The 71,029-nt window shown below is 46.5% G+C and overlaps 3 protein-coding genes across 5 annotated transcripts in view; all 3 read left to right on the top strand.

Annotated features, from left to right (window-relative positions):
* The window catches only part of CUNH2orf78 (chromosome unknown C2orf78 homolog), a 7,728-nt gene extending 6,822 nt beyond the window's left edge, over positions 1 to 906 (top strand). The window contains 1 exon segment of the mRNA XM_004696431.3: positions 1 to 906. This exon segment is cut by the window's left edge and continues 1,037 nt beyond it. Within this exon segment, the coding sequence (XP_004696488.3) occupies positions 1 to 906 (906 nt within the window).
* Positions 907 to 23,460: 22,554 nt separating this feature from the next.
* Positions 23,461 to 50,804, top strand: LOC101638511 (STAM binding protein). 3 transcript variants are annotated; one of them, XM_004696093.2, is made up of 10 exons: positions 23,461 to 23,542; positions 25,200 to 25,417; positions 36,690 to 36,765; positions 37,140 to 37,235; positions 38,456 to 38,822; positions 42,450 to 42,574; positions 43,776 to 43,913; positions 47,476 to 47,588; positions 48,402 to 48,501; positions 50,145 to 50,804. In XM_004696093.2, the coding sequence occupies exons 2-10, from the start codon at positions 25,215 to 25,217 to the stop codon at positions 50,199 to 50,201; spliced, it is 1,275 nt and encodes a 424-aa protein (XP_004696150.1). In that variant the 5' UTR covers positions 23,461 to 23,542; positions 25,200 to 25,214; the 3' UTR covers positions 50,202 to 50,804. The 3 variants fall into 3 exon arrangements, with proteins under 3 accessions (XP_004696150.1, XP_045142659.1, XP_045142658.1); XM_045286724.1 differs by having other exon boundaries at positions 23,524 to 23,542; positions 25,209 to 25,417; XM_045286723.1 differs by having other exon boundaries at positions 23,524 to 23,604.
* Positions 50,805 to 70,094: 19,290 nt separating this feature from the next.
* ACTG2 (actin gamma 2, smooth muscle) overlaps positions 70,095 to 71,029 on the top strand; it is a 26,671-nt gene continuing 25,736 nt past the window's right edge. Inside the window, exon 1 of the mRNA XM_030884652.2 lies at positions 70,095 to 70,162. The gene's annotated coding sequence lies outside the window, so the exon portion shown is untranslated. The remainder of the gene's footprint in view (positions 70,163 to 71,029) is intronic.

The raw sequence follows: 71,029 nt of genomic DNA, 5'->3' as shown, positions 1-71,029 counted from the left end.
GTGCAGGTTTTCCATGCCCTGGGGAAGAAGAGTGATTCGAAGGCTGGGGTCTCTTCTGCTCGGACCCTGGGAAGTTCCAGCAACACCAAGGACCCCCAGCCACCCCCAGCCGTCAAACTGTGGCTGGGTGCCCCAGAGAAGGCTCAAGTCAAAGTCCAGAACCCAGATAGCATCGCAGAGAAACTGTGTTCATCGCCAGCCCTGTATGAGCTGCCGCCTCCTGGGAAGGTGAAATTGGTCCCTTTGCCTTTTCCAACCTTGGACAAGCCCCAAGTTCGACCTATTCCTCGGAAGCCACAGGCTCTTGCCTCACAACGGCCTTGCCCTCCTGCCCCTTGCCCTCCTGCCCCTTGCCCTCCTGTCCCTTGCCCTCCTGCCCCTTGCCCTCCTGAACCCTGCCCTCCTCAGCCTGCCTCTACTAACACAGCTCAACCAACGGCAGTTAACCCACCTCCGCTGGCGCCTGTCAATGCAACCTGCCCAGGTCCTGCTAAAGCAGCACGGCCAACTCTGACCAACCCAGCCAGACCAGGTTTGAGCAAGCCTGTCCGGCCCAGTGTTTCTCAGGCTTGTGCATTGAGGCCTGCATCATCTTGCACCTCTCTCCCTTGGGAGCAAGTTCCCACCACAGTGGTCAAGGCCAAGTCCCCGCCGAAACCTCCACATCAGTTTCTACTCCAAGACTTTGGCTTTCAGCCCATTCCATGGAGGAAACCCAATGTTCCTGAGCCAGTTATGTCGAGTCCCATCACGAAAGAGCAGAGGCCTGAGCGCGAGGCCATGAAGAAGCACGCTCAGCAGGAACGCCAGAAGGCCGCCAAATACACCTCCCTGGGGAGACTGCAGTTTTTCATCGAGAGGGAGAAGGACATGGCGATGGCTCGATACTATGGTTACACAATATAGGAGCTGCTGGGATTTGGGGTGCTGCTCTGGGCACCGGCTGTTGTCTCCGATGTAAGACGTACATAGATAAGTATAGACTTCTTTATTTATTTTCTCTAGTTTTGAAACTTAGTAAGACGGAATGAAAGCGTCATAGAATAGATGAGCAATAAAAAAACAATAGTACCTTTGAGCTTTGAGACGCTGTTTATGGTTTGTGTTTCTTCAGTGCGGGTAGGCTCAAAGGCTGTGTTCGAAGAGAAAGATTTGGATGGGAGAATGGGAGGGGGGTGGGGGAAGAACGCAGAGCTTGGGCCAAGACCTCAAAGACCAAAGGGGGATCTGATGAGTTTAGGCGAGCAGGGGTGGGGCAGAAGGGTAAGAAACGGGGACCGAGTTTGCCAAACCCACCGCCATCTAGTTGATCCCGATTCATTCACATCAACCCTAGGCAGAGTTTCCCAGGCTGCACATCTTTACGGGAGCAGTCAGTCTCTCCACCTAGGATAAGATGACCAGACGTCCCGCTTTTTGGCAGGACAGTCCCGCTTTTTGGCGTTTTAAAAAGTTTCAATTTTTGGAAAGACTTCACGACAAGCTAGGGAACGGTCTATTTGGTCCATATAGACCAAAATTTTAATCAAGACCCCTGCCCTCTCGTCAATGGTGTCCCACTTTCGTCACCTTACCCTAGGAGTGACTGGGTGGGTTTGAACCTTGGAGTGTTTGCACTGCCGAGTTTAAAAAATAACTAAATAAAAATTGGCAAAAGATCAGTCTGGATGGACCAGGAAGAATGTAAAAAGTCTCCCACGGGGATCATCCTTCGTGTCCTGGCCGACCAGACAGGTGGTTTAGAACACGGTGAGATTGTTGGATACACCCTGGACAGGTTTGGGTTGCCCTAAGCATGGATGGCTAGGGTCGGCAACGAGGGAAACCAACCCTAGGGGACCGGCTGGGGGAGGAGCAAGGACACAGAGCGCTCAGCCTGGGGGCAGCGGATCACCTGGAGGTCCAGCCAAGTGACCGCAGCAGGAGGAAGCCGGCTGGGAAGAAGAGGACCCCATGGCTCAATTCCTGCGCCGGGGACCTTGACGCACGCTCCTTCAAATAACATCCACAACAGTAGTCGAGGCCAGGGTCACTGTACCACTTTACTGCTGAGGCTCCGCACTGGGCCGAGGTTGCGTGGCTCACGGAGAAGCCAGGCCTGAGCTGAGGCCAGTCTCGGAAGTCCAGTGTTAGCAGGTGGGCAGGCCCCGCTGGCTTTCAACGCTCAGCATCCGGGGGTCCCCGGCGGACAGCACCAAACTTAGGAGGGGCCCGCAGGGGGCCCGAATATTATTCTCTCCAAAGGTCGGCCATGCGCTCCTCCACGAAGCCCGTCACGCGCTGCCTCACAGACCGTCGCCATCAACGGAAACGCACCAGAAATGTCCATTCCCACCTGGCGAGGGGCGCCAGGCCCGCATGCGCACGAGGTCCCTGCAATAACAGCAGGGTGGGGGTAAAAAAGCCGGGCTCAGGTGCTGGGTCCCGCCCAGGCTGGGCACCTAGGAGGAGAGCTGGGCCAGGCTGAGGCCAATCACCATGGAAAGCAAACCATTTAAATGGCTTTGCTAAAAATAGATTGCCCACCAAACAATTCACCGTTTTAAAAATTGTCCAATTGGATGGCATGTAGTACAGTCACGAGATGTACAACCCTTAAAAACAAACAAACAAACAAACAAACAAAGAACCCCTCGGTGCCGCGGCACCAATTCTGACTCATAGCGATCCTGCAGAACAGAACACAACTGCCTCGTCTGAGGTTCCAAAGCCGAAAATCTTTACCGGAGCAGGAAAGCCTCATCTCTCCTCCAAAGAGCATCTAGTGGGTTTGAACTGCAGTCCACTCAAAACCCATCACACCACCAGGACTCTTGTGTGACCTACGCTCTAATTCTACGATCCCACTGAGACATGCATCCGCCCTAGCTGTCACGCCATCTCCCATATCCCCTACCCGCACAACCCCTGGCAATCACGAATCTACTTTTCTGACACTCTAGATGTGCCTATTCTGGATAATTCATGTGAATTAAATCATACAATGGGGCCTTCGTGTCTGGCTTCTTTCACTTCGCATAATGCTTTCAAGGTTCATCCAAGCCATAGCACATATTGGCTCTCCATGCCTCTGTGTGGGCACGTGATATTCCATTGCATGGAGTACTGTATCCGTTCATTCATCAGTTCTTGGACATTTGCGGTTTCCAACAGTAATTTACATGGTTGACAGTTTCTTTTGTTCCAGGTAGCATTAGGGTAAGTGCATTGCTTGTTTGTTTTTTTAATTGTATCAATCCTATTTTATAGATAAGGGGATAGACTTGGAAAAGGCCAAGAATTTGCCCATGATTAAGAGTTGGCATTTGGAGTCGCAGGAACAAGTGGATGTTCAGTGTAGACTCGCATCTTTTCTACATTCCCCAGCTACTCATTTTCCTTCCCTAGTCTCCCATGGGCATTAGAAGTTGGAATCATGTTGGTGGCAGTGAGCTTGAAGTTTAAGACATCTGAGAACAGATTGACTCAGTGGCAATGAGGGTGGTTTTCCTGTTTATGGGTCGTCCACTTTTACCACAGTGAATTCTTACACAGAAATATCTATGTGTGTGCTTCATAAACGTGTGCTTCACAGTTTATTGAATGACTTATCCTACCAATTAAACATGCCATTTTAAGGTATAGGAAATCCCTGTATGCATCTGAATTACTCATTTCAGAATTGTTGATCCTGCAGAGCCTGCCATTTTTACATTAGCATTATGTTTAATCCTAAATATTTTTGAATTCACATACCGTAAAATTCATTCCCTTAAAGTCTACAATTGACTGGTTTTTAGTATAGTCACAAAGTTGTGCAAACGTCCCGACTATCTAATTCCCAAACATTTTCATCATTCTGAAAAGTAACACCAAACCCATGAGTGATCACTCCAGTACCCACCCCGCACCCTGCCCCATACCATGCCTGATGGCAACCACTAAGTAATTATCTACCTGTGGATTCGCCTTGGTTGAATTAATCATACATAGATCTTAAGGTTACAAATTAATCATTATTTTAAAATGTCCAATCTTCTCGGACTGCTTTTTTGTCTTGTTGTGGACTTTGGTGTTTTATTATAGTAAAAGTAAAGAGATAAATGGCTCAGCAAGGCCCATCCTTCGCCCTCTTGCTCTCAGGTGATCAGACCAGCCTTTGGCTGCTTTAGCTAGTTCTCTGCCTCAACTTGTGAGCAGCACTACCTGTGGGACAGCCAACCCGTGGATCGTGTTGCTAGAGCTTGAGGCTCCTTTGAGACTTGCTTCACCATGCTGCTGGTGTATACATCGCTTGAGCTTGAGACTGGTGGATCCTGTTGTCTCGCATTGCTTGAGTTCAATATTTCATCTAGGCTTGCCTCACTAAGCTTCTGAGCTCCTTCTGAGCTCCCACCCGGCTGTTTGCTGCCTGTGGGCAGACTCTGCCCAAGGGAAGACTCAGCTGTCTATTTTCTTGACCTTGGACCTAGCAGCCCTCCTGAGTTGAAGGACTTCTAGTATATTAACTGTTCCATGGAAGTGAGTTGAACTGAGCCCTCTGAACTGCTGTGTGGACTAAGCTGTTATATTCCTTGGTGCTGTATAAATCTATCATCTATATAATCATAAGTGTCCTGATCTTGTTTCTCTAGAGCAGCGCTTCTCAACCTGTGGGTCTCCACCCCTTTGAGGGTCGAACAACCCTTTCACAGGGGTCGCCTAAGACCATCGGAAAACATATTTCACAATATATAATTACATATTGTCTTGTGATTAATCACTATGCTTTTATTATGTTTAACAATATTCAATTTTAACAATGAAAATACATCCTGCATATCAGATATTTACATTAGGATTCATAACAGTAGCAAAATGACAGTGATGAAGTAGCAACGAAAATAATTTTATGGCTGGGGGTCACCACAACATGAGGAACTGTATGAAAGGGTCACGGCATTGGGAACGTTGAGAACCACTGCTCTAGAGAATCCTGCCTAACAGACATTATGACTTTATCTTACCCTTTTAAAAAGCCTAGATTTTAGTCTCTTTCTTTTCATACTTTTTTCTTCAATTAATCTTTGGAAGGACTGGATCATTTGACATCTGTAGCTTCCTGTAGTCTGGACTTTGCTGATTGCATCTGCATGGACCAGTTTAACGTGCTTCTGTGGGCTCTAGCTTCGTATTCCCTGCAAACTGGGAGCTGAATTGTAGACTTCCAGAGGCTGGATCCACTTTTGATAGTATTGTGATTTTTCATCTGCGGAGAAATTATGTCTGTGTATGCTATAGCAATTGTTTACACTCAATGCCCCTTAATTTAATTCACAGGCAGCTGAGAAAAGGTGCTATTCTTTCATATTGTTTTCCATGTATTAGCTGAACTGCATGTAGTCAAAAGCGTCACCTCATTTTTTCTTTTTTTATCATTTTGTTGGGGGCTCATACAACTCTTATCACAATCCATACATGCATACATTGGGTCAAGCACATTTGTACATATGTTGCCATCATCATTCTCAAAACACCTGCTTTCTACTTGAGCCCTTGGCATCAGCTCCTCATTTTTCCCCTCCCTTCCCGCTCCCCCTCTCCCCTAAACTCTTGATAATTTATAAATTATTATTTTGTCATATCTTCCACCATCCGACCTCATTCACTCCTCGGTTACCCTAATAGTTAGACAAATGCCTGACTCACTACCCTCGTTTTTTTAAACCAATTTTCAAGATACTACATTTGTCTCCTATAACTTTCTCAAGGTGAAACCTGTTTAAATTTTCGTGACTGTTTAATACCGCAGTGAACTCGCAGATTTAAACTTATTTGATGAGTTATAATCCATTGCCACGATCCTCTTTAAGCTCACACTGTCGCCTCTTGGACCAGGGGAAGCCTTTTCAATTCATTCCTGAGCCCTTTCATGAGCTCCTGGTTGGTTTTGATAGCTTTGCTGCTTCCAGCTCATCAAGCACATTTCCTGCCTCAGAAATGGAACCAACCATCTCCAAAAGGACTTCTTTTTGGGTGACAGCGGCCGAGAGTGTGAGCGAACCGTTACTTTCCCAGTCGCTCTCTCCCAGGCTCTGTCCCTGTGGTCGGCATGGCCCGGAAATCAGAGAACGTGCCCGAGGAACACAAAGAAACCCCAGGAGATTAGCAAGGGGAAGACATGAGGATCGCCTGCCGCCCTCTCGGAGAAGCAGGGGGGCTCTGAGATCAGGCAACACAAGCAGAAGGCAGCTAATGAGAAGGAGTCTGTGCAGACAAAAGAAACACAATGACTAGATCATTTGGGAAACCTGGGTGCTCCTGCCAACCAGGTGCAGCATGTGCTCTGAGATGGAGGTTTTGTAGAGTGAACCATCATTACATATGTCATAACTTATCCTTATAGAACGGTCTGTTTTAAGCTTTACCTTCCAACCTGATGTAGTGTGAGGTTTTAGAACCATTCTTCAAAAAATAAAACACTAACATGTAAAAAAATAATGTCTTTTAATAGTGTCTTAAGATAATCTATAGTAGTAGAACTAGGCATGCTCACTGATACTGGATTGTTTTCTAGATCTTCTCATTCATAGAAGTAGGCAATGTAGCCTTAGTAGAAATCTCATGAGCTCATACTAATCCTTCCAATACCAATTGCACTACAAAATTTTCAGTTGGGCTGTGATCTTCAAGGTCAGCTATAGAAAGCACCAGCTGCTCTTCAGGAGAAAGATTGGACTTTCTACTCCCATAAACAGATACTGTCTTGGAAACTCACAGGGGCAGTTCTACCCTGTCCTATAGAGTCACTATGAGTCGGCATCAAGTCCATGACAGTGAGTTTGAATGATTTTCTTCAATTTTATATTTTAATATCTTCCATATGGAAATCCTGGTTCTCAAAGACAAAGGGGAAGATAAAATGATAGTATCTGTGGTAGTTACATCATTTCCTGTCAACTTGATAAACAAAGTGTAGGGGTGGAGGTTAGCCTGTCAATCAGGTTGCAGCTTGATGACCTTATTTGAAGGCAAGACTTGAGTTAAACGGCTCACTTAGGCCAGCCACCCTTCCCCTTCACTGCGTCACCTTCCTGTTGGTGAGCCACATGACTGAGCCTTGCAGAGCCCTGCAAAGTTACCACTGCCATTGGATCCACAAGACTCTGCCCCCACTGGCCTGTGACCATCCTGCATTCTCCATCATTGTATGTGGCTTTGTGAGTCTGAAGAGAGATTTATGCACTAGTATTGGACTTATGGACCTGATTTAGACTGGGCTGGGATATTTTCTTGATATCCAATTACTCTTTGATATAAAGCTCTTTCTTACACATATGTGAATTTGTTTCTCTAGTCAATCCGGCCTAACACACATTGATGAAGTGTGGACTATACCATGGACTGCCAAAAGAGTGAGCGCATATGTCTTAGAAGAAGAATGACTAGAGTGTTCCTTCAATGCTAGAGGGAAGGACTTCCTCTCACGTACTTTGGACCTGTTATCAGGAGGAACCAGTCCCTGAAGAAGGACATCATGTTTGATAAGGTAGAGGGTCAGTAAAAATTAAGAAGACCTTCCTAGCCAGTCAGGGTGCAGTGTGGCAACGATGAAACAACTTTCCTCTAGTTCCTAAAAGCTTCCTCGCCCCCCCACCCACACTATCATGATCCCAATTCTACCTTACAAATCCGGCTAGACCAGAGGATGTACACTGGTACAGATAGGAACTGGAAACACAGGGAATCCAGGACAGATGATCCCTTCAGGATCAGTGGTGAGAGTGGCGATACTGGGAGGGTGGAGGGAGGGTGGGGTGGAAAGGGGGAACTGATTATAAGGATCTACATATAAGCCCCTCCCTGGGGGGTGGATAACAGAAAAGTGGGTGAAGGGAGACGTCGGACAGTGTAAGATATGACAAAATAATAATAATTTATAAATTATCAAGGATTAATGAGGGAGGGAGGAGCGGGGAGAGAGAGGAAAATGAGTTGTTGATAGGAAGGGCTCAAGTAGAAAGCAAATATTTTGAGAATGATGATGGCAACAAATGTACAAATGTGCTTGACACAATGGATGGATGGATGGATGGATTGTGATGAGAGTTGTATGAGCTCCCCATTAAATGATGTAAAAAAAGAACAACAACAATAGCAGAAAGAAGATCCTCAGTGTGGTAGATTAACACAGTGGCTTCAACACTAGGCTCAAGCATAACAACAATGGTGTGGACTAAGAAGACCGGGCAGCATTATGTTCTGTTGTACATGGGGTGACTGACTATGAGTCAGAGCTGACTTGATGCCTCCTAACAGCACCCCCAATGTAAGCTGATTTCTCTCCCATTATACACAACAGTCTCAACACAATACTACTAAATACAACTCCCAAGATGTTAAAACGATTTACATGCTTGTACATAGTCAACCCCTTTCCTCTTTTGATAATACTAATTATATGAATATTAGCAGAACAGACAGCCATTGCATTCCATATGCTTTCTTTAAATCTTCAATTAGCCTTTGCTCCTATTTATTTCATCGTCACTATCATTTCTTCTTTTGATGCCTTTTGTTTTGAGGATCCAGAAGGCCTTTCTCTGAAAGACAACTTAGAAAAGGTCCCAGGGGGATAATATTCCTTAAGGTCTTACAATAGGATCACAATTTGTCTGTCTCATTTCAAAAAGTCAGTATGGTCAAATATTAATATCTGGATGATATTCCCTTTCCTTGAGTATCTTACTGCTTTCTTCTGGCATAAGGAGTGGCTATACAACTCTGATGAAAATCTAACTTTCCTTCTCTAATATCTTCCTTTAAAATGCAATGATTTTAATGTCTTGGGTGTTTTATGAATACAATTTGCTCTTTCGATGAGTAGCTTCTTCTGTAAATGTGTTTATGAGCATAATAAAGAAGAAAATCCAAACTATAGCTTCAAATCTTTTTTTTCTTTGAGGGTGGTTTTCTTGAATTACAAGCTTAGCCCTTCTCCTGTCACGTCTTTTGGTTTCTTCGTCATGGATTCCTTATCTACAGTGAGATCTTCTTTGACTGTCTCCAATACTCATAATTTCCCCCTAGAGCCCTTTTTTATCTTTTTAAAGAAAAAATTCTTCATTTTCATGTTGTATTTCTCTTCATCCATTATGTCTATTTGCTCTTTTATTGTTCCTTTCTTCATTTCTGAATTTTTCTTTCATTCTAAATTACCATCTGAGCTCTATGAGCTCATCTCCAGGGGAGAAAGAAGAGGCTGTCTGTTCTTGTCAAGACTTAAGGCCTCAGAAACCCCGAGGCAGTTCTACCTGTCCTACAGGGTGGCCGTGAGGCAGAATTGACCCGGTGGCCATGCGTTTATTAGCTCACCTAATTCTGACTACTATTCTTCTTTCATCTCTTGCATTGATGTCTTTTAACATGCATAAAAAAAATCACAGTTTTTATCTGTTTTGTGGGCCTCTTTTTTTCTGGCGTGCTTTCATTATCTGAAAGGATGCTATTATATCCTTTAGTCACTAATTTCTGATAACACTTTTGAGTGGATTTTACTTTCTTTAACGGCTAGGCAAAGGCATTTGAGTGTGGGCAGCATAACATACTCTGGATAGCCTGGAGGAGAACAGAAATTCCATGAGACTTCATTGTGCTCATGGGGAACCTGCACATGGATCTCGAGGCAGTTGTGTGAACAGAACAAGGGACTTCTGCATGGTTTACAATCAGAAAAGGTGTGTGACAGGGTTGTATCCTCTCACCATACTTATTCAGTCCATTTATTGAGCAAATCATCAGAGAAACTGGATTATAAGCAGAAGAATGTGGTATCAGGATTGGAGGACGGATGATTAACAACCTGGGGTATGCAGGTGGCATAACCTTGTTTGCTGAAAGTGAGGAGGACTTGAAGCACTTGCTGATGAAGGTCCAGGATTGCAGCCTTCACTATGGACACAACTCAATGTAAAGAAGACCAAAATCTTCCCAATTGAACCAATGGTAACATCATGATAAACCGCGAAAAGAATGAGGTTATCAGTGACTTTTGTCTTGCTTGGTCCACAATCAGAGCTCATGAAAGTAGCAGTTAAGAGAGCACACAATACAGTGCATTGGGTACCTTGATATCTTGAAAGTGTTGAAAAGAAAGGATGCCATTTTAAAGGCTAGGGTAAGCCTGACCCTAGCTATGATATTTTCAACCACCTCATGTGCATATGAAAGTTGGACGTTTAATAAAGGAAACCAGAGAGTAGATGCATTTGAGTAATGGTGCTGGCAAAGAATATTGAAAAGTACCACGGACTGCCAAAAGAACCAACAAATCCCACTTGGAAGAAGTACAGCCAGAAAGCTCTAGAGCAGCACAGATAGAAAGACTTCATCTCACGCACTGTGGACATGCTGTCCAGAGAGACCAGTCCCCAAAGAAGAGCATCGCGCTTGGTAAAGTAGAGGGGGAGGGGAAAAGAGGAGGACCTTCAACAAGATGGATTGACACAGTGGGTTTGAACCACTGACCTTGTAGTTAGCAGCCCTAAGCTTACCCACTACGAAGACCCCTCAGGAGCTGGACTGACACAATTACGGCAACATTGGGCCTGAAACATACGAATAATTGGGAGGACGGCTCAGATGGTACAGAGGGTCGCTCTGAGCTGTCACCGGCTGAACAGCACCTAGCAACAGCAACATGGGCTTTCATCTCAGTCGTTTCTGCTCTGCGCTTTTAGGCAAATGAGCTTTTCTGCCCTTGGCAAAGGAGGCTGTTGGAGGGTCCCAGAACTACCCGGGTTTGCGTTTTGCGGATCTGTTTTTTCTTTTCCTATGATACCCCCACACCATGGTGCGTGGCGTTCCAAGGTTTCCTGGCTCAGTTCCCTCCCCCTACTTTCAGATTCCTTTCTGTCCGGTGTTTCTCCTTTCCGTGGGAACATGTCCTGGAAAGGTGCACTGTTCTCTCAGTTTGAAGACTATACCAGTGTAGGTTACCCCAGGGCCCTGGGCGGGCACAAATGGTTTCCTCTGGGACCCTAACTAGTAGTTGGCAGTCAGGCCCCACCCCGTGGTGCTGTGGAAAAAGAACTGGTGATCTTGAATCAGTCTGATGGCAATGGGCTTGGTTTCGCTTGTTTCAAATTGCTCCAGCCCTTCAGCCCCTGGTACTGACTCACTTTGGGACGAGACAAAACTCCGTTTTAGTGCTCAAAATTGGCCCACAGTGCTTTCTGGTGAAACCCCGCCTGCAGTTCTGAAGACTTCCTAAGCTCAGGCTCAGCAGATGCTTCCTCCTGCCCACTGATTCCGCTTGAGCCGACACGGCTGCCCTGCAGGGCTTGGGACTCTGTCTCCACCGACTTGCTTTGGGCTCCATAGCGTTTCCCCTCGAGTTTTGGTCAATGTTATCCAGGGGTTTGCGTTGCTCTGCTTCCATGAGGGACTTTGGGGGTTTAACTACGTTGCTGCCCCCATCTTCCTGAAATTCTGCTCAAACTTTTGGCATCGTTATTGCACGCTTTCAGGTCTTTTAGTTTTCAGTTTCCCCATTGTCCCTCTGTGGTGAAGACGTAGCGTTGATGAGGTTTGTTGCGTCTCTTTTTTGCTAATGAGAGAAAGCCTGGGATTTTTGTGTCTCCTTCTTCTAGTGGGAGAAAGACTCCCTGACTCCAGCACAGTCTTGGAAACCCACGGGGGCTGCTGTGAGTCTGCACTGACCCGATGGCAGCGGTAGGTTTTTGTGGTTTCTAACGAAGGAGCCCTGGGGTTGCAGTGGCTGAGTGCTTGGGAAAAGAAGTGGCAGTCTGTTTCTGTAGGCAGTCGCAGCCTCAGGAGCCCGACGGAGCGATTCCGAATGGACTCGACAGAAGAGAGGCTCATTTTGTAGCTCGATATCAAACATGATGCCGTCAAGCCTGTGCTTGATCAGTCTAAGTTTCGAACGAGAAATCAAAACAATAACCTCATGGGCAGAGGGCCAGGTGGTCTCCAGAAAGAGGTAGGATTGGCCTGCTGGGCTTTGGGCCACCATACAGAGGAGGAGAATCTGGAGGCAGACCTTAATCAGAAAGGTGTCTTCTCCTTTCATTTTTCCTCGACATGTGCAAATGAAATCTCTCCTCCCCTCTTACTAAAGCACCATATCCATTCTCTGTTTTTGTTCTCTCAGCTAAGGGCTGTGCCGTCATTCCAGCTGCTCAGGCTAGTAACCTTTGAAATCATCAGACTCCTCGCTGTCCTTGCCAACCACACCTTTGGAACATCAGCAAATTCCAATTGTCCTACATTCAAATGCTATCTAGAGCCTATTTATTTCTTACCAGTCTCCTCCAAATCCACTCTGGTCCAAGGCCCCATCTCATCCAAGTCTCCTAACTCAGAAGCTCTCCAAGTTTCTGGATGCCTGTGGTCTCTCACTCATAGGCTAAAAGAAGTAGGTAGCAATCCTACTAAGTCATTAACTGCTGTGGTAGTTATATAATCTAGTGTCAACTTGAGACTATTAAGAGTGAAGAGGTGGAGTCTAGCCTGTTAAGCAGGTCACAGCTTGATGACTTCATTTGGAGGCACTAAGGAGATAAATAGCTCACTGGAGGCCAGACCCACACACTCTGCTTCGTCTTCCTGCTGATAAGACACATGGAGCTATGCTGATGGAGCTAGAGCCCTGGAGCTGGAGGAGCTACATGGAGACCCACACCAGCTCTGAGATGCTTCCACTGCCACTGGATCCACAAGACTTTCCACCCACTGGCCTGTGATCTTCCTGCATTCAGCATTATTGCATGGCTGCATGAGTCTGAAGAAGAATTTATAGACTTGTATCTGACATATGGGCTAATATTGGACTTATGGACTTGATCTGGGCTGGGCAAATTGCTTTATTGGTAGCTCTTACAACAATCCATACATCCATTGTGTCAGGCAAATTTGTACGTATGTTGCCATCATCATTTTCAAAACATTTTCTTTCTACTTCTACCCTAGGTATCAGCTTCTCTTTTTCCCCCTCTCTTCCTCCTTCCATCCTCATGAACCCTTGATAAATTGTTAGTGTTTTCATATCTGCTGTCTCCCTTCACCCATGTTTCTGTTGTTAGTCCCCCTGGGTGTGTGTGTGTGTGTGTGTGTGTGTGTTAATATGCTGATTGCTGCAACTGTAACAATTCTTTCTCCAGTCCCTCTATTCTCATGGCATTACTGTTCACATTATTGTTCCTGGTGTGTGTGTGGGATTCTGTGGGTCATGAGCTCTTAACTGTATCAGTGTACATGCTCTGGTCTAACCAGGTTTGTAAGGTAGAAGTGGAGTCATGATAGTGATGGGGACAAAGCATTAAAGACTAGAGGAATGTTGTGTGTTTCTGTGGTACTATACTGTACTCTAGCTGACTCGCCCCTTCCTTGTGACCCTTCTGTGAGAGGATGTCCAAGTGTCTACAGATGGGCTTTGGGATTCCACTCCAGCACCCCTCATTTGCATCGGTATGATTGTTTCGGGTCTTCTGTTGCCTGATACCTGATCCTTGTGATCACACAGGCTGGTGTTCTTCTTCCATGTGGGCTTTGTTGCTTCCCTGCTAGATGGCCGCTTGTTTATCTTCAAGTCTTTAAAGACCCCAGACACTATATCTTCTAATAGCCAGGCACCATCAGCTTTCTTCATCACATTTGCTTATGCACCCATTTTGTCTTCAGCAATCCTGTCAGGAATCAGAGTGCCAGGTTATTAGAAAAAAGTGTTCTTGAGTTGAGGGAGACTTGAATAGAGACCCAATGTCTACCTGCTACCTTGATACTTAACATATAAATCTATGTACATAGGTTTATATTCCTATTATTATTTATTAATATATTTACAAAGATACATGCCTATATTTATACCTCTATAAATGTCTTTTACCTCCTAGTTCTTTTCTCTATTTCCTTTTACTTACTTCCTGTCCAACATTATGTTTGACCTTCATTCGGCTCTCAGTATTTCCTCTCAGCAACACTAACCTTGATCAAACCCCACCAGATGTTCTACGGCCTCTTCACCAGATTTGAGATCTCTTGTTGTTTCCTTATCCCCACTTCTTTGCCTTCACCTCCCCCTCTCCTCTGTCCCCCTCAAACTATCGGTCCTTTTGTTTTCTCCACAGGATTGTTTGTCTTGCCTATCTTATATAGATAGACATGAAAAGTGCCAAGTCCTGCCCTCTGAGTCTAAAGTCTGTTTTCAGGATTCCTCAGGGGCTTGGTTGCTTGGCTCCCCCTGCTGCTCTGTTGTGTTCCCTTCATGTTTTGCCTTGGTGTGGGGGGGTCGGGGTGGGCACAATTCCTGCATTGTATCTCCAGCGTTGTCCCCTGCAGTACTGTGAATCAGTGAGGGGACGTCGTGTCTTATAGTGGGGCTGGTCCTAAGGTCCTCTCTGTGCCATGGCTGCTCTGAGCAAGAGTGTCATCCTCGGGGTTTGGTGGGTCAGGATGCAGTTCTCTCTCTCTCTCTCTCTCTCTCTCTCTCTCTCTCTCTTTCTCTCTCTCTCTCTCTTTCCTTCTGAGGTTGTTCCCATGTGGTCTGGGCAGACCCACCACTCTCCTGGGGCTGTATCTTCAGTGCTGGTCTCTGTAGTGCAATCTTCTGGGGAGGGTGTGTTAGTCTGGGTAGACTAGGGAAACAAATCCACAGAAACTCATATGTATAAGAAAAAGTTTTATATAAAGGGTAAGTGTACATTCAGAAAGCATCCCAACCCAGTCCTGTCCAAGCACATAAGTCCAACATTAGCCCATATGTCCAACACTGATCTACAAAGTCCTCCTCAATCTCACAAAACACGCGCAATGACGCCAACTGCAGGAGGAAAGCTGAATCAGTGAAGGTGTAAGCATCTCAGCGCTGGCAGGGGTCTCCACACGGCTGCTTCAGCACCCAGAACTGCATGAGTGTAGGTCCATGTGGCTTCTCCTCAGGGATGTCTTGCAGAAAGTGAGCCTTGCCAGTTGAAGCAGGGAACTGGCTAAAGAAGCTGCACCCTGATCTGACCATCAGAAAGCAAGAGACCCGAGAACTAGAAAGGCTAGGCTCACCGAGCCATTTCTCTCTTCACCCTTCAGTTAATCCCACATGTGTTTATTGGCCAGATTGGCACAATAAACCTTAACTATCTCAGAAGGGATCGATGTTGCTGGGATTGGGGCCGGGCCCTGGTAAATCTTTTAGGCAGAAGCTTGGCACCTCTTTCTTTCTTGGAGCAGCTGGGGTGTTCAAACTGCCAACCTTTCTTTAGCAGCCTCATGCTTAGCACGGGGTGCCATCAAAGTCCAAACAACTTGAAGCCTGCCATATGGGCTCAAACTTAATAATAATTGTGAGGATGGTGGGGGCGGAGCAGTGTTTCCTCCTGTTGTGTTTAGGGTGGCTGTGGGTTGGAACCGACTCAAGGGCACCCAACAACAACATGCCCATAGTAACAAGTACTTTAAGTCACAGCAAGAAGCCTTGGTGGCCCTTTCAGGTAAGCTTTGGACTGCTAATCCCAAGGTAAGTGGTTCAAACCCACCAGTTACGAAAAGAGGAGCCGCAGAAACCTGACTCAGGGAAGCCAGAATGAGCTCATTGGCAGTGGGAGATGCCTACAGTGAATGAGGCTGCTGGGGCTTTGGGGTTGTCCAGTTTGTGGTCCTTTGTTAGAGCAGCCCTGGAAAATTAATGTCCTGTGTCGTCAACTGAGTAACCACTCGGTTATGATAGAAGAAGTCATGATAATTCATCCTGCCCGAGTGTCAATGGAAGTAAATCATGTTTCAATGTCACTGTTAAATAACCACAACTATTACTTGCTACTGGGCTGTGTGTGTCTGTTGGCTGCGGCACAACCTCTCAACCGTTGCAATCAGACTGACTCCGTGAGCCCGTGTCTTCGTCCACATAGAGCTTCACACGAAACTCGCTTTTTCGCAAACTACTGCGGAACACTCAGTTTGCCAAGAATATGACATCGTGGGCAAGACTCTAGAGTGATTTCATGTTGAAACTATGAACTATTGACACGTTAGTTCAGACAGGGACTAACATGTCAAGTATTGTGGCCAGCCCTTCCAAGTTTTCCATGTCATGGTGCACCTGGGGATTTTCTGGGGTGTCCTGGGGGCGCTGTGTGAGAACTACAGTCCTTCTAGCATCTAGAATCGAGACCCTAAAGGTTCTCCACACAGCAACCAGAAAGATCTTTTCAATAGTTTCAGCAGATCTGTCACTCGCTCACTGAACCTCGCTCACCCAGGCTTCTCATTTCTCTCAGAGTGAAATCCAGTGTTCTGACAAGGGCCTGTGAGGCTCTGCACACCTTTTCTACGACGACTATGGCAGTAAATGCATTACGCTTTGCCACGTTAGACTGTCTTTGCCTCCCCTGCTCCGTTCTGCAATTGTAGCCCGCGAGCAGCTACAGTTCCGAGGGAAACAAATGAGCATGACTGGGTGCCAATAAAACTTTATTGGCAAAGATGGCCTGCCCTGCACGTAAGGAGCCCTGTGAGTTCCTCATTGATTGGCAACTGCAAGGTCGGAGTTTGAACCCACAGAAGAAAGATGAGGCGGTCTGCTCCCGTCAAGAATAAAAGCCTCAGACCTCCAAAGGGTGCAGTCAAGAATAAAAGCCTCAGACCTCCAAAGGGCGCAGTCAAGAATAAAAGCCTCAGACCTCCAAAGGGCGCAGTCAAGAATAAAAGCCTCAGACCTCCAAAGGGCGTAGCTCTGCTCTGTCCTATAGAGTCAGCCACGACGAAGCAGAATCCTCTCGACGGCAGGAGCTAGTGGGCCCACCGTGGTGTGATGTCACTCCAGTCCCACCGAGCACCTGGGTTCCTAGAATAACCAGCAAGTTCTTGACTCAGGGCCTTTGCACTTGCTGTTCCCTGAGTAGAACGTTCTTATCACCTCCTTCACAACTTTACTCAAGTCTTGCCTTTTCCGTGAGGGTTTCCCTGCCCACCTTGTTTTAAACTGCATCTGCCTCCTCATGCTTCCTACTCTCCTCCATCTGATTCCGTTACTCTGACTTCTTCTCTCCCTAGTATTTAGAACTTTCTAACATACTTTTGGTATACTATATAATTTATTACTTTATCACAGTAACCCATGGCTATTGAATAGGGCTGCCTCATAGTGACCCTCTAAGTCAGCATAGAACTGCTCCATCAGGTTTCTGAGGCTATAAATCTTTATGGGAACAGACGGTCACATCTTTGTCCCTTAGACAGGCCAGTAGGTACCAACTGCTGGTCTTTCAGTTCACAGCTCAATGCTCAGCCCACCATGTCAGCAGGGCCCCATATTTATTATGATCATTGTTTATGCCACCTCCCCTTCTTTCCCGTCACCAGAATGTAAGACCCCTGATGGCAGGGTCTGTTTGCTGCTTTGTTCACTGGTAAATGCCCCAGTGCCTTCAACAGTGCCTGGCACATAGCAGGCACTGGAGACAAGTTTGTTAAATGAATACATGAATAAATATTTGTCAAAGACTGTAAACATAATAGGATACAATTCTTCACCTCTTATTCAGAAGGACAGTGTCGGGTAATATGCCAACATTTTTGCAAAGAAATATAGAAACCAAATACTAAATGATAAAATTTCATCATCAAATTTGTCATCCAAAGCACGCGGATGCTTCTGATGTCTTCTAACTCTTGCTGAGACTTGCAATCTGAAGACTGACACTCCTGCCTGAAACACAAGGCTTTCAACTACTAGAAAACGAACGGCATAACTCACGGTCAACTAACAAACAAAAGGCAAGAAGATATGTCCAAAATAAAATGACCCCTCAGATACACAGTTAAGCCTGGGTTCTAACGAGGCGCACCTATTCAAGGATTTTTCCAATCATAGACAAAAACCCATTTTTCCAAATACTAATTTTTCTTGGTGCAGGAAGCTATCAATCTTCAGGCAAACTCTAGGTGGCATCCCAAACCTCAGGTTCATTTTCATGTGACTGTTTTACCTGAAGGAGCCCCTTGTGGTGTCGTGGTTGCACGTTGGGGTGCGAGCCGCATGGGTGGCAGTTCAAACCCACCAGCATCAGCTCTGAGGGAGAAAGACTGGGCTTTCCACTCCCATAAAGAGCGACAGTCTCAGAAACCCGCAGGGGCCGGCGCTGTGAGTCAGCCTGGACTCGGCCGTGAGTGGGTGTCAGTCAGCCCGGGAGGTTGTGAGAATGCAGACTCCTCGTAATACTTCTCCTCCTCCTTATTTCTTCAATGGACTGTGGATTTTCTTAATTACAATTTGACAGCACAGAGATTAGTTGCATGTGTTATAGGGTACAGAATTCAATCCTCCGATAATGTTGAAAAGTCAAAAGACATCGACTTCCAAACTCCAATAGGATGAGGCTTGAGAGTTCTCCAGGGAACACTATGCACTGAGTTGAAAATAGTAACTAAACTCCAAGCTCAAAAGCATGACTTAAATGTTTCTACTCTCTTTCAACACCTTCAACACGGAGGGTTAAGCCAACACAGTCAATACCTGATGTTTCGGTAGAATTGCTTGCCTGTCCAAATCTTGAACCAACGCTCAAATCTGTTCCTATATTTGGCACTAAATCTTAGTCCAAGAAATGTTAATAAATATGAGATATTCATCCCAATAGCCATAAATGTATTTCAAATTGTTCGAAATCCCTGAAAAGTGTACATATGACTAAAATATTGATGAAGCAAATTGTAGACTTTTTAACCATTGGTGAGGAGCACACACCTCACACCATATGAGGAAATTGACTAAAAATGCATTAAAAACAAGCCAATTTTCATTGAGTAGATTCTGAGTCATAGTGACCCTATAAGACAGAGTAAAGATGGCCCTTTGGATTTCTGAGATTGTAAAGCTTTACAGAAGCAGACAGCCTCACTATCTTGTGCAGAGTGACTGGTAGGTTCGAACTGATGACCTTGCAGTTATTAGCCCAATGCATAAACCATTGTGCTACCAGGGCACCTTACAAATGAATTAGTCACTTAGATATAAGAACTAAAACCATTAAACTGTTAGGAATAAAAAGGGAGGTGGTAAAGCTTTCATAGCCTTGGCTTTGGCAGTGGACTCATAGCTAAGATCACAGAAACATTGGCAAGAATGCAACAACAAAAATAGATAAAGTGGCATTTATCAAAATTAAAAACATGTATGCCAAAAGACTTTATCAAACAAAGAGATGGTATTTAGAAACCATATAAATGGTAAGGGTTGGAAATCCAGAATATATGAAGAATTCCTACAATTCATCAACAAAAACCAAACACGCTTTCAATGAGCCAATTCTAACTCACAGAGGTGCTTACACAGTTTCTGAGGCTGTACATCTTTACTGGGGAAGAAAGCCTCATTTTTTCTCCCGCAGAGTGGCTGATGGGTTTGAATTTCTGACCTCACAGGCAGCAGTCAAATGTTTACTGGAGCTCCCTGAACAACAAAAAAAGTTAAGCCAATTATAAGGTGGGTAAAGAATTTGAATAGACAGGTTTCCAAAGAAGATATTCAAATAGCCAATGAGTGCATGAAATGATGCTCTATGAGAAGTACAAAGGTGACCACGGGCTCCAGTAGAAAGAAAATGTTTTGAGAATGATGATGACAACATATGTACAAATGTGTTTGACACAATGGATGTATGTATGGATTGTGATAAGAGCTGTAAGAGCCCCCAATAAAATTATTTTTTAAGTACAAAAGTGAATGTTAGTTTTCTAATTAACTGAAGTAAAATGATGAACTATGTATGCTCTTATAATAGTCAAGACCACAATCTGGTTTGTTGACTGAATTTTTTTTTCTCTCTAACTCATTCTTCTGTTTGAGCCCATCTTTGCAGCCTCTGTGTCAATCCATAGCATTGAGGGTCTTCCCCTTTTTTGCTGCCCCTCCACTTTACCAAGTGTGATGCGCAAGCATGATGTCTAAGCATGATGATGTGTGTGTGCGCGCACGTGTGTGCTGAGATTCTAACTCCTAGACCTGTGCTAGAATTCTGTTTGGGAATGGGGGTGTCTTTGTTAGGATAATTGTGCCCCAGTTTGTGCCGAGTTCATTTTAAACCTAATCTCGTTTGAGATAACAGAAAGCAGAATGGACACAGATAAGCAAGCACAGATAGACCCGTGAAGGATTAGAAGTCAGCAAAGATCTTCCCCCAGAGCTGACACCGGAAGAAGGAAGTTCCCGCTATAGCCAGCACCTGAAATTCTAACTTCTAGCCTCCTGGATGATGAGAAAAGAAATTTCTCTTCTTTAAGGCTACCCAAGGAGCCCTGGTAGCATAGTGGTTACTAGTTGGACTGTAACCCTCAAGGTCAGTAGTTCAAAACCACCAGCTGCTCCCCTGGAGAACAATGGCTCTTCCTATTCCTGTAAACAATTATAGTCTCCCTGACAGTGAGTTTGGGGGTTTTAATACTACCCACTTGTATTTCTGCTACACTGAGAAACTAAAACATTTACAGTTGTGGCAGTTACATAATCTCCAGTCAACTTGAGTGAAGGAGTGGAGTCCAGCTTGTCCATCGGGTCATAGCCAATGAGGACTCTGTGTGGGCATGGCCTTCTCCTGAGGATTCTGGGAACTTCCTTCCTCCTTGGAGGTGGGACACACACTCTCTCTGCTACATATTCCTGTTGACAAGCCACATGGAGCTATGCTGAGGGAGCCAGAGCCCTGGAGCTGGAGGACCCACATGGAGACCCATGCCAGCGCTGAGATGCTTCCACCACCACTGGATCCACAAGACTTTCCACCCACTGGCTGTGATCTTCCTGCATTTGGCGTCATTGCATGTGTTGCATGAATTTGAAGAATTTATAGACCGGTATCAGACATATGGGCTAATATCAGATTTATGGATTTAATCTGGACTGGCCTGGGATGTTTTCTTAATATACAATTACTCTTTATATAAAGTTCTTTCTTACACACATATGAGTGTCTCTGGATTTGTTTCTCTAGTCAATCCAGACTAACACAACAGTAAAAATGACATTTCTTTTAAGGTGGTGGTGGGGGGGGGGCTCCAGAAGCCAAAAATGCTTACAAACTTCCTCCCTAAAAGGAACTAAAAGAAGGTTTAGTGGGGCAGTGGTTAACTGCTTGACTGCTAACGAGAGGACAAAGTGGCTGTCTGCTTCTGGAATCTACTCTGTCCGACAGGGCCACTGAGTCAGATGGCAATGCTTGGTTTTGGTGGAAAGGGACTGGCCTTGCTTTCTATATCCTTTAGCCATGAACTTGTGAGCTGTCAGCACCTGGGCATCTTAACTTTCTAACACCGGGCAGCTGGTGTGTATGAGAGAGGTCACCTTGTTTGTGATTATGCGCGCTCCTCTATTATGTACCTCTCAGTCCTAGCTTCTTAGGCTCTTCCCAGCATAGTTTAACATCTGGCTCTCTCTGTCTGCAAACGGCTTCCTTGTGGCATGAAATGTTACCACAAGAACAACCTTTAGAGACTTTGTTTCATTGGAGCACATGCTCCTACTCCCCACTCCACCAGCTCCGCTTCTCCCTGACCTTGTGTCATAACAGCTACCACCTGCAGGATTTGTTAATGGTGTATCCCCAACACTTAGAACAGGACTGACCTTAAACTAGATGCTCAGTAAATACGAGTATGTACTGAGCGAGTGAATTAATTTCATTTTATCGTGTCTTGGCTACTTCCAGAACCCTGCTCACCCTTCTCTAGGCCTCGCACCTCCAGTGCAGGTTTCCTTAGGTCCAGCTGCCCATGCGGCTATTCTGAAGGTAAGAGCCAGTGAGACATAGGAGTCTGAACACACGGTAGAGTGCCCTGTCAACTGTCTTCCCAGAGGTCTCTGTAAGGGCATCTGTGAATGCTGATAGTGGACCCTAGGGCTAGCGTGGCCACTTATGCTGGGGATGGGGTAGAGTCAGGTGAGATCCACTAAGTGCTTTCAGCCATCAGTCTGAAAGCCAACTACCACACAGAATTCTGATGTGATTTCAGGAAAGTTCAAGAGAAATACATCCAACAGAAGTTGGAAGACACTGGCTTGGTGGAGAAGGCAATACTTGAGCTAAGGTCTCTGAGATAGTTAAAGTTTATTGCACCAACCTGGACAATAAACACATGTGGGGTTAATTGAAGGGTGGAGGGATAAATGGCTCGGTGAACCTCGCCTTTCTAGTTCTCGGGTCTCTTGCTTTCTGATGGTTGGACCAGGGTGCAGCTGCCTTAGCCAGTTCCCTGCTTCAGCTGTCCAGACTCACTTCCTGCAAGACATCCCTGAGGAGAAGCCACATGGACCTACCCTGATGCAGCCCTGGGTGCTGGAGCAGCCATGTGGAGACCCCTGCCAGTGCTGAGATGCTTACATGTTCACTGACTCAGCTTTCCTCCTGCAGTCAGCATCATTGCGTCTGTTTTATGAGATGGAGGAGGACGCTGTGGACTGGTGTTGGACATATGGGTTAATGGGTTAATGTTGGACTTGTGGGCTTGGGCAGCACTGGGTTGGGATGTTTTCTTGATGTGCACTTACCCTTTATATAAAACTCTCTTATACATACATGAGTTTCTGTGGATTTGTTTCTCTAATGTATCCAGACTAACACAGTCTCAAAGCTTGACCTTGAAGGATAGGTAACATGGATATACTAACAGGATGCTGTCCCAGGCTAACTTGGTAATGGTTTTCCCTGAAGAGTTAGACTTTAACCAAAGCGCGAATTGTTATCATACGTAACATTGGTGATATATACTTTCTCCCAAGAGACAGGTAACAGCCTTGCAAGATGTGTTTGGAAAGAAGCTGCTTATAGATTCATATATCCACATATCCCCATCCAGACTGCTTGCTGTATCATATACTAATACTATACCTGGTCCATTGTACATGGACCGAGACGCGATTGTGTGAGGGGCACAGGGCATACCAGCATGGTATAAAATCAGGAAAGGTGTGCAGTGTATGGGACTCCATCGCCTTTGACAGCAGTCACTAGCAGAAACGGCGGCAGTTTGAACCCACCCTTTAGCGTCTTGGGAGATCGGTGCGGCGAGCTGCTTTTGAGAGGTCACAACCTTGAAAATGCCCTGGGCAGTTCTACTCTGGCACTCCAGGGGTGGGATCAATAGGAGGGCAACTAACCACGAGCAGTTGCACAGGATTTAGCAATTCCTTCTAGAAGGTGGAATCTGTGTGCGCGTGATAGAACGCCCATCTGGCAGGAAATTCCCTCCCAGCTGTTACAAAAAAACCCAAAAAAAACAGGTAACTTGGTCTTTGATTCCATTAACTACTAGGCTCCTCTCCGCCCGTGCTCACTGACCTTTACGAAGAAGCCCGCCCTCGAGCTCTCTCTTCATTGGTCGGTTTTGCCACCGGCTTCAGCCCCGCCCACCAGCTCTTCCGCTCCAGGCCTAATTGACAACCCAGCGGAAGTGGGAGGGGCGAGAGGCGGAAGTGACGTTCGCGGAAGCGCCGGCGCGTCGTCGGAGTGGGAAAGGTGGGGCCTGGTCCTGGGTATGTGGTGAGGCGAGCGTGGTCGGATTCTGGAGTGAAGCGGCCGCCGTGAGTGTGGAGCCTGCAGCCTTCTCCTGCCCGCGCCTCTTGCCCGGCCCGCCGCGTGCGAGGCTAGTGGTCACTCGGTTCCCTCCCACGGTCTACGCCCCTCCCTCCTCCTACACCCCCATTTCTGCGGCTTCTTTGAGCCGCCGCCTCGTTCTCCCACAGTTCATGATGCCACTTTCTTCTCTGCGGAGGCGGTCCCCTCAGGGTTGTTCAGCCCTGTGGTCCCCGGGACCGCTGCTCGCCGGGAAGGGGGCTTTCTTCTTAACCCGAAAAGTTGCCCCCCGCCCGAGAGGCATCGAGATGCCCTAAGCCGCCTCCGCTTCAGCTAGTTTACGTGGAAAACCGCGGGGCGGGGTGTGCGTGTGTTTCAGATCAGTTTACGTCCTCTGAGCTCCTGGAAACGCACTGTGGGAGACGCCCCGCCTCTGCATCCTGTGCAGAGCCCACGGCTTTTGTGCTATTAGTAAGAGTGGTTTAAAGGGGGAAGTTTGGCGAAGGAAGTGTGCCCTGAATGTGGGAGGGGCCTAGAGATAGAATTGGCCAAGAGTAGACTTTTCTGAGAGGACCTGTTGTCAGCATCTCTGGGCAGGTCAGAATTCTGACGGAAGCAAAAGATAGGAGGACAAAACATGCTGGTTAGGGTGTTCTGTAAGTCAGTGTGTGTCGAATCCCCAGATTGCTTTTGGAGATGATGGGAGAGGGGAGATGCTTGGCTGGAAGTGGGAGTCTAATTCTAACAGCATCAAATTCCCAGGCCTTTCTTCCTTTTTAAAAGTTACAAGTTACCTCGGTACCTTTTGTGCTGTTATTCAAAGAATGCTTCGCCTTTGAAGATAGACTTGGGTATTGGGTAAATGGCTATTTTAGGATGGAAATTCCATGGCAGGAGTTGATGAAGGACAATGTGTATTCAGTTGGAGTAGTAGTTTAGTGAGCAGGATAATGATTATGAACAGCCCTTCTCAGACCAGTTCCCCGTAACCTACCTTGTGCTCAAGTTTGCAAAAATGCACTACAGGAAAAATTGCAGGTACTCTCAAATTAAATGAAAAGAATCCAACGCAGGCAGGTAACCATCCTCACAAAAGTTCATTCAGGGTACTCTGTGAGGTCCTGCAGTGGACGCGTGAAGTGAAAGAAGCTAGAAGCAGAAATGAGGGGAGTGGGGAGTGGAGTGAGATACTGTCTTTGTTTCGGGTGCTTTGGGCAGAGACACCCAATGACAGGGAATGAAGGGCCCAGCTGAACTCCCTATGCCACCTAACCAAACAAAACAATGCTGACTCAGCGCCACCCCTTGCCGGTTTCCGAGACTGTTTATGGGAGTACTAGAAAGCCTAGTCTCCCCGCCTCCCCCGGGGAGCTGCTGGTGGTTCCCAACTGCCAACCATTTGGACTGCACCCAGCCCAACGCTTAACCACTACCCCACCAGGGCCCTTCCAATTGTAGGTTTGGTATTTTGTCAATGCTTTGATTGTGATACAGGCTTCCCAGAGGCTCAGACGATTTTGTAGCACAGAGGCCTTTTTGATAGAAGCCCATACAACACAGGATCCTTTGTCTGGGCCTGTGAGGTAAACAGGCTGCATGCTGTGCTGTGCTGAAATCCTGGAGGGCGTGGTGCTGATACCAACTCTTTTCTCTTTCCCCTCTTAGAACTTCTAGGTCCTGATGCCTGACCATGGGGATGTGAGCCTCCCGCCTGAAGACCGGGTGAGGGCTCTCTCTCAACTGGGTAGTGCAGTGGAAGTGAACGAAGACATTCCACCCCGCCGGTACTTCCGCTCTGGAGTGGAGATGATCCGAATGGCATCCATTTACTCAGAGGAAGGCAACACCGAACATGCCTTCATCCTCTATAACAAGTATATCACGTAAGACACCCACAATATCCTTTTTCTGCTTGCTTACTTCCTTGGCTCAGCTCTTCTAAAAAACCGGAGACCTTTATAACATCACGAGCATTAATCATTTTGTGCCGAAGCTCCTACATATCAATTGTCATTGGCATTCAAAGGCACCAGTAGTGTAGGTGTCATTTCATGACTCAGTAATTCCATGAGTAAGAGGCCTAGCTCTTGACCTGTGCCCACCTGGCCCACTGTTAGGCAAGAGTCAGTGATTAAACTAGTATCTACTGAAGAATGTTTTCTGCTCTCTTAAGGCAACCGGTTCTAGGGTTATGGTTAAAGTGAGGAACACAAATTCCTGACTTCTTATTTTGCAGCAAATTGAGTAATTTAGGAGAAAGTATTATTTCTTAAAACTTTTTAATGAGTCATCAAATAATTAGTGGCCACCAGCAGTTTTATATGGCTCATCATAATAAAACCTTGAGTTGCTTAGCATCTTAGGTTAAGCAACATAAATAGAAGAAGATTTCAGTACTATAAACAGAAGATAATTGAAAGCCCAGTGACAATGAAATTATATATGTCACTTGTCGTTGTTACATGCCGTTGAGTCATTTCTTACTCATAGTGACCCTATGCAGAACAGAACAAAACACTCTCCAGGCTTGTGGCATCCCCTCAATTTTCCTGGAGTCTTTCTCATTTGGTGGGGAAAGACAGGCTTGCTATTCCCAGAAACAGTTACAGCAGTGGTTCTTAACCTTCCTAATTCCGTGACCCTTTAATACAGTTCCTCATGTTGTGGTGACCCCGACCATAAAATCATTTTAGTTGCTACTTCATAACTGTCATTTGCTACTGTGATGAATCATCATGTAAATATCTGATATGCAGGATGTATTTTCATTGTTACAAATTGAACATAATGAAAGCACAGTGATTAATCACAAAAACAAGATGTAATTATATATTGTGAAATATTTATTTCTAATGACAAATAAATGAAATTTTGTCTTGAAGCATGGTATAGCATCGATAATAGTCTTCATGTGGGTACATATCTGCTTGTGGGCAGACCTGCCTGGAAACGGATAGAAGAGCAGTGTCTCGGTTCTTAAGACCATCAGAAATATGTATTTTCCGATAGTCTTAGGTGGCCCCTGTGAAAGGGTCATTCGACACCTCCCCCCCCCCAAAGAATTCGAGACCCACAGGTTGAGAAACGCTGAGTTACAGTCTCAGAAACATGGGTAGTTCTATCCGGTCCTAGAGGGTTGCCGTGAGTCACCATTGACTAGATGGCAGTGAGTTGAGTTCTCATTTTCACCAGCCCTCTACCAAGCCCGATGTCGTCCTTCTGGGACTGGTCCCTCCTGATCATATGACCAACATACATGAAGTCTTCCCAGCCTCACTTCCTAGGCACATTCCAGCTGTACTTCTTCCAAGACAGATTTGTTCTGTCTTCCGGCAATCTTCAGTGTTCTTTGTCACCTCAATTCTGAGGCAAAACTGCTGCGGTCTTGCTTACTTATTGTTTGCTTTCCCACGTCTGTGAGACAATTGAAACCATCCTGCCTTCAGTCCGGCCCACCTTAGTCCTCAAGGTGGCCACTGCTTTTTAACAATCTAAAGATCCCCTTTGCAGCAGATCTGCCCAGTACAATACGCCATCTGATTTCTTGATGACTGCCTCCATGGGCGTTGATAGAGATTCAAGCAAAATGAAATCCCGGACCACTTCAGTATTTTCCCCATGTAGGATGTTGCTTATTGATCTAGGTATACGGGTTGTTTTTTTTTCTTTATATTGAGGTTGAAGGCTAGAATCTCTTATCTTCATCAGTAAGTTCTTCAAGTCTTCCTAGGTTTTAGCCAGCAAGCTTATGTCATCTACATATCGCAGGTTCTTATGAGCTTTCCTCCAATCCTGATTCTGCATTCTTCATACAAGAAGGTTTGTCCAGCTTTTTAGATTATTTGCTCAGCATGCACATTGAATAAGTATGATCACGCACACCATTGTGATTTTAAACCATGCAGTATTCCCATTTTCTATTTTAATGGCTGCCGCTTGGTCTATGTATAGGTTCCACATGAGTACAATTAGGTGTAGAGTTCTGATTCTTCGCACTGTTATCCATAGTTTTGTTATGATCCACACAGGCAAATGCCTTTGCATATCCTATAAAACATAGGTAAACATTTTTGCGGCAGTCTCTACCTTCAACCGGGATCCTTCTAATGTCAGTGGTTGTACTCGTTCCATGTCCCTCTGAACTGACTGGAATTTCTGGAAGTTCTCTGGTGATGGACTGCTGCATGCATTTTAAAATTATTTTCAGCAGAATTTAACTTGCTCGTGGTATGAGCGATAGTGTTTGATCATCTCTGCCTTTTGTGGAGTCACCTTTCTTTGGAGTGGGCACAGATAGGGATCTCTTCCAGTTGGTTGGCCAGGTTACTATTTTCAAAATTTCTTGGTATCATTTCAGAGTTGCAGACATGTGTCAAAATATCCCAGTTGATAGTCTGTCCACTCCCGGCACTTGCTTTTCATTAATGCCGGCCATGCACCTTCGACAACAACCTTCCTTTCACACCGTTGGTTCTTGATCGTATGCTACCTCCTAAAATCACTGAATGTCAGACAAGGCTTTTTGGTATTGTGGCTTTGTGGATTCCTTCTATCTTCTATTTTGTCTTTTAATAAAGTCCTACACTCAGCTTGAATTTTTTCTTCAATTTTGTCTATGTGCATTTTATTATATTTTACTTTGTCTTCTTGAGGCACCCTTTGTAATCTGGTTAGTGCTTTTAATTAATCATGTCTTCCTTTTTCTTTAGCTCTTCGACATTCAAGAGCAAGTCTCAGAGTCTCTTCTGACATCCATTTTGATCTTTCCTGTTTTTTTAATGACCCATTGCTTTCTTCATGTATGATATTCTTGATGCCCCCCAAACAACTTGTCTGGCCTTCAGTCACTGTGCATCAGATCGTTGTTTGAGGTGGGCTCTAAATTCAGGTGGGATACACTCAAGATTATATTTTGGTCCTCATGGCCTTATTGTTTTTCTTCAGCTTCAACTTGAACTTGTGTGTGAGCACTTGATGGTCTGTTCTGCAGTTGGCCACTTGTTCTGACTGATGATACTGAGCTTGATTTTCTCTCTTCCATATATGCAGTCGTTATGCTGTTGCAAAAATATTACGTGCCACCAATAAGCCGTTGATCTTGTAAATTCATAACATGTGATCTCTGGTGCTATTTCTTTCAACAATGCCTTATTTTTCAGCCACAGAGTCCTAGTGGCATTGTGAGTTAATCCTTGAGCTGCTAACTGCAGGTTGGTGGTTCAAGCCAACAGCCACTCCATGGAAGAAAGATGAGGCTAGCTGCTCTTGTGAAGATTTACACTCTCAGAAACCCTCCAGAGGGGCACTGTGAGTTTAAATTGACTTGGTGGCAGTGGGTTTGAGTTTTTTAAATCATTCTTTCTTTCTACCTATCACCTTCTAATTGCCAGTAATTATCAGTACACATTGACTGTATGTTTGACCAGTCTCAGATGGCAGAAGCTGGTAAAAATCTTAATGTCTTCATCTTTGGCATTAGTGGTTGGTGAGTAAATTTGAACAATAGCTGAATTAACTAGTTTTCCTTGTAGACATATAGATATCATATTGCATTATCAAGCACATGTATTAAAAGTGTCACAATTTTTGTATATTTTGAAGGCTTTATTTCAGTAAAATTGTTCTTTTATAACCAAAAAGCTTACTGCCATCAAATTGATGCTGGCTCATAATGACCCTGTAGGACAGGGTGGACCTGCCTCTCTGAGTTTCCAAGACTAACTATTTATGGGAATAGAAAAAAGGCCTGTCTTTCTCCCAAGAACTGGCTGGTGTTCTTCCAACTGTGGACCTTACGGATCACAGGTCCTTTATATTATAATTCTTTTTATTTTCCATTATTCCTTTAAAAATTATCCTAGAAAGTGTCCCTAAACTTCACCTTATTGCAGAAGGTCCATGGCACATAACAGGATCAAAATGTTGATCAAAAAAAAAAAGAAACCTTGATAATGAGACTGTAGAATGAGAGGAGAAGGAGCCGGAGCCTGGTTAGAAACGGTGTAAGAGTTGAAGGAATGTTTGAGAGGCAGGAGGGGAGAGCCAGGAGAGCATGGGCCCCGGAAGCGGAGAGAGTTCAGAGTTGAAGAGAGAGTACCTCCATGCGGTGCTGTAATGTCGTTGATCTTGGTAAGCAATTTCCCTCAAAGGCTGAAAGACACTAGATTGGCATGGGTTAAAAAAAGTCAGTGTTCTGTTAGAAAGTAGAGATGGTGAATATAGATCAGAGGTTGGCACACTTTCTCTGTTACTATTAGCTGCCATCTGAGTAAAACTGCCCCCCAGGGATTTCAAGCTCTCACCTCTGGGCAGCAGAACACCCTACCAGACCTGCCTTCCCGACCATCACTGACTTAATTCCTCCTGCCAGCTTTGTGCCAGGAGTGGACACGTCACCGTTGGCCACCCCGGGACTTCACTTATCTAGTCAAGGCCCAGATGTGACTTGCTTTTGGCTTTGCGAACCATGTCGTCTCTTGTAACATGTAAGCATCCAGCATGGACAATACTTAAATGGAGGGGTGGCGGTGGTTGTATTCCAATACAACTTTATTTTGCCAACCTGTGGAACAGACACCTCTTTGGAGAAGTTTGAATCGGAGGGAAGGTGGAAAAATGGGAAAGTAGCTGAAGACAGACCAGGATCAGATAGTGTGTGTGTGTGTGTGTGTGTGTGTGTGTGTGTGTGTGTGTGTGTGTGTGTGTTTTGGGAGTTTCTAGAGGATGTGTTTGTCCTGGTGAGAAAGGATCTGGTGAAGGAGAGGCAGATGGTACAGAGCAGAGAGAGGATTGTAGCAAGGAACTCAGCGCAGGCAAAAAGGGATCGGCTGAAGTGTAACAGGAATCTTTAGTAAGCTGGGTTTTTTAATGGGACTTGGCGTTCCTTTGAGTGGCACGAACATCAGTATGAGCAGCAAAGACTGATGTGGGAGTCAGGCCCCGTGGAAGGTATCCCATTCAACAAGATGAGCCTGAAGGAGTCGAACTAATCACTAATCACTCACTTCATTTGTTGGTCTTTAGACTTAATTGGGCCAGAAGCCATAACTAGAGTTACCTTCATTGTCTCCTTGCAGAAATTCTCATTCTGTGAACTGCTGGCCTCCTTTCCTTCCCCTTACCTCACTGTGCCCCCCCATCCTCACCCCCAATTTTATTTTTCTACCTCAGTCTGCTTCCTGCCCCGTTTTAATTGGCGTATTCCTGTCAGTACCAGTGGCCCTCTTTGACCATTATTACAACTGAGGCAGAGGAGGGGAGGACAGTGCCTCTCCAGCCCTCTGCCTCTCCTGCATTTGAGAATCATTGTTCTAGACCTTTTGTGGATACTTTAATTCAGGCACTAAAAAGGCATGTGTGTTCTTTGTCCTGAAGCAGTCCAGGCATCTCAGTGACCTCAGGCCCACTTCCCCCTCAGTAGCTTTCCCAGCCCGAGGAATGCTTTGCCTTTTGCAGACCCCGTATAGAAGAAAGCTCTTCAGCACATTAAATCAGTGCATATTTTCACGGTGAGTACAGACAACACCCCCGACAGTGGATTCTTTCACAGCTTTTTATGGTCATGGATGGACTTGCATAGAGGGAGCTGTAGAGCAGGCAGCCCTGTGGGCCTCCTGCAGCACAAACAGCACAAACCACTTTCTCAACCTCACTGTCTTCTGGGTGCAAATGAGGACCACTGAGGCTGGGCCTGATAGGTGGAGGAGAGTTTCCATTTGTGGGCAGGCCTATTTTGCTGGTTCACTTTTCAGATGGAAAGCAGTGAGCTGAGAGTCCTTTTATTCGCTCCTGGGATAGAACTTAGCTTGCCTTTTTGAATTGGTTATTTTCAGATACAACTGATACTTGTTCTTGATTTGAGATTTTTCTTTCAAACAGCCAAGTCAGATAGAGCGCATCAATGCAAAGTTGGGTTTCTTGTGCGGGCAGGGCCGGCAGCGCAGGTGATGGTGGTGTGTGTGCGTCCTCTGTGTCCTAAGTCATGAATGGGCCCCTACATTCGGCAACTTGCTTAACGGGTGTCTTTCTGTGTCAGAACACGGGGACCCAACTCAAACGCTCAGGCTGTTCCTTCTGCCTGGGACACTCTTGGCCCACATCTCTTCCCGCCTCCCTCCCTCCCTCCAAGGCTTCACCCAGGGACCACCTTCTCAGTGTTGCCTCCCTTCCTGCCCTCTTCCCAGCCCCTCTCCATCCCCTCCCATTCTCTTCCCTGCTAATAGCTAGTTTGTCTTAGCACTTAATAACCTGCCTTTTGGCATTATTTATTGTCTGCTCACTCCTTGTGTGGGACACTGGGGGTGGGCTGGGGGTGGGGGTGCTGATGTTTAACTGAGATATCTCCAGTCAAATAAAATACTTGTCACATAGTTGATGCTCAATACAAATGTATGGACAGAAGGAATACATGTTTTTCACCTGTAGGTGAGCTGTAATGGATTAAACAGCCCCTGTTGGTGGACATTTAGTTTGTTTTTTGTTCTCCCCACAGTCTGGGTGATGCTGTATATTGAATAGTCTTAGAGATTCCTTTCTTTCTTTTAACAGTTTTTTTTTTTACTTTTTTTATTTTAACAGTTTTATCCGCATATAATTCAGTTGTCATACAATTCAGGAGTTCAGTCATATTAAAAAGAGCCGTGCAGTCATCTCCACAATCAATTTTAGAACATGTGCTTTCTTTCTTGTCCTCATTGTTCAAAGCTCCCCAAACCTCTGCCACACCTCCCCAAGAAATGTCTTTGTACCCTTGTGTGATGATTTCTAGGCTGAAACCTTAGGGTGGAGTTGTGAGTTTGAAGGATATAAGAAGAAAAGCAAAGTACAACTCACTCAATTAGACGTGATTTTCAGATAAAAAAGGAATGATGTTCCATTTAAGCATGCAGTGTTTGACTAGGAGCCCCGGGGCACGGAGGTTGTGTGTCAGGTTGCTCGCTGCAAGCGTGCAATGTTGAGACAGACTCACACTGAACACTTTGCATTACTTATCTGAAAAATAAAACGTGCACATCTTTAAAAATTTGATGACTTGCCTCCCACCCTCCAGGAAAGAAAGGCTATTGATTTACAATCCCACTCGCAGGGAAGGAGGGCAGTTCATTAGCTGTAATCTTCCCTCCTGCTTTGACCACCCCCAATTCGTAAGAACAGGATTTCATCCGAATTAGAATTTCCTCCTTTGTGAGTAAAGCGGAGCACCGGTTCCTTTATTTCATGTTGCATTTGTTTTTCCGTGTGTCTCTTCTTTTTCCACTGCTTTGCGTGGGGATGACCTGGCCAAAGCATCTTGGTTTACTTTGATACATTTCCTTTATGGAGGCTGCAACCAGATATAACCCCAGAGAACAGTTTACATCTGGGCCACAGCTATTCTGTGTCTAGAAAGTTTCTAGCCCTGGTGGTAGCATCTTCCATCTCTTGTTCTTGCTTGTTTTTTGCTCTTGTTTTGTTTTTTAATAGTAGGCTTTTTATAAAATTTAATTTATTTTTTAATTAATCATTCTATTGGGGGGCTCTTACAAATCTTATAACAACCCATCATTCACTTGTATTAAGCACACTTGTACATATGCTGCCATCAACATTTCCAAACCATTTTCTTTCTGCTTGAGCCCTTGGTATCAACTACACTTTTTTCTCCCTCCCTCCATTACCTCCACCCAGTAGGTTTTATTTTCAGTTCAATTTTAGGTTCACAGAAAGTATAGAGAACCAATATTGTTATTAGTCACTCAAGTCCTCACTTTATGTTGAGGGATTATTACTCTTTGTCCCGTTTTATTTGTTTACAAATGAAAGACCATCTTGCAAGGACACAGCAGATGTTAGCTCTCTTCGAGGCCCTGTGTGCAGCCCTTTAAGCCTCGAGTAATAGCAGTTTGTGTCTGTACAAAGGAGTTGAGGCATGGTGAAGTGAAATGACACAGATAGTATGGGGCAAAGCCAGTGTTTTGAACCCAAGTAGGGCAGCTTCAGGGCGTGTCCTGCCAACCAGTAAGCTCTCTCCCCTCCAGAATGAATAACAGCTTATGTTGCCCATTCTCTCCTTTCTATGGAGTCTGCTATTTGTATGTCCGCTCCCCATTCAGAAAACTGACAATGGTTACTCAAGGGGAAAGGATCTGGGTATAAGTTTGGGGGTTCAGTGATTATGCATTGGGCTGCTAACTTCCAGGTCAGCTGTTTGAAATCACCAAAAAGGCAGAGCTCTCTACCCCTTAAAGAGATACAGTCTCAGAAACTCATAGGGGTAATTCTACCCCAGCCTGCAGGGGAGCTAGGAGTCAGCATCAACTCCATGGCAGTGAGTTTTTCGTTTTTGTCTCATTTTAATAAACCTGATTCTGTTACATGGTTTAGAATTGAATTAGTACTCATATGTTGAAAAGTTTTACACCCACTCTTCTTCTCTCACCTATTTTACTTGGCCTGCCCTCCACTCCTGTTCATTTCTATGGACTACAGTTTGGCCTGCCAATCTCAAGGTCAGCAGTTCAAACCCACTAACTAATGCAATGGAAAAAGCTGAGGCTTTACAGCCTCAGAAACCCCAAGAGCAGCTCTACTCTGTCCTATAAGGTCACTATGAGTCAGAACCGACTCAATGGCTGTGAGGGGGTGCTTTTTGCGTGTTCTGCCTCTCTTTCTGTATGTACTTGCAAACTAAGGGGATAATCACACACACACATCCCCCTTTTTGTTATGCTTACGCAAAGGTAGTGTGTTGTGTAAGGAGCCCTGGTGGTACAATGGGCAAAGGCACGGCCGCTAATTGCACGGTTGGGAGTTTGAACTCATCCAGGGTCTCTGCAGGAGAAAGCCGTGAAGATCTCCTGTCTGGAGTCCAGCCTGGAACACTCGCTGGGCCCCGGGTTTCTGTGAGCCCAAATCTCAGCAGCAGCAGCATATTCTATGCACCACCCACACCTTCTGTTTGTCACTTAACTCGCCCTCAAGTTTCTAGACCATTTTATTCGGTATTTGAGTGCCTCTCTATACCAAGGACTGTGTTGCCTTTGGTGAGAATATCAAGAAGTGTGCGTCACAAAAATCCCTGGCCTCGGAGTCAACGGCCCAGCTCTTCAGCCTGAGAACACAGACTGTGGTGTTTAATGACGTGCTTGGTTAGCTCGAGCTTCATCCCAGAGACCTCCAACCTGCTGAGGGTGGTCAACACTGACAGAGCTACTGAATTCTAGGTCTCTTGAACATGAGAACTGTCGGATTTATCTTAATATCCTTTTCAGAACCTTACGATTTGAACAGATGAATGGAGACCTATTTAAGTGTAGGAAACCCATATCTTATGAACCCAAAGGGAAGATTTTTAGAATCACCTTGATTTTAGGATTCATCCTTATCTGAGAGGGCTGGTACTTGGTTGGGATCCTTGGGTGGCATAAATTGGTAATGCTTTTGACTGCTAACCAGTAAGTCCAATGGAATAAAATTTCCAAATGCCTTACATAGAGCTGAAGGACAAGGGCTCATTGATAGAGGTTTGCTTGGGGGTAGGGGTTCAATCCTTCCTCTAACTCAGGATTTTTCCTACAGTTACTCGTACCCCCTGAATAGAAAAATGGAAGAGAACCCATTTATCCCAATTACAGTGGAATACTTTCAGTCGCAGGCAAGCTACCCTCAACACACTTCTTTTTGGTCTCATTTCTTACAAGGTACTCTATCAAAAGACATCTTGGTTCAGAATTCCTCCACCAGTCCTGGAAATTCCAGGAGCCGTGTGTAGGCCAGGGCAGTGCATTGGTTAAAAGCGGAGGCTGGAGCTAGCCCACCAGGGTGGCGATTCTGAGTCAGTCACTTTCTAGCTGTGACAAGTTACTGAACTCCCCACTGTCCTTATGTTGGTGTTAAATGCTAGAGGTGTATGAATTGATTGCCGTTATTGCCCCTGCTAGGCTCTCTGGCTGAGGTCAACAGCTGAAAGGGGAAATCTAGCGTCTTGCATCTCTGTAGTATGCTCTGGGTGGTCCAGACGGTTAGTGCTCTTGCCTGGTAGCCGAACACCTGCTGGGTTGAGGTCACACATAGGCACCAGGGAAGAACACAGGCAGGCTGCTTCCGACAAATTGGACTTTGAAAGCCCAGGGGCACAGTCTCTGCCGCCACACGGTGAGGGGAGCGTCATTGGAACTGGCATGATGGCGGGCAACTGCTCTGGTCTTTTTGTTGGACTTGCTTCTTTGCGAACTGTTCATCAAAGGGGACAACACTTATTACATGTGTCATTTGCATAAATTACACACGTGACACATGGGTGAGCTGAGCATCTCGTGGCTTGGTAGGATGGAAGGAATATGCTTCTCGGAAAGAGAATGAACCTCAGAGGAAAATAAACAAACAAAACACCAGGGTTTTAAAGCTCACACAAGTAGCCCATCCCCAATCACCCCAATCGAATACTTTTCCAGGACAGCCGCCCCAAACGTGTGAGAGATGGAGCCCCTCTCTGATGACACTGAGGGGCAGGAGCTACACTGGCTCCAGGAGCACAGGAGTTGGCTAGAAGGATAACAGGAGAGATGTTGTCTGATGTGCGGCCCTCAAACACAAACTTGCCACACAAGTGTGTCTCCATTGTAAAATAAAGGGTCGTACAGGAGCAGGGGTGTTGTGCTTGCCCTCTGCACCTGGCTGCCAGGCTGTGCTCTGAAGATGGCTGTGTGACAGCCTCTTTCCTTGGGAAACGTGTTCCTGTCCAAAGTTCAGTCTTTCGTCCACGCGGAATCAAGTCTGACCCGGAGCCCCCTAGACATGCTTTCCGAGGCTGTCAGTTTTGGAGGGAGCAGGTAGCCTCATCTTTCTCTTGAAGAGTGGCTGGTGGGTTTGAAAGGCCATCTTGTGGTTGCTACGTTTGTGGAGGTACATTTGGGGCTCAGGAGAGGCTTGGGTTTTTTTAGTAGGAGTCCAGTGCATTCTGTTGCACACCTGACTTGCGTGTGCAAACATACACCCAGTTGTCAGTTACAGGGGTGTGGGGATGGGTGGAGATGTGGCCTGTCCAGTGGGCCTGAGCTCCAGTCATGTACCTCTGGGCAACCCTTTATCAGAGGCTGCAGACAAAGGGAGTGGCCTTCCTTAGGGAGGTTTGGGGCATGTTCTTAGCATCATAATCACTCTGATCTGTTTTCTTAGACTCTTTATTGAGAAACTTCCAAAGCATCGGGATTACAAGTCAGCCATCATTCCTGAGAAGAAAGACATGTTAAAGGTGAGCCCTCACTTTGGTGTGGCCCATCTAAGCGCTTCAGAGCCACGCAGACCCGGTGAACGTAGACGCTCGTCTCTACGATTCAGCATCACATCTTGCAGTGCGTGATGTGTACAGGGACTTCTAAGAACAATGGAATTAAAAGATGAAGGAATTTTTCCATGATTTTTTTTGGGGGGCGGGGCACTTACCTCTAGCTGTGTGTGTCTCCCCATTCTCCCTCCAGCCCCCAGTAATCACAAATCAGCAACAGTAGTATAAATCATTTGAAACATTGTCAACATTAGCAACGTAGGTGATATATACTACTTAACTGGCTGCTACTCTTCTCTTTCTCAGTATTTCGTTTTGTATTATTTTGTGTTGTATCTCAGAAATTGAAGGAGATTGTGTTTCCCAAAGCAGAAGAGCTGAAGGCCGAGTTGTTAAAACGATATACCAAAGAATACCGAGACTACCATGAAGAGAAGGTCAGTGTGTGCCAGCAAAGAGAGAACCGGGGGCCTGGATGTCTAGGGCCTGCCCTTAGATGTTGCTGCAGATGTTACTGCTGCTTTTTGATGACGGTCAGAAACCTCAAAAGATAAATCCATAACACCCAAGAGGTTTCGACTAAAGACTGTCACACAGATTGAATGTCCATGTCCAGGAAGGTGGTGTGAGGGTTGGCAAATCTGTTGTTTCTCTCCTCCGTCTAGAGCAGTGCTTCTCAACCTGTCCAATGACCCTTTTGCAGGGATTGCCAATTCATAACAGTAGCAAAACGACAGCGATGAAGTAGCAACGAAAATAATTTTATGGTTGAGGGATCATCACAACATGAGGAACTGTATTAAAGGGTCGCAACATTAGGAAGGTTGAGAACCACTGATCTAGAGTCAGAACCCTGGAAATTCTTACCAAAACAGGTTTTATATCAGAGGATTTGAGGGTTTTGATTCACATCTGGTTATACCTGAAGCTGCTTCGAGCCATTGAGAATGGCCGCTGTTGGGAAGAGTGCAGAGCGAGAGCACGTGGAGAAGCCCCAGGGCGCGCTCAGTGGGCGTGCGTCAGCTGTAAAGGCGTTCCGAAGGGCCTTACAGGTGATTTTGTAGCTGCCCGCTGAGCCCTGTCTGGACTCCGACATGGGCATCAGCAGGAAGTGATCAGTGAGGAAGCATGTACTTCTAAGGCATCCAGTGAATGGAAATCTAATAAAGAAGGTGGTGGTGCGATAGTTCTTGTTCTCTGTGAAACCTCACTCTATAGTGAAATCAGGACCAGGAGAAAAAAATAAAACTCAGCAAAGACCCTCAGTGTAGTGGATACAGGCTTCGGTTTCGTTCCAGTTACAGCCTTATTTGGGATAGGGAATAGCTACGTGCCACAGTTAGCCTATGAAAGTGCACATGATACAGACTCGGTTGCATTGAGAGTTCAGTGAAGAAGAAACTGTTGGTCAGAGTCATTGGAGAAGGGGACTGGGGCTTTAACTGTGCTTTAAGAGCAGACACGCTGTGTCTTGACAGGGAGGAGCGGGAGCGTATTCCGCAAGAGTGTAGAGGCACTGAGGGAAGCATGAGGCCTGCTTTGGGAGATCAGAGCAGAAATACACTTTGGAAATCTCTGTGCTGAAAAGCTGCCTTCCCCTGAGGTGTTCAGTCAGTGTTAACCTAAATCCTTTCTTTCTTTCTTTTTTTCTCTGTAGAAGAAGGAAGCAGAGGAGCTTGCCCAGAGCCTGGCCATGCAGCAGCAGCTGGAGAAGGAAAGGCAGAGGGTCGCACAGCAGAAGCAGCAGCAGTTGGAACAGGAACAGTTCCATGCCTTTGAGGAGATGATCCGGAACCAGGAGCTAGAGAAAGAACGGATGAAAATCGTACAGGAGTTTGGAAAGGTGGACTCTGGTCTCAGTGGCCCACTGGTGCCTGGCGTGGACAAACCCTCCATAGATGTGTTCCCCATCACGCCTGCCTCATCCACGCAGTCTCCCGACTGCAATACAAGTGTCGAGCCAGCTAAGCCACCTGTGGTGGACAGGTCCTTGAAACCCGGGACACTGAGCAACTCAGAAAGTAGTGAGTCTGCTTGTTGGGGTCTTCTTCCAGCTCAGTAGCCACTGGAGAGGCATCCTGGGGGGTTACGCCTGAGATCATGCATTAACTCTGAGCATGGAAACCCATGCCCTAGCACATGGCTCTCTCATATATAATACAGAGCCACTAGGAGAAGGTGCTTTTGCTCAAATCTTAGGCTCTATGTGGAGTTAATGTCCTTGAGAGTTAGACCCTCCACTTTAAAGAGCTACACAGAGTTTTGAAATGCTGTCAACTGAAGTCTTGCAAATAGCTTCCTGTCCTCCCACCCTACCCCACCCCACCGCCCAAAAAAATCTATTCTAATGATCAAGGGATACTGCTAGAGGGTCATTTGAAATTTACAGTGCCACTTTGCAATTCAGCTACTGACTTTTCCAAAATAAGGGTACTGAATGTGAAGTGTGCTTGCCCTGACTCACCAGCTAGCTACTCTGTAAGTGAAAGATGAGGCTCGCTGGTTTCTTAAGTTTATAGTCACATAAAATCTAGAAAGGATCACACAGTGAGTTGGAGTCCACTGGGCTTTCTTTGTTTTGCGTTGGAAACCATTAGTAACCATTAAGGAACATAGTAAAGGTAAACACTAAACATCAGTGTTACGTTTCCCAAAGTGGGCAAGACCACCCCTCCTGAGAAGCTCTGGCATGGCCTGGGGCGAAGTGGGGCACTGCAAAAGCAGAGTCTACACTTGATCCTGGATGAGGTCTATAGTCGATAGGTTTGTAATTATCAGGAGCCATGGTATAAGTGTTTTTAGTTGGTTGGTTTTGTTTTCGGTTGGTTTTGTTTTTTTCAGAAAGGGGTGGTAAGCCAAATGAGTTTGGGGACCTAAGCTATCTATGGCCAGTGATAGTTCAACCTAGCCATCAACCCATGGACAGTTTTCCTGCTTCTCACCAATAATTGGTTAGTTGAGAAAATAACAATAGGTAAATGATAAGTATACCTTGATCATTAGACTAGGGTTTGGGGGAGGGTAGAAGGATAGGAACCTACTCAAGTAATGGTTGGAGGAAGTCCCCTTTGCCATGGAAAAGCCTAATGTAGGAATGGGAAAGGGTTCGGGAACCTGGCCTTGGGGCTTTACTGATTTACATGGCAGATTTTTTTTCTTCCTGCTGAGTTTTCTTTTTTTTTTTTTTTAAATATTTTATTAGAGGCTCATACAACTCTTATCACAATCCATACACACATCAATTGTGTAAAGCTCATTTGTACATTCATTGCCCCCTGCTGAGTTTTCATGCACGCTCTGTCCAGGCCAAATTGGACTCCGGTGTTCCCAGAGCACCCTCTGGCACTTTGTTAATATCTGCCCTCTCCTAGACTCTCTGTCACTTAATCAGACCTCCCTGCCATTGGCAGTGCTGAGTCAGAGTGACCCTTGAGGGTTTCCGAGACTGTAAATGTTTATGGGAGTAGAAAGCCCGGTCTTTCTCTCATGGAGTTGCTGGTGGTTTTGAACTGCCAACCTTGCAGATCGCAGCCCAATGTGTAACTACTGTATCGGCAGGGCTCCTTGTCTCTACTTAGCCTACCTTTTCTTTGGGGGGTTGGGGGAGGGGAGCGGGGGGAAGAGGTCTCTAGATCCTCCTCCCTTCAATCAGATTGGTTCTCTTCTTAACTCCCAGAGCTCTCTATATCTCTAATGCCATTCAGTTTCTTCACCCGCCGACTGTCTGGTCCTTTGTCTGTAAGTAGATTCTCTGGGTTAGGTCTTGAGGCCTTCACAGGCTGAGAGCGCAGTGTCTGCTTGGTACGCGCGCTGAGTGATTACTGAATTGGAAAGAAAGGTCTGGGCTAAACTTAATGCAGCATCCTCAGACCCCGTGCAGACTACCGAGTGATGACGTGGCTCTTGGCCTGACTCTGACCCCGCTCCAGAGCATTCCTCGTCACTGTGTGTTTTAATGTGAAAATGGGCCTGGGAAATATGTCCCCTCTCCCCCAGTGTAGCTGTCTGGCTCTCAGAGATTCTTGGTGCTATTTCGTGAGTAGAGTCCATACTGGGAGTTCTAAGGCCGGTTGTATGAGCTGTTTTGTTGCAGATCATGCCCTCCCCCCCATTTAAAACCAGGCTGTGTTTTTGTTGTGGTTGTCTTGTCTTCTTGGCATTTTCACTCTCTTCTAAATGGCCAAGCTCAAAAGTAAGTATGAAGGGTCTGCCAAAAGTTTATGGGAAAATGGAATTAAAAAATAAGAATAAAAAATATACCCTTTATATCTCAAAATAAGCTCCTCAAAGTCAGGGCTCTTGTACGTAGTGATACTAGCCATTTAGTCATCATGGATGGAACTGGTGGTCTTGGGAATGTAACCGCTATTAACTGATGAAAAATGGGTGCCCTTTAAATATTAAGCTTAAGAAACAAGTTAGAAGGAGCCAAATCAGGATTGCCCATGGGTGCCTGGTGATGTCCCCTCGAATCCCTCACAGAGCTGCTCTTGTTTGATGAGGGAATGAGGCGGAGGAAGTGAGAAAGACTCTCTGCTGACGCTCTCCCAGGTGTTTTTCTGCTAAAGCTCTGGCTCACTTTCTCAACACACACTCACACAAAGCAGACGTTACTGCTCCTTGGCCCTCCAGAAAGCCATACAACTAGCCATGGCCTCTTCTCTACCTGCTTTTGCCGTGACTGAAACACTCCACTTCCTGGTAGCCATTGCTTTGTGCTCCGTGTCCAGGATTCTACTGGTAAAGCCATGTTTCATCGCCTGTGATAACTCTTCCACAAAGCACTCTAGGATCTTGAACCCACTTGTTTAACATTTCCATTGAAGACTCTGCTCATGTCTGCAGCTGATCTGCACACCCATTGAACAGAAATCTGTTCAACTTTAATTTTTCAGTCAGAATTGTATAAGCTGAACCAATTGAGATGTCGGCAGTGTTGGCCTTTTTGTCAGCTCTTAGTTGATTCTCTTCAATTAGGGGCTGAGCAACATTAATTTTTTTGTCTGTTGTGGTAAACTTCATCTTCACCGTTACCTCTTTCTTTTCGAGAACTAGTTAGCCACTTGCAAACTGCTGGTTTGGGCAGAATTCATGTTGCTCAGTTAGTGGCTCTTTGCAAAGTTCTAATGTATGTCTTGTCCTTCTAACAAGGTTGTTCAAATTTATTTTGGTGCAAAAGGATTTTAAGAACCTTACATCGTTTTCTCTGAATATGCATTTTCCATGACCTTTTTAACAACCCCGTGAATTTACCTACGTTATCAGTGATATACCCTGGTGTGTTTCTTTGAAAGTCACACAAATATAATCTGAGGTAAAAGATTTTTTTAATTCATTTGAAAGGAGAGGTTTTTTTGTTTAACCCTCTGTATGAGATTTCTGGCAGAGAATTTCTGAATATTACAGTGTTACAGGGATTTTTTTTTTAAGGAGTAGTTTCAGCTTCCTTAACCGGGATGATGAAAGCCTACTTTTTGCTGTGAAGTAATGGACCCCCAGTGGCTGTGGTCAGAGGTTGAAGAAAAGTCCACAGCTCCCTTTCCTTGTGTCCCTTGGCCAGGTCCTCCCACACCGCCTGAAGTGGAGGGGCCGGCAGTGCTCTGCTGGGTGCCAGCTCTGAGGTCTCAGACTCTCCCCTCTCTCTGTTGCAGCGCCTACAATTGATGGACTGCGCCACATGGTGGTGCCTGGCAGACTCTGTCCACAGTTTCTCCAGCTAGCCAGTGCCAACACTGCCCGGGGAGTAGAGACATGCGGAATTCTCTGTGGAAAACTGGTAAAACCAAACTCCTCCCTGACCTGAGAATGTTCCTTCCCCCTTGGCCTCTTCCAACTCTCAGATCAGACAGCCAGGGTCAGGTACTCTGCTCTGCTCCTCCTACTGATTGGCCCATGGCTAATGGTGACCCAGGGTTCGATACAGATACTGGTACAGGGCAGCAGGTCATTCATGTTTGTTAACAACTTACCAGCTGCTTCTTGGGAGAAGAGAAGAGAGCGAGAGCGGCCTTTCTGCTCCTGTGAAGACTGACAGCCTCGGAAGCCCACAGGGCACTTCTCCCTTGTCCTATGGGACCACCGTGAGTCAGAATTGACACAACAGCTGCTGTTGGTTTTTAATTTGATCGACTGTTCAGAATCTCATGAATGAAACTAATGGTTTTAATACTAGTAGTGTGAAGCAGATTCAGTGAATACCTGATTGTCATTTTCTGGACACCTGCTCGGTCATGGTGGTAGGTTATTAAGAGAGGGAGATAGAGGATAAGATAAACAGACTGGCGAACTGTATGCACAATACGCACACTAGAAGTTGAGAGGAAGGAAGGAGCTGACCGGAGGCACTTGGTCTATGAAGGATCCCTAGTGGTACAGCAGTTAAAGACTCAGCTGCCAACCAGAGGTCAGTAGTTCACACCCAGCAGCCACTCCACTGGCTGGGGAAAGCTGGGGCAGTCTGCTCCAGTAAAACTGACAACCTGGGAAAGCCTGTGGGACGGTTCTCCTCTGTCCGAGGGCCGCCGTGAATTGAAATTGACCTGGTGGCACGAACTTAAACTTCGGTTTGGGTAGAGGGTCTCTTACTAATTGCCAAATGAATGAGGGAGTGAGGTGGGATGGTCGTAAACGGAGCCTTGAAGGTCGAAAAGGGCCTGGAGAGAGGGTGTCCAAGGAACAAGACTTGACCTGGGAGCAAAGGGGGAGAAGAGTGCCGTGGCTGCAGCTGCCCAGACCCCGGAGTAGGCCCCCGGGGCTGCCACAGAAAACTCCCACGGGGCAGTGGTGCATGAGCCAGGCTGAGCCCCAGATGGAGGTCCGGGTAGGGCTCGGCTTCAGTCTCTCTAAAGTTTGTGAGCAAGGGCCTCAAGCTGTCTGGAGGGGCTGTCTCTGCTGTCGAACCGCAGTTCCCATGGTAGGGACACCGTGGGTTGTGTAAGTGCCGTGGAACTGTGATGAGCTGTTTTCTCCTTCGGCAGATGAGGAACGAATTTACCATCACCCATGTTCTCATCCCCAAGCAAAGTGCTGGGTCTGATTATTGCAACACCGAGAACGAAGAAGAGCTCTTCCTAATCCAGGACCAGCAGGGGCTCATCACACTGGGCTGGATTCACGTAAGCAATCCCAGCACTCAGGCTCAGTCCCCGCTTTACTCAGGGCGTTTGTAAACACACAGTCTTCTCTTCGAGCAGAGTGAATTGCATTCAGATTGTTTTCCCCACCTTTGGATTCAGTCCTTAGTGTTCGCCAATGTTTACTTCTGGGAACTACGTCGGGCTTTCAGAATCAATAAATCAACGAGTTCTCCCGAAGTGCCGGTCTCCCTGTGAGTGCCAATGGTGATAGGACATTGGCCTGGAATGTGTGTGGACGTGGGCCAGAGGGCTGTGTCTACTTTGCACATGGGTTGTTCCTAAAGGGCAGAAAAATCAGAAGAGTTTAAGTTAACCCAGGAAGCTATTTCAGCCATTCTTAGAGTCGCACACGCTCTGTGGCCACACGTCTGAGGGTGGCGTTCAGGTGAATTATGATCCCTCCTCTAAGGATTCTTGCTTCATCTCCTTTCTGTTTCTCTGCAACCGCTTAACTCTCACAAAGCAAGTTGTTTTGGGAGTTTTTTTCCTTTTTCTTTATTTTATTATTATTATACTTAACAGTTTTATTAGCAGTTCATCCATATGCTATGCAACTCAGTAATTCAAGTCTATCAAGAAGAGTTGTACAACTGCCACCGTGTTCAACTCTAGAACTTTTTCTTCTCCCTTGCTCTCAGTGTTCTTCCCAAGCCGGTGTTCATGTGACATGACAGCATTGCCTACAAGCGAGTTGGCCTTGCTCATGGATGTGGGAGGATGAAGAGTTCTTGTGGGTGTTTCCCATGATCTGGAAAACCCTGAGCTGTGTGGCACTTGCATGTGCCTTCAGTTCTGCCTTCTCTATCGCATGTCCTCCGTTGTTGTCTGAGGGAACAGAAACGTGCTGCTACCTGACGGGACATAAACGGGAGTCAAGTGTGCTTGTTAGTGTCACACCGGCTTGGAGATGAAGAGACGAATTCTTCCGTGTGGAGGCACACGTGCCGTGCCGCAAGAGGTGGCAATCAAGTACTTGGAATTCAAAATGGGAGGAGGGTCTTACTGTGTTTTTAGGGAAGTCTAGAAATGTTCTATGAAGGAAATGATTATTTAGATAGCTCTTAAAAGGTAGGTGAGGATTTGACAAGTAGTGCTGGGCCAGAGAGAATTGTATGTATTGGGTACAACACAGGAGCCCAGTAGGTTTTGTTTCTTGCTCTGTGAGTGAGTGGACCGGGGTGCTGGGGTGCTGGTGTGTGAGGAAGCAGGGATAGGTACGTTTTCACAAAACCCAGGGAAGCTATGCTGTGGAGGGTCTTGAATGGGTAGACACAATGTGCAGAGAGATTTGTGGAAGTAGATACCCCTGACAGGTTCTGAGCAGGGCAATCTTATGCTCAGAGCCCCCCTTTAGAAAATGTAATATAAACTAGATTAGGGCAGGGGTAGCTTTCACATTGAAACTTTAATATAAGGTAGATCGGGGTAGAGGACTCCTTTGACATAGGCGATTAGGGAGAATGTTTGCAGCACTTAAAATTAAGCATGAGGTAGAGTTGGGCAGGGCCATGACTTGTAACCACCTCCAGTAATAATTAGAGCTCGAGGGTGGTGACAGTGCTTGGGGGAAGGAGAAGATGAGTGTTGGAGCGAATTGCCAGAAGGTGGGATGAGTCAGGGAGGAGTCAGTGCCGAGTCAGAAATGTCAGGCCTGTGGGCCGTGGAAGCCTCCAGGCAGAGGCCCGTTCTGAGCTGGGCAAATTGAGGGGACTGCTGAGGCATCTCCTTGCCAGGGGCAGTTATGAGACTGTTGGAAAAGTGAGAGTAGACCATGGGGCAAGGTTAAGGCAGGAGTGAGCTACCTGGGGGTTGCCTGCAGAGCTGACCTTTGAAGCCTGGAGAGGAAGTAAGAGTGTCGAGCAAGAAGAGACCCACAGGCAGCTTGGCGTTTGTTTAGGCTTCACAAGGAAACAGAGCAGTGAGACGTGAGGGGACGGGTAGGAGTGAGGCACAGAAGCCAGAGGAGGAGGAGGAAGGCTTTAAAAATTCATTCAGGATGTTGCCCCGTCACCTGCTGCCGAGAGCACCGGGACGTGAAGACTCAGATGCCTTCTCGGCTTTGGTGAGGGCACTGATAACTAAGTGGGTGAGGTGGGAGTAGCACCGGGTGGTAAGAGTCCGTGAGCAATGCGGAGTGCGCTTAGGGCGTGAGTGCACAGTGTTTTGGGAGGAGTTCCCACTCCTCACTCACTGCCCTCAAGTCAGTGCCGGCCCATAGCAGCCCCTCTGGACAGGGGAGAACCGCCCCTGTGAGTTCCCAAGACGAGCTCTTTACAGAAGTAGAAAGCCGTCTCTCCCGCGGAGCAGCTAGTGGTTTCAAACTGCTGACCTTGCAGTTAGCAGGTCCATTTGTAACCATTCCAGCACCAGGGCTCCCTTGGAGGAGCTTAGCTAGAGACGAAGGGGAGGGGGTGAGAGGAGGACAGAGGAACAGTAAGGTCAAGAGAATGATCAACTGTTCTCATTAGTTTTTCAAAACCATTTTATTTTGAAATATAAACTTATATTTAAGAGGGCTTAAACCAAAGCTATATTTTAATAAGTCATTAAACAAAAGCTAGCTGTTCAAAACCACCAGCTACTCCTGGGGGAAAGACGGGCTTTCTATCCCCGTGAAGAGACCGTCTTGGAAACTCACGGGGCAGTTCCGCCCTTTGCTGTAGCCTCACCCCGAGTTGGCATCACCTTGACGGCGCTCAGTTTGGTTTTGGTTTATGCATACCCGTTGCCTAGGTCAGGAAAGGAAACCTGACCCGAAACGTCCCCAGCTCCAAGCCCGCCAAGCCACTCTCCCTCCCCAGTCAAGGCCCCTCTTCTGACTTCTCCTTTCTGGCTTTGCCAAAGTTTCCCTGCTCGCCAAGTGAGGCTCCATCCACAACGCAGTTTAGTTTTGCCTGGTTTTGAACTCTGCAGAATGGAGTTATATAATACATATTCTTTTCTGTCATGCTTCTGTTCAACAACATTTTTTGTACTCGTCCGTGTTGCGTGTGGTCGTGTTGTGTGTGATCGTCTGAGCTTGTTTTTATGCCAAGAAAGCTGGTGGAGATGTAAGAAGGAAGGCGAGGCAGGGCTGTGTGGAGATAGGAAAACATCAACTCAGAAATACAGCATCTTCATCAGCGGGGAAGACTCATTCCTCTTAGGACAGGATTGGAGGAAGAGAGAAAACTAGAGAGAGATTTTTGAGATGAGATGATGTTTGGAGAAGTTGAGCGAACTCATTTTCAGTGATCTTGATCTTAATAATGTTGAAGCCGAGACAGGTCTGGTTGGGGACTGGAGGAGAGACTCTTGATGGCCAACTGAAAATTACGAGCCTCTCCATAGATTTGTGTTGAACTGTGCTTGTTCAGCATATTGGGAAGGAAGCTCATGACGCTGTTTACGAACTGCTGCCAGAGCCCCCTGACTGCAAAGGGCCTTGTACTTGACAAGGCGAGGATGGCCAACTGCTTCAGTGTCTGGCGTTAACCATGCCTCATGGCCGAGGCCTGCCCGGATTCCTCAGTGCCGTGTCTCTGACTTCCTCTCTCCCCAGACTCACCCCACGCAGACGGCCTTTCTCTCCAGTGTTGACCTGCACACGCACTGCTCCTACCAGATGATGCTCCCAGAGTCCATAGCCATCGTCTGCTCGCCCAAGTTCCAGGAGTGAGTACAGGGCTGGCGACATGGGATCTCCGCTCCTGGGGAACAGGTCTCCCCTCTTTGTTCTCCAGAAGAGCTGTGGAGCAGCGGTTCTCCACCTCCCCATGCCACAGCCCTTTCAGACAGGTCCTCATGTGGCGGTGACCCCAACCCTAAAGTTATTGTCATGGCTACTTCTTCACCCTCAAAGGGGTCGCAACCTACAGGTTGAGAACCGCTGCTCTAGAGTGTGGTATTGATTTGCTCTTCTAAGAAGCCTACGTCCTGATCAAACTACCGTGCGTGTCTAACAAGATACCCAAGCAACAGCTGACAGTGTGATTTCCTAAGGAAAATTTCTCAGAAATTTGAAATGCTTGAAGTATCAGGAATTTCAAGACAGAATTTTGAAATCAAATAGATGATCTCAGAGTATTGCTTCTTTGTCATCCCCATCCTGCCCGTCACTGGGAATGAGAGAGGGGGCAGTGGTGAGTCACTCTACCTCCGATGGATTCACCAGAGTGAAGGACCTATGAGCCAGCATCCTGGGCCGATCAGACACCCTGTAAACATTTTATTGATGTGATCCTAGGTCTCAATGATGTGTTACGGCTGCCCATCTGAAATCATGAGCTAGCCTTGCTTGTTACAACATAGTGCCCAGGCTGCCTCCATGCTAGCCCTGTTGAATTCAAAACAAGAAACCAATGTGGGAAAGGGTCTTAGGACTTTGAAGCTGCCGCAAAGTGAGCCTGTCTTCTGGTATCCCTATCTATATGTTTAGGACGAGAGGAGTGCCTTTGCTTGATTCTGGCCCACATTTTCTCATTTCAGAACTGGATTTTTTAAACTAACTGACCATGGACTAGAGGAGATTTCTACCTGTCGCCAGAAAGGATTTCATCCCCACAGCAAAGATCCACCTCTGTTCTGTGTAAGCATCTGTTGGAGGAACTTGGGGCTACGTCCAGCAGGGAGGAGTCTGGGATGTGACGAGGTGCTCCATCCTCTTAGCTATGTAGAAAGTCAGCCTGGGTCACGTATCTGTCCAGATTCCCTAGAGAAGGACACATAGGGGAGGCACTGTGGACAGGAGTGGATTTGAGTCTTAGCTATGCCACTTAGTGAGTGTGTACTTTGATCAGACTACTTAGTCATCCCCGCCCCCAGCCGTTTTCACATCTGTGGAATGAGGATGAAAATCCCAGTACCACACCGGCAGATTTTTGAGAGGATTGAACAGTGTGCCAAAAGCTCCTAGCATGTTAGCTTCTCCATCAGCTTCCATTGCTAAGCCTGCGCTTGAATACGAGCTCTGGATGCAGAGGGAAAATTGACTGCAGATAGGTAGAGCCCAACCTAAACACGGAATGAAGCACCGACCCATGCTTCACGGTGGGTAGCCTTGACAGTGAGAAACCAGACACACGAGCTTACATGTTCTGTCCGTTTCATGTGAAACAGCCGGATTAGGTAAATCCATGAAAGCAGACTAGTGGCTGCCAGGGGCAGGGCAGTGGGGTGATGACATGTTCTGGAGCTGCATCAAGGTGTCGGTTGCAGGCCATTATGAATACACTGAATGGAGAACTTGAAAGTGGTTAGTTTGACATTCAGTGAGTTTTCCCTCAAGTAGAAAAAGTGGTGAGGCAGCGCTGATTATCTGGAGTTCCGCTAGGTGAAAGGGATCTGACCTGTTATGTCAGTTGTGGGAGGGAAGCGTTCTGTGACGGCGTGATTCTGTGTCAGTGGGTGCTCTGGTGGCCTCTCGGATTGGCTGTATTCCCTGCTGGTGGGGGCTGCTGCTGTGAGCCAGTCTCAATTCAGAAAAGAAGCAAATGGAAGTGTAGAAAGGGCTCTCAGAAACTTGTTGCATTAAAGGGACTGGGGTGTTTCGGAGACGACGCCAGCATGGGTGGGGTCCTGACAGCTGACCTCTGGGTAAAAAAGGCACTGGCTGCATCTTACAGGGCCCCACCTTGCAGAATGACCATTTTCAGATCAGTGTAAGGAAGACAGAGCTGGTGTTCTTCTTGTTGGTTTCTAAACAGGCTGGTCTGCTTTGGGATGGAATAAAGTTCCAAGGACCAGAATGTTGGCATAGAATCTGCATGCTCATAAAAGCCTGGCATGACATTTCCCAGGTGTTCACAGACAAAGGCCCCTGGGCCTGCCAAAAACCAGCCTACCAGCCCCCATGGGAGAGTAGATGTGTTTTATTGAGAGAATGACCAAAAGACCACCACAGATCCAGCAGGTCTCTTAAACAAATGTACATTTTACAAGTGACTCTTAACGCGGGCTTCAGAAGGTTCGTATAAAAATGGAATTAGAAGACCAAGGAATTTTTCCATGACCCTTTGAAAACATCCTTGCACACACATTCGAAAATAAAGACGGGGCAGGTGGACAGACCGGTAGGGACCAGGGGGGTATTTCTTTCCAGGCCCCTCTCCAGCACTCTGGGGAATCTGGCTTTCAGACCCGGCACTAATGGCCTACAACGAGCACTGGAAATAAGGGGTGTTAAGAAGTAACTTTGCAGACTCGTGACTTTTCCTTCTTGTCCCATCACAGAACTGCAGCCACGTGACTGTTGTGGACAGAGCGGTGACCATCACAGACCTACGATGAGATTGTGACCCTGGCACTTTCCGAGAACTCCCACCGCATCATGTACTGTAGCCCTGCAATCAAAAACGCCCATGGACCCTGGGCACCTTTTACAGTAGAATAGGAAGCAAGTACCCCTGTGGGAAGGGGACTGATTTTTCTATTTCTGATTTGGGGGTGGAAATCATCGAATATATTTTTCGGCAAGTCTGAGGGAAAAGCATGAATTGCATTAAAAGCCGTTGTCAGCCTGCCTGTCGGTCCGATTTCAAACACTACGTTGAATGGCATCCTCAACGCCCAGCTCTCTTCTCGTGCGCTGTGCCTGTTGGCTAACGTTTTCTCCTCCCCGCCCTCCTCACTCCTCCACCAGCTCGTTTCTCTTTGCCCTCGGGACTGAAGAAGGGCCCCTTTGCAAAGGGGGGAGCCGGAAGAGCAGCTCTTGGGTGGCCGGGGAGTTGGGGCATTACCCTTGGGCTCACGTCGCAGAGGGAAGAGGGGTAACTCGTGCATCTGCCCGGACGCAGAGGCTTGTTAACACCAGAATCATCCTGTCAGGAATGCCTGCCCTTGAGCAAGGTTCCCAGGTGTCATTCCTCTCCAATAAAGTCAGGAGTTCATTTATTTGCGGACGTGAGTGTGTTTGTGCTCGAAAGCGGTGATCCATTGGCCCAGCATCAAAGAAGCAGGCTGAACACAGGCTGGTGGTTTCAGGAAGGGCGGGGCGGGGGAGCAGGGGAGACTGGCCATCTGAGCTGTACTGACACGGAAGGTGTGTCCTCGTCCACTTGAATTATTCAGTGTTCTTTCTCGCCTGCTGCCATCTTCCGGAGGTCTGAAGTCATCTCTGTTCGTCTCAGGTGAGTCACTCCATTCACTTCCATATGCCCTGAAAGCTGGCCGCCCAGGATAAATGTCACTTGTTGAAGGAGCGCCAACTGACACCCCCAATAAACGCATGCACCCCATTGACTGCGTCCCACTAGGCTGCCTTTCCTCTTCCCACCCAGCTCTTCCTCCCAGGAAGGTCTTTGAGGCTGCAGCTGAGCCTGGAAACAAGGGTGGTGCTTGTGACACTTGCGGTGAAGAAAGAGAATAAATAAATGAGGGAGGAGAAGAATGAGGTTTTTCACTATATCAACGTTCTGTTGGCGTGGGGGATCTGTGAATCTATAGAAGGCTTAACTTCTTGAAAGTGTGTGCCCTACATCTGTTTGGTTTTGTTGCTTCAGTTAACGGCCCTTGACCCTTCCCCCAGCAAAGACCCAGCCCTCTAGATGACGTTGAGATTGGTAAGAACCCTCTCTCGGGTCCTTCACGTCCAAGCTATCCGACATTCTGCAGCTGTCTGCTGGGATTGGGACCACGTGGTTTGGACCCGAGAAGAGCCCTCCCTCAGTCCCTTACCTCTCGTCCCTGCTCTCACCCCAGAGGCAGGCAGACGTCCACCTTGCCTCAAACAGTCCTGAAATTGCTGAGTCCTGTGCTAAGACTCCATCTCATAGACTGTGGGCATGTTTCCAGGAGGGACCCGTCCTTGGGAAAGGACATCGTGCTTGGTAAAATGGGCAGGAGCTGGATTGGCTGACCCATGGAACGTTAGTTGAATACTTAGGGGTTGAGGCTTACAGCAGGGTGGTCTGCCTCTATGGACATTTATTGGTAGACCTGAAACTTGGTAACATGTCCTGATTCAAGAACCACCCTGAGCATTTCTCACTGGCATTACAACTTGTTCCTTAATAAACCTTGAGTTTTGTCTGTGAGTTTCTGGGCACACTAACGCAGGGCAAGCTCCAAACCTCTGCCTGGTCTGTCCTGAGGTCAAGAGCCGGGAAACCACAGGAATCATTCCAGATGGTTCCCCGTACCGCGTAAGACCCAGAGCAGCATCAGGACTGGAATAGATCACGTCAGCTCTTTTCCCTGTCACTTCCTCACTGTTATTTGAAGCTTCCACCTTGATTGTTTTTACCATTTTAAAACATTATGTGTTAGTCTGAGTAAACTAGGGAAAGAAATCCACAGAAACTCATATGTATAAGAGAGCTTTATATAAAAGGTTAGTGTACATTCAGAAAGCATCCCAACCCAGTGCTGTCCAAGCCCATATGTCCAACACCATCCACAAAGTCCTCCTCAATCTCAAAACACACACGCAATGACGCTGACTGCAGGAGGAAAGCCAAATCTGAATGTGTAAGCATCTCAGTGCTGGCAGGGGTCTCCACACGGCTGCTCCAGCACCCGGGGCTGCATCGGGGTAGGTCCATGTGGCTTCTCAGAGATGTCCTGCAGGAAGTGAGCCTCGCCAGCTGAAGCAGAGAACTAGCTAAGGCAGCTGTACCCTGGTCCGACCATCACAAAGCAAGAGACCCGAGAACTAGAAAGACAAGGCTCATCGAGCCATGTATCTCTTCAATTCATCCCACGTGTTTATCAGCCAGGTTGACACAATAAACCTCAACTATCTCACATTGACTTTAATTTTTTATTGTGAAGTATACTGGCATAAAAGAAATAATTACCATTTGGGACCATTTTTATGTATACAATTCAGCGACATAAATTATCTTCACCGTGCTGCAAAACCATCACCATCCTGAGATGAAAGAAGAGGAAGAAAAGATTGGTCCTTTTTGTGGTGACTCCTTAATCCAGGGATCGATCTGTCCTTACCTTCGCAGGTAGAATTAGGGCCTTCAGTCTGTAGGCCATGTCCATTCACGGTGATGCCAGTCAGCTCCAGGGCCTGTTGCATAACCAAGACGCTGATGTCCTCTTTGGTGATGAAACCTTTGGTCCTTGAAAAGCTTGTGTTAAGCCTCACCTCTAGTGCCTTCTTCCCCTTGGAGGCTAAGTTCACTCAGAGGGCTTCCTTCTTTGAACTCCAATGGCATTTACAGCGTATTTGATGGCCTATTTCACACCTGCCTGCTATCTTGCAGTCTTATTGTCTTGTGTGGGGCCTACCTAATTCTGTTAGGATAGGGGCATGTTTGCTTTATAATGCTTGGTGAGCACAGGTCAGTCCATATAACAGTTCCTTACTGGTTATGCATTGGGCTGCTAACAGGAAGGCCAGTCGTTCAAAACCACCAGCCACTCTGCATAAAGATGAGGCTTTCTACTCCCATAAAGAGCTACAGCCTTAAAAAAAAGAGTTACAGCCTATATGGACCTGTTCCCTAACCTTGAGAATCTCTCTCTTCCACCTTGAAGGAAACTGTCTTTAACTGTCTCTAATCACATCTTGGGCCTGGGCTCTGCCTCCAGGGTCACCTGATGTTCATTCAAGATCTGCATGTGAGGAGGTGGTGGTTGGGAACTCTCAGCCAAAGAGGTCAGCAGCTGAGTTCTCCCAGCACCGGGGCCGCAGGCAAGCCAGTGGGCAGTTGTAAGAAGTACCTGCTCAGAAGGACTGTAACCATGCGATCCCAGAGACAGGAGCAGACCAGGAGGTGGTGAAGCCACTGACCGGTCACAAAAATGCAGGCTGGCAGTTTTGCTTGCTTATTAAGGAAGGCACAGTTGTGGAAGAAGGGAAAAATCCGTTAAATGCCTCCAATAGGCTTATCTGGTCAAAGGACCAAGGTGAGTCAGTGGGATCTGGCAGTTTGGGTAAGATGACCAGACATCCCGCTTTTGGCGGGACAGTCCCGATTTTTAACAATTTTTCCTGGGTCCCACGCATTTTTTAAAAAGTCCCAATTTTTGTAAAGAATGCACGATAAGCAAGGGTATACGGTTTTCGGCTGCCGTGTGGCTATTTCGCCAGGATATGAGTTTTATCAATGGTGTCCCGCTTTACAATGTTAAAATCTGGTCACCGTAAGTTTGGGGAGACCATCTCTGACAAGCCCATCTAAAGACTTGCAGTGTCATGCCACCGTCTTTGGCTTATGTAGCCCACCCCCGTAAAGTATACACCTTGAAAACAACAACTTTGTCTTATTCACGAGTGTGTCGCAGCCTCCAGGATAAAACCCAAACTCACTGCCATTGAATCTATTCTAATTCTCAGCGACCCTGTAGGACAGGGTAGAACTGCCCCTGCGGGTTTCTGAGACTCATCCTTACAGGAGTAAAAAGCCTTGTCTTCCTTCCAGCCTCATGTCTGATAGTCCAAAACCAAATTCACTGCCACTGAGTCACTGCAGCTCATAGCAACCTCCTATCGGTTTCCGAGATTGTAATGGTTCATGGGGAGCAGAGAGCCGAGGAGCTGCTGGTGGTTTCGAACAGCCGATCATGTGGATCACAGCCCAACGCATAGCCACCACACCACCAGGGCGACAGAGAGTGATAAATGAACAGGCTTGTGCACAGTCACCCAGCAAGTAAGTTGCAAAACTTTTCCTTTTGTTGACAGAACAGTGGATGGCAGACCTTTTGAATGATGCCCCTAGGAGATCGTGCAGTTTAAAATGAACAAGTTACTCTTGAAACGTTGCTAACTTCCTAGGAAGTAAGAGAAGAAAAGCAGATGACAGAGGAAAAACTCTCTTATGAAAGGCTTTTAAAAGCTGGTTGGGAAATTGGCTTTTAATTCCATTGTCTATGAATATTTTGATGCCATCCTTATACATTTAGAGATAAATGATCATGCAATGACACAAATGAATACTTACTTAACTTTCCAACACACTAAAAATATTAAATGCTTTAATCTGAGGTATACTCAAAAGGACACAAATTAATAATTTAGCTCAAATTAGAAAAAGAATAACAAATTATTCTTTGTCATTTGAAAACCAGGAGGAAATAAAGATTAAGATAGAAATTACTATAGGAAAGCAGCCACAATGTCTGGCTGCAATTTCTTTTAAGTATGTACCTAGAAGCCTGATGATAATCACTTCTGGAAAACATTAGCACTAATAAGAGAGTTGAATCGTCCACAGAAGATTGTGTGTGTGTGTGTATTTTAAAATAGTTTCTGGGACAGGTAATAATAGTATCACTCAAAATAATAATAATAATATCACTCACTTTTCAATAACTGAAAGTATAAAATACCTTGGAAGAAAATTAACAGGAAATGAACATGTCTTATGTGAAGATAACTAAGTTTTACAAAGGGATCTGAAGAAAGCTGGTAGAGAAATAGATGTATCATATTCCCTGATGGGGAGACTTAACATTATTCTCTAAATAATTCATGAATTTAAATGCACACCTACTGGTACATGTGATTTTTTTTAATTTGAAAAATATATCATTCTAAATTTTCCTTTTGAATACTTTATCTTGGTGGATGGATGAAACCATCATCCAAAATTGGAAGAAGGATATGGGGGGAATTTCCTTAGCAGATAACTTTTCTTGTAAGCCTATATCACACCCAACCCACTGTCACTGAGTTGATTCTGACTCAGAGAGACCCTCGCTAGGGGCTCAAAAACTTTGCAAATCTTTATAGGAGCTGACAGCTTCCAACTTTCTCCCACTGAGAGGCTGGTGGAGTTGAACCACCAACCTGGCAGTTAGCAGTCCAGCATGCCACCAGGCTCCTATATAAGACATAATAAGTCAAGTTAAAGTAACAGGGTACTGGCTGAAGCTGGATTAAGACTGAGGGCTGGAGGAAGTATGACATAAAGATCTCCCAGCTGCCCAAAGACACAGAATCCCAAATGGGTCATGCCAGACTGCCAAGTTCACACTCCTTAACCATAACATAGCACTGCTTTCCTAACACCTCCTTCTATCCACGTATTCCTGAAAACCAAGCAGGGAAGTACATCAAAATAGGATTTGTTATCGACAGGTGCTAGGATCATGGGATTTCTTTTGAAGTCTACACACTTTACAAAATTTTCCAAATGTCCTACAGAGAACATAGATTGCTTTTGTAAATGGGCACAAAAGACCAGACCAACTATTTTCGGAAGCCAAAGTTCTGTTGCCCTTTCAGCATGGGAATCCAGCCAAAGACTTGTTCTAGGAGAACACCAGTGAAAGAGCCTTGGCAATGGTCTCATGTGCAACAGCAGAGGCATGTCGTATGGGGAAGGCGTCCACCAGGGTGACCTCACTGCTGCGGCCCGTGCAACACACAGCTTGTCTGCAGGAGCTAGCAGAGCTCTTTGGACGAAACCTGGAGGCTGGGGAGCTGGGCTGACCTAAAGAAGAGAGAACTGTGGGTCTCATGGCCCGTGTCTCTCAGCAGCGACTCTGGACTTAGCATCTCTCTTCTGGGATCTGGTACGAGATAGGTGTTATCTTCTTCAAGTTCAGGCGCCTCCCACGATGACAGAGTGATTCCTGTCTTTTTCCTGGGCCCGAGTAAGAACACAAGATGCTGCTCGTGTTTGTCACACGCTGCTGGTAGGTTCCATGGTCAGTAGGACAAAAGGCAGCCAGGCCTGGCACCATCCTCACCATGGTTCTGCTGGGGCCCATGGCTGCAGCCTCTGTGTCAGTCCATCTGGAGGGTCAGCCTCTTTGGCTGCCCTTCCACTTGACCAGGCAGGTCCTTTTTGAGGGACTGGTCTCTCCTATTAACAGGTCCAAAGGATGTGAAACAAGGTCTTGTCACCCTTTCTTCTAAGGAGGATTCCGACTGTACTTCTCCCGAGACCCACTCACTTCTTCTTTTGACAGATCGTAGTGGGATATTAATGGGAGAAAGAAGTAGAAACTCCACCCGGATTAATGGAAGTAAGACTTTTTATTTTATTAATCACGTTATTGGGAGAAGACTGTTTTTAGATATGCCTTCGTCGTTCCCTATAATTAGCTTTCGTATCCATGGTAGTTTCCTCTCTTTACCTTACTTTGTCATAAAAGAAGCTAATGACATTTTGCCAAAAACATTTATAGCACATTGACAGCAATAGTCCCTTTTCCACTCATAATTCTTGGCACCCCTGTACTCCAGGCTTACATAGCTATGTCTCTAGGATTTTTCTCACTTGGGTGTAGTGTTGTACATATTTCTCTTAACTTGGGCGTTTTAAATTATTTTCTCTATTGAACCATGATAGAATCAGGATCAGCTCAAATAAATGTTTAATTCTCTTGTTGCTCTGCAAACACAAGGCCTGGCATTCAGCTCAGCCCTTGGCACTTCGGCATGGCCGGAAGGAGACGATATATATAATGAGAACCGAATCCGTGTTCATCTGAATGCTTTGAATTACACTGACAGAACGCTCCACGCAAACTGGTCTTGGGGCCTATGATGACCAAGACTCATTTTTTATTTCTCTTAATTCTTTAAAACAAACAAGCAAACAAACCATTCTTTAAATTGTGAGATAGGTGAAGATTTATGGAGCACATGCATTTGACAGTTTGCATGTGTTGGCCCCATGCCATTGACTGCAGTCTCCACAATGTGGCATGGCTCATCCCTTGTTCCCCCCACGTCTCCTGTTCCCAAAGCGATTGCTCTAGCTTGTCCTGAGGCACTTATTGGATATCTGTTGCTTTGGCCTAGCCATCCATCATCCACCTTCCCAGCCCCACTCCTTAATGCCACGACTTAATGTTTCTTGGCAAGTTGATATTCCTCTGCTCTCCGTGCATGTGGCTTAATTGGGGTAAAGGTGCAGAGCCCAGGACAGGCTAGCACGTTCTACACCTCCGGCCACAGTTACTGGCTCAAGGATGGAGTCGTGACCGAACGATGGCCCTACAAGACCTAATTCCAGGACTTTGGTTGATCATTTTGGACACGAAGTTTTCCTTTTTCCTCTGGATGTCCTAAGACAATAGGAAATAGCCCTGAAGCTGCCAAAGCTACCATATGGGGAAAACCCCAATGAAATGAAAACCTCAGAGGGGAGAGTGGCGAGGGAGGGGGAATAATGAGGAGCTGATATCAAGGGTTCAAGTAGAAAGCAAATGTTTTGAGAATGATGATGGCAACAAACGTACAAATGTGCTTGACACAATGGATGTATGTATGGATTGTGATAAGAGTTGTATGAGCCTCCAATAAAACGATGCACAAAAAATGAAAACCTCAAATCCTGAGAGCTTACATCCACAATCCTGCAATAACAATAATAACAATAATCTACAAGTGGCTACACAGATGGACACGCCAGCGGAACAGGTCTAGGAAGGCGAATGGACAGTATCCATAAAGAAGGTTTGACAGAGGCTATTTCTACCTCTGCAGTTACGTAAACTTCAAACAGATCCACAGATAGAGTAGGGCAACATGAAGGTACCTTGCCTTGCCAGCAGCAGCGTGACCCAAAAGGAGGTCGCTGAGGGCAGTCTCAGCCCTCCTCCTCCTCTCCACATCCTATGCTGGAACCCATCCAGACCACCAGAGACACCGGTGCCCCAGAAGGAAGGCAAAAGGAGCGCCAGTGATAGGGTCCCCGCACCGGTCCTAGAGTCCAACCTGGGGGAAGCAGCAGCACCGCTGGCTTGTTGGTGGTGCCTCCAGAGGGACCCTTCTGTGCACAGTGCAACTGCTCCAGCACGGCCTGTGGGCGCAGGGCACCGAGAGCTGGGACAGTCTGGTGTCCACACTCCGCTCTGCACAATGCCCTCACGCTCATGTCTCCAAACCGAAAACCGGCCGTGTGGAGCACGCCCACTCGTAGGTTTCCTGCACTCCTAACGTCTAGGGCTTTTACAATTGCTACCACAATCCGTTTCCAACCATTCTTTTTCTACAGGGACTCCTTAACATCATCTCATTTTTAGCCCCTCCCACCACTGCACAGCCTCTCCCCAAACCCCTTATTCTCTTTGCTATTATTCATGGATCCTGGGTCTCCTATATGAAAGATGGAAAAGCAGATCACACAGCTTCAAGAAGGTGACCTCCGTCGACATAACACCTCTGAGAGACACGCTACTGTGAATGAACAAAAACCAAACCAAAAAATACAGGACAGTTTGGAAACCGCATCAGGTCCCACCTGCATCCTAGCTGAGGGGGGTCTACTGACAGTTTTTAACTGTTCAGGTCAGATTTATGCCTTTGATCTCCTCTCTCCCAAGCACTCTGTTTAGTGACCACTTTGCTCTCATCCCTCCATGTTAGAGGGGGGCGGGGGCGGGGGGGTTGTTCCTCAGGAGGCGTATTTCCCATATAGTTCCCACATGGATCTCAGGCTCACACGGTCATCCATTGCCTTCTGCACACTGGAGTCTCACAATTTAGAATACTGATCCCTCCTTTGACTTAGGATTATATGGATTGGAATCCTTTGGTGACCGATGATGGTGTGCTTCTGCCATGTGGACTTAGTTGACATCTGGGATCTCAGGACCCTTTACTTCCCTTTACTTCCTTCCTGTCTTTAGTGTTGTTGCTATCGTGAATGCTAATTTTACATAAACTTAAAACCCGGCAAGACATTATTACTTTTGTCTCGTTAATATTCATCTACATTTACTTGTGCAGCGACCCTTTCCATTGCTCTTTTTCCTTCCTGCAGTTCCGTGCTTTCTGCTGGGATGGTTTGCCCTCTGCCCCGAGAGCTCCCTTTTAAGCCAAGTCTGCTGGTGAGTAATTTTTTTCAGCGTTTGCACCTCTAGGAATGTCTTTAATCTGCCTTCATTATTTTTTTTCTTTTTGTCTTCAACTTCCAGGATATTCTCATAGGCCAGGGGTCCTCAAACTTTTTAAACACGGGACCAGTTCACTGTCCCACAGACCCGTTGGAGGCCCAGACCATAGTTAAAAAAAAAAAACTATGAACAAATTCCTATGCACACTGCACATATCTTATTTTGAAGTAAAAAAAACAAACGGGACAAAAACACCCGGCGGGCCGGATAAATGTCCTCGGCGGGCTGTAGTTTGAGGACGCCTGTCTAGGCAATAGGGTTGTAAATTGCAGGCATTTTCATCCAGCATTTTAAAGTGTCGTTCCATTGTGAGAAACACTATGGTTGTGCCTTTTAAGGTAATATATTCCCTCCACCATTACTTCGAAGTTTTTCTGTCTTACCCCCTCCTCTTCCTACACACAATCTGATTCCACTGTGACGTGCCTAGGAATCTTCTTCGGATTTAGCCTACTTGGGTTACAAAGCACTTGATACTGTCGCTTAATGTCTTTTCAACAATCTTGGAAATGTTTTGGTCATTCTTTTTCAAATATTCTTTCTGTCTCCTTTTTTCTTTCTCTTCCTGGGGTTTTAATTACATATATGTTCAACCCTTTCCCCAGCTCCCAAACATTGCTTTTATGTATTTTCCATCTTCTTTCTTCTCTGTGCTTTTGTCTGGATAGTTTCTGTTGACCTGACTTCCAGCTTACTGATTCTCACTTCAGCTACATCTACCGGGTTATGAACCCATTCTTTATATTCTTAGCTTTGGTATTAACTTTTCAACTCTCAAATTTCCACTTAACTCTTTTATAAATCTGGATTTCCTGCTCAAATTTTCCATCTGATCATCTTTTGTCTTGACCATAGGAATCATGGTTGTTGGAACTAACTTGTTTGATTGAAAGTCTATGTCTGATCGTGTCAAACGATGGGTCATCGATGTCCAGTTTCTGCTATTTGCTGGCTTGTTTTCTCCTGTAGCCCTATGCCCTGACATCCCTAGTCCTTTCTGATTGAGTACCAGACATCGTAGAGAAGATTTGCCAGAGGCTCTGGGTGGTGTGATTTTTCTTTAGGGAGATTTCTATCTAGATTTCAGAAGGTAGTTTGAGATCATCTTATTCCAAACTGAAATTAAGTTTACCCAAAGCTGGGTTCAGTATTTATCAGACCTGGCCTATGTCTAGATAGCCCTTACTGATAGAGCATAGTTTTTCAACGGTCCCAACAGAAAATCTAAATATTTGACAATTCCCTCCCACCACGTAGGTTCTGAAGTTCAGTATTTTTCTCTTTAGCCCCATGGGGCTGCCAAAAACTCTGATTAGCTCCTCAGTCTCCTAGTTACTGTGTCTGGCTCAACTTCTTGGCCTCTGGCTCTGTGCTGGTTAAACACTGGAAGACGTCTTAAAGGAAAAGGACATAGACTGCCAGGTTAACACAATGAATTCTGATTTTCTCTAGATACGTGGCTTCACCTGTCCTAACTCCCTTGATAGCTCTCTTATCATAGAAGGGAGCTCATTGGACACTGAAATGACATTTTATTAAATCCAGTTCCCAATTAACAACTCTTAATGAACTTAGAATAGGGTCATCCTTCCTTCGTATGAAAAATAATGTTTGTTGCATTGAGTGCTATTTCATGGACAATGCTAGGATAGTTGTCAGTAGTTTACTGGAAGTGAAAATGCTGCAGGACACAGTTGGTGGACCCCCACCTGAGATTTCATAAACTGGGACCTGTTGGGGTTAAAAGGAGATTAAGAGCACTGAGCTAGAAACATCATCATTAAAGAATGCCAATAGTAAGGACAAAAGCCCCGCACAAAAATCCATCATTGTTCTGAAAGTTCTAAACAGTATAAGAGTAAGGGGAAAAATTCAAGGTAGACCTATTGTTTAAAATAAATACTGTTTTCAGGTAATATGCTGTCTACCTGTGATAGCTAGATTTTGTGTCCACTTGGCTGGGCCAGGATTCTCATGGTTTGGGCGTATGATCTAACGCAATGGAACGACTTCTTAGAGGAATCTGCCTTGAACAGCAAAATAGCTCTAAAAGGATTAGGGAGGCATGCAGCCTCCTCCCTCCGGTCAGTGCTCTGCTACAATTAAAAGGAAGATTCCTTGGGGTGTGGCCTACTTTTTGTGGGGAAGAGGGGCGGACAAATGAGCAACAGAAACAAAAAAATACTTGGAAAAGACTAAAGCAATATTAATCTTGGCAGATATTAAAATGTTACTATGTGTAAGAGCATGTTAGACATAGCTGAAGTGAGAATTATATTTAAAGCTGTGAGAGCCTGGTGCAGAAATAAATATTCAAATGAAGAAAGGAACAGAGTAGAGAAAAAAATCCAAAGTGTCACTGGTAGTTTACAACAACCCTATATAGGTTTCTGAGGCTGAAAATCTTTTCAGGAGCCGGGAGCCTCATCTTCTTAACCTTGGAGCCACTGGTGGGCTTGAACCTCTGACCTCACAGTCAGCAGTCCCATGCTCATCCAGTGGTATCAACAGAGCGTCAGGGGGGAGGTTGGTATACACAACAGGGCTATTTCAAATCATTGAGCTCGTGTTGACAAGTTACATAAATAGTACTAGGTAGCAGTAACCCTGAGGGAAGAGGGGACAAGAGAGTTTCATCCCTAGCTCATAGTTTATACTAGAATACATTTTATCTGGATGCAAGATTTTAATTTAATAAGGAAAACCATTAAAGTGCCCCCAAATATAGGTGACTATTTAGACAGTTTTGATAAAGGTGAAGACGGATATCATTGCATGAAAAGTTAAAGCTTTATCAGAGTAAGGTTACTTTGAGAAGGTGGTTAACTGGAAGAAGGCCAAAGGCAGCCTGATTTGGGTGGTCGTTCTATGGACGTGAGGGGTCATTGAGTCCTTAAAACGCGTACACTCTGCTCTTCGGCTGTTACACTGTCTTGGTCACTAGTGCTGCCCAACAGAAATCCCCTCCGTGTGTGGCTTCAACAAACAGATGTTTTATTTGCTCGCCACTCAGAAGGCAAACCCACTCTCCTGAACTGTCCCATGGGTCTCCAAGGCTGGAACGCTTTCCAGAGCCAACAGATCACCCGCTCGTCCTCCTGCTGAATGGCTGTGGGTTCAAGCTGCCCGTCGTTCAGTTAGCAGCCAACCTGTGACCACTTTGCCACCAGGTCTCCTGCACTTAGGAGGCGGCGAACCCCAACGTTCAGGGTTCCAGCTCGAGGGGGGAGGCTTTCCCTCTACGAGCTCTAAAGGAATGTTCTTGTCTCTTTTCACCCTGTCTTCCTGATTTCTGCTCCTTTCTCTGTGCCTAATCTGCGCTCTTTTTCTATCTCAAAATTGATTGGCTTAAAACACACCCGACACTGATGGAGGCCCTTAGCCTGTCAGAAGACGGAGCAGTCTCAAATGGGAGGAGGGGGGGGGGTGTAAAAGTTGGGATTTGCAACATGTTTTCAACCCATAACAAACCTCAATAACAATAATAATAAAACTATTCTCAGAACTTCTATTTGACAAAAGATGCTGTGAAAAACAAATTTAAAGAAATTATAAACTTGGAATACATATTTATAACATTCATGAGCTACAAACGGTGAACTAATATCTTTATTAAAACTACTGGTTTTTTTATGAACAATTTAAAAATTTGTTTTCTAAATGAACAAAGAACTTGAATCAATGTATCTCCAAAAAAAAGATATATACAACTTGGAGCTCCACAAAAGATGTAGGACTTAGGGGCTCCCATAGTGCATTGGCATCAATAGTTCACAAAGGCAGTGTTCTATATCCTGCTTTGGCGAGTAGAGCTTGGGGCTTTAAAAGCTCCGGAGAGGCCATTTAAGGGGTAACGACTGGGGTCTCCCCATCCAGAGGAAAGAAGGGTGAGGGAGTGGGAAGACACGTGGAAACAATGATTTCAGTGAACTAATGAACCATGCAGAACAGTCTCCATCGCCCTGAGACCTGCCTCCCACGACCAGCTGCCCTGAAAGGGATCACATCAGGAGGTCCCGCACAAGAGAGGGGGAAAAACGTGAGACAGAATTCAAAATCTCAAGAGCGACCCGGGAGGTTGTACGTCGGTCATTGCAATTGTCCCCTTTCTCTCCCTTTCCCCCCCACCTTCCCCCTATCTTCATAGTATCGCTACTCCCATTACTGTTCCTGAGAGGTTTATCTGTCCTGGGTTCCATGTGTCGAGAGCTCTTATTTGTACCAGGGTACATGCTCTGGTGTAGCAGAATTTGTAAGGTAGAACTGGGGTCATGATAAGGGGGTGGAGGGACAGGAAGCACTAAAGAACTAGAGGAGTGTTGTGTGTTTCATCAGTGCTGATACTGTACCCTGGCTGGCTCGTCCCTTCCTTATAACCATTCCATGAAGAGATGTCCCATTGTCTATAGATGGGCTAGGTCTCCATTCCAACCCACCTCGTTCGAATCAAAATGGTTCTTTGTTTGTGTCTTCTGATGCCTGATACCTGATCCAGTAGACATCTCGTGATCACACAGGCTGGCATGCTTCTTCCATGTGGGCTTTGTTGCTTTCCTGTTAGGTGGCGGCTCATTTGACTTCAAAGCTGTAACTCTTTACTGGACTAGAAAGCCCCATCGTTTCCTCAGGGATGGGCTGGTGGTTTTGAACAGTGCTTAACACACTCCTCCACCACTATCCCGTCTCACTTTACAGATTGCAAAAGTGAGACGGTTTGATATCCTCTAGCCAGGTTGTAAGGGACCTCTGGTGTGTTGTCTATTGGGTAAGCGTTGGACTGTTCTATATGAAGTGGGCTGTTCAAACCCACCAGCTTCTTCCAGGGAGACTGATGAGGCTGTTTGCATCAGTCAAGCGTTACAGGCTCAGAGATCCTAGATAGGGTTACGATGAGTCAGAGAAGAGCTAGTGGTGTAGTGGTTACCCGATGAACTGAAAATTGTAAGGTCAGCAGTTTGAAACCACCAGCTTGTCCATGGGAGAAAGATGAGACTTTCTACTTCCATAAAGAGTTAGAGTCTCAGAAACCCACAGGGAGCAGTTCTGCCTTGTCCTATACAGTTGTTATGAGTTGGAATTGATTCAATGACAGTAAGTTTAGGGGTCAGAGTCGACTTGATGTGTTTGGAGCTAGACTCTCATACCTGAGTGGAAGGGATACAATGCTGATTTGGGAGGGCAGGGGGTGGTCTGGCTTAGCAACTGAATTCATAATTGTGGTAGTTACATAATCTGTTGTCAATTTGAGACTTAAGAGTGAAGGGGTGGAGGTTAGCCTGTCAATCAGGTCGCAGCTTTATGACTCATTTGGAGGTGCTAAGAAGATAAATTGCTCACTAGAGGCAGGACACACTCACTCCCTGCAAGACATTCCTGTTGAGAAGATCCAGGGAGCTACCTCGACCCCTGGAGCTGAAGGAACCACATGCAGAACCTTGCCAGCACTGAGATGCTTCCACCGCCACTAGAACCACAAGACTTCCATCCACTGACCTGTGATCTTCCTACATTCGGCGTTTTTGCATGTGTTGTGTGAGTCTGAAGAGGAATTTATAAGTTGGTATCGGACATGTGGGCTAATATTGGACTTACGGACTTGATCTAGACTGGGCTGGGATGTTTTGTCAATGTTCAATTGCTCTTGTATATAAAGCTCTTTCTTATACACATGAGTCTATGAATTTGTTTCACTGGTCTACCCAGACTAACACAATAATTAAAATGTGCATGATATTTGACAAAGAAATATGGAATGGAGTGATCTAAGGAGATAATCTCATAGCTACACAAACATGTAAAGTGATATCTATTACAGGATTGCTTATAACAGTGACAAATTGGAAACCACTTCAGTGTCCAGTCGCTAAAGGACTGACTCAATAAATACTTTGAAACGCTATGCAGCCAATGCAGATGAGAAAAGTCTGTCCTAAGGGGCTAGAAAGAAAGGACTTCCGAGACATTTTGTGAAGTGCTGGAAGTGGGATGTATCTGTCCATTCACTCAACGGATGTTTGTTGAGCACCCACACACATCAGGACTTCATTAGGCACTGGGGGCACATCAGTGAGCTAAACAGGAAGGAAATGACTGCCCTCACAGAGCTGATCCAGGAGCAGGAAAGAGGATGTAAGTGAAAATAAACTACATTGCAACCAAACCCAGAGCCATCAAGTCAATTCCAGCTCATAGTGAACTCGGGTAGGATTTCAGAGACTAAATCTTTACAGCAGCAAACAGCCTCATCTTCTCTCACAGAGAGGTTGGTGGGTTTGAACCACCAACCTGTGGTTAGCAGCCCAGCATTTATCCCACAGCAGCGCCAGAGCTCCTTAAAATCAACTATATAACATATAAAATAATGTGCACAGTACACTAATATTTTTCTAAATATGTGAGGCTATTGAAAAATGTCTGACTTTTTTTGTTCATAGTAGTTATCTGGGTGGTAGGGGTCTTTACTTGCCACTTCGTATGTTTTTGGGGTCCCCCCCTGAATTTTTCAAAAACGAGTGGTCCTTTTAAATCCTAAAAGAAAGAATTGCATCTTGATTAAAAATTAAACATGACCAATTTATCTTACAGTGTCTTTGCTTCGGTAGCTTTTTCTTTCCTGGAAGAACTGAAAAGATCAACAACTGTCAGACAGGAGTTCCTAGCATTTTTTCACAGGCAAAAAGAGAGAGTGCGCCTTCCTCAGGAGGCTATGAAAGACAGGTTTTAAAAAGGAAAGGCCTGTTTGGTTATATTATTTTAAACTTCAGTCAGGCTAATGGTACCAAACAAAATCAAAAGGCTGATGTTTAACTGGGGGCAGGGCAAGGGGAGTAGTTACGATAAGCAAAAGGCTAATACAGCACTATCACAACCACCAAGAAAGGAGCCCTAGAAGTGTAGTGGTTGCAGGTTTGAAACCAGTAGCAGCTCAGAGGCAGGAAGGCGAGGCTTCCTTCTCCAGGAAAAGTTCCTCTCAGAAACCCACAGGAGCAGAAAGTACCATGTTCTCCCATCGGGTTGCTTTGAGTTGGAATTGACTTGATAGAGTGAGTTTGAGTTCTTTTTCTTTTTCTAACCCACCAAGGACTCTTAAAACATAACAAGATGAAGATGAGCAGCAGGAAGGCAGAGACACGCAGCCGCCAGTCACTGCAGACATGACTAGATGTCACCAAGCGTCCATTTTCACGGATGACGTGTGACAACCAAATTTTAAAACAAGAAGGTGCGAAGTTTCTCCTTTGGAGATTGGAAAATTTTAAAAGTGTGTCACGGGGGGCCTTTTGAGCACAGGAGCCCCGGCGGAGCCGAGTGGCTCAGGCAGTGCGGCCCTGTCGCTGGCGGAAGCCACTGGAGACGCGGCCATTCACATCTGTGTGTTCCTTCCTTTTGAGTCTGCGACAGAGCACGTGTTCTTCCTTTACAACCGCCCAGAAGCTGAACAATTCTAAAATGCCCAGCCACCTTCCACTAGAACCCCTTGTTTATAAGTATGATAAATAAAGATAGCGGATAAAAAAATATGGAGACCAGTCAGCGTCTGGAAGAGGTGCCGAAGGAAGCGGTGTCATGCACTATTGGAAGGAGACCTCTTCCCTACAGGGTCAGGGGAACTTGGGGGGCTCCAGCAAGCCCCCCACGGGGTTGAGACTTGAGATGGTAAGCACTTAGGTCCATGGACAAAAGAGTGAGTGAGCTATCTAATGGCGACAGGGTTTCTTCTCTATCAGAGCATCTCTAGTCCTCTGCCCTCTGGGTTTGCTCAGAAGAAAGCACTCTTTGCCTGCCCCTCCCCTGCCTGGCTCTCAGCTCAAGGGGACTAGAGACTGGCATCTAGCCATCCCATCAGGCCATCCAAACTACCTAGGACCACCAGCCCACAGCAGGTGTCCAGTTCTGCTGATGGGTCCTGGGCACCTAGAGCGGATGGGGCACCCTGGGAGCGTGTGGAGGCTGAGTACCTGTGCCCTGAGTTTCTAAATGGGTTGGTCTAAGTGAGTCTGACCCACTTGCATTTCAGACAGGCTCGGTAGCCGGTCAGGGAAAAAGGGAATGATTCCCATCCATCGAGCTGGCCTGACACAGAGGCTAAAGTGCAATAACAAGTGAGAGGATGGCATCAGGCCTGGCAGTACTTTATTCTGTTGCTGGGGGTGGGGGGTGTCATCAAGGGGTGTTTGCTATGAGTTGGACCAGCTCTGGTGGCGCCAGCCAGCCCTCAAGAGCAGAAGCAGGTCCCCAGGTGGTGCTGGCACTGCTGCTGATGGTGTTGAAGCTGGGCCGAGGCAGAGCTGGACCAGCGGGTGGAGAGCTGAGAGGCACTTGTGAGCAAAGAGCCACTGGGAAAGGGTGGCCGGTGGTCCTGAGAAAAGGACGGAGAGCAAGGAGCTGGCAGGACTGCGGGGATGGCGCGACATTCTCTGAGGCAGAGGACCCAGGAGATGCAGCTGCTGTGCTGGCAGAAAAGAGGGCTCGGTTTGTGGGGCAGAGGGTCACCAGGCCCTTGAGGATCGAGCACGAGGCCCTGGGTACGTGGGCGGAAAGCGAACGCGACCGAGCTGGGAGCTGAGACTGTGGGAGCAGAGACCAGGGACGGCACAGGGAGCGAAAAGCGAGGAGTGAGAACCAGGGGACTGTGGGCAACTCCACAGACGTGATTCTGCAGAATTTCTACCCATTCCACAGTCTAGAGCAGTGGTTCTCAACCTTCATCCTGCCGCGACCCTTTCATACAGTGCCTCATGTGGGGGTGACCCCCGACCATAACATTAATTTCGTTGCTACTTCATCACTGTCATTTTGCTACGAATTGGGCGACCCCTGGGAAAGGGTCGTTCAACCCCCAAAGGGGTCACGACCCACAGGTTGAGAACCGCTGCTCTAGAATCTGGCGAGGTGGTCCTACATCACCTAATACTTTGGGGCAGGTAGAGCGGGTGCAGTAAGAGGAAAGAGGACCCAAACTTGACCAATGGCTACCATGGGTGAAGGGGAAAGGGTTATGGCATAGGGGGCTGTGGTAGTTATATAATGATTAGTCAATTTAAGAGGAATCAGAGTGAAGGGGTAGAGTCTAGCCTGTCCATCCGGTCATAGCCAATGAGGTCTCTGTGTGGGCATAGCCTTCTCCTGAGGATTCTGGGAACTCCTGTCTTCCTCCTTGGAGATGGGAGACACTCTCTCTCCTCACTCCCTGGGAGACATTGCGGTTGACAAGCCACATGGAGAGAGGCTGAAGGAGCCACATGGAGACCCCTGCCAGTGCTGAGATACTTGCAATGCCACTGGATCCACAAGCCTTTTCACCCACTGGCCTGTGGTCTTCCTGCATTTGGCATCATTGCATGTGTTGCAGGAGTCTGAAGAGGACTTTATAGATTGGTCTCGGACATATGGGCTGATATTGGACTTAAGGACTTGACGTGGACCGGGCTGGGCTGTTTTCTCAATGCTCAATTGCTCTTGTATATAAAGCTATTTCCTATACACATATGAGTGTCTATGAATTTGTTTCTCTAGTCTGCCAGGACTAACACAGGGACACTGAGTTTATGTCAATGGTGGTAGAATAATTTGGGAAAGGCTGTAGAACACGCAGCGTAACCAGTGACCTGAATTATACAAGCAGAAGTTGTGGCATTGGACTGTTGCATCATGTCTAGTATTGCCACCATTAGAAAAAAATAATGACATAAACGACGACTACAAGGAAGAAGAAAATGTTCTCGAATGTACTCTGCTGACAATTATACAACTCTTCCGGACATGATCGAATCACCGAATTGCACGACATGAAGATAAAGTGCAAATAAAACTGTTCAAACAAAAAAAAGAGGTAGGAGAGAGTGAAATTCCCAAGGAGACTTCAGGTTCCTCCGGGGGGGGGAGGGAGGGACCCCCAGGTGCCAGGGGGCAGCCCGTCAGGAGGACACAGGGGATTCATTCCCAGGCTGGGAGGTGTCTCCTTTAGCCTGGGCTGCCCCAGACAAGACACAATTGTGTCCGCTTTGGCAACTCTGCCTAGATGTCCCGGGCACGAGGGGGGAGACGTGGAGGAAGGAGGCCCACTGCCATTCTTGGTGTGGTTCTTACTCGGGGAGCCGAGCTGCCTCTGGCCGCACTTGGGCAGCTTATAAGGCCTGGTGTGAGCTTTGTTTATGCAGAGCAGCAGAAAAGAGCAGCCAGCGGCGGGGCTGCTGCCCCTCAGTCCTTTTGCATACATTTCTCAGATGATGATCCACTCTACTCCCCCTGCCCCACCCCCAAGGCCGGTTTATTGAAAAAACCACCTTATATGGTAATATTGCTAACACACCGTCAGCTGGCCTTTTTAGGGACTCTGTTTGAAGAAGATCCGCCTCTGGGGTTTTATATTGCTCTGGTATTTATGCCAAGGACACACCAGCCCTCAGCCTCCTGGAGAAGGGTCTCTCCCTCCCGTGGTGAGTACTGCTCCTTGCCCTTTCGGGGGGCTGCCTGGCCTCTTGGGACGTGCTGGGCTCCAGATTGGCTTGGAGTCTGTGATGCTAGAGCGCCCTGGGCAGGGGCAGCCTGGGGAGGCCAGGGTGGAGCCGGGACAGAGCAGACCTGGGCCAGTGTCATCTCGGCCCTGAATCAGCTGGTGTCTGTTCTTGGGGGTCACAGCGGGAGACGCTTTGTGGACAAACAGCTTCTTCTCAGGATCTTGGACGGAAAGCCCACCAGGGGCCTGGTGGTCAGGCGATGCCCCGCGGTGGCTGTGGCAGCTGACTTGCCTTCAGCTCCCAGGCACAGTCGGGCTTGGCTGAGGTGGATGAGCCTCACTCTCTGAGAATCTTGGGTCATTGTGGGGTGGGGGGATCAGGGCTGAGCCAGGGTGGGGGCGCAGGGGCCGTACAAGTGTCCTGTGGCATCAGGAGGTTTTCAGACTGGAAGAAGCCTGCTGCTCACTGCTGCTCCTTGAGGTTGTCCTAAACAAACACAACCCATCGTGCACCATCCACATGCTGCTTTCAGACCAGAGACGTGGGTTTCACTGGCTGATTTTCAGAATTAGGCGCCAAGGTTTTTCTAGCCTGACGTAGCCCAGAGGGTCCGAGGTTCAGCATCAAAGCAACACACAGGCCTCGCCTGAGAGCTGGGTGTGGTGTGCTCCCCCCCCCCCATGAGTGATGGGCCAGGAATTGGACCTAGGTCTTTCACATGAAAGGGGAGAGCCTTCCCATGGAACCCACCACCACCACCCAATTGGGAGCCCTCTATCCACTCTCCTCTGATGACATCGACGAGGCCTGGTGAAGTTAAGAAACTCAGCTCAGAAACCAGCCCCC

Source organism: Echinops telfairi, unplaced genomic scaffold (assembly GCF_000313985.2).
Source record: "Echinops telfairi isolate 266 unplaced genomic scaffold, ASM31398v2 ScPeMD7_9;HRSCAF=40, whole genome shotgun sequence".
Taxonomy (NCBI): Eukaryota; Metazoa; Chordata; class Mammalia; order Afrosoricida; family Tenrecidae; genus Echinops; species Echinops telfairi.
The sequence above is the reverse complement of the archived record's forward strand: the minus strand, read 5'-3'. Positions and strand labels throughout refer to the sequence as shown.

Coding starts and splice junctions, on each gene's coding strand:
- LOC101638511 (XM_004696093.2), top strand. CDS start 25,215: ATGCCTGACCATGGGGATGTGAGCCTCCCGCCTGAAGACCGGGTGAGG. Junction 36,766..37,139: donor AGAAGAAAGACATGTTAAAG/GTGAGCCCTCAC, acceptor GTTGTATCTCAG/AAATTGAAGGAGATTGTGTT. Junction 47,589..48,401: donor TGCTCGCCCAAGTTCCAGGA/GTGAGTACAGGG, acceptor TTCTCATTTCAG/AACTGGATTTTTTAAACTAA.